The sequence below is a fragment of the Alosa pseudoharengus genome, unplaced genomic scaffold (genome assembly GCF_046254945.1).
Source record: "Alosa pseudoharengus isolate Yale_2024_CS ecotype anadromous, Long Island Sound unplaced genomic scaffold, YU_APseudo_1.1 YU_APseudo_1.1_scf_2, whole genome shotgun sequence".
NCBI lineage: Eukaryota > Metazoa > Chordata > Actinopteri > Clupeiformes > Clupeidae > Alosa > Alosa pseudoharengus.
The window spans coordinates 5,018,197-5,088,332 of record NW_027468663.1 but is presented as its reverse complement, the minus strand read 5'-3'; the positions used below and the strand labels follow the sequence as shown (position 1 = coordinate 5,088,332).

General features: G+C 43.4%; 6 protein-coding genes and 1 long non-coding RNA gene across 9 annotated transcripts in view; 4 read left to right on the top strand and 3 right to left on the bottom strand.

Moving 5' to 3' along the window:
* Positions 1–4,672, top strand: part of LOC143133664 (1-phosphatidylinositol 4,5-bisphosphate phosphodiesterase delta-1-like) — a 10,375-nt gene extending 5,703 nt beyond the window's left edge. For both annotated transcript variants that reach the window (XM_076293454.1, XM_076293456.1), the window contains exons 8-15: positions 260–412; positions 1,380–1,523; positions 1,613–1,772; positions 2,036–2,152; positions 2,717–2,895; positions 3,015–3,147; positions 3,242–3,391; positions 3,625–4,672. In XM_076293454.1, coding sequence (XP_076149569.1) covers positions 260–412; positions 1,380–1,523; positions 1,613–1,772; positions 2,036–2,152; positions 2,717–2,895; positions 3,015–3,147; positions 3,242–3,391; positions 3,625–3,719 — 1,131 coding nt within the window. In that variant the 3' untranslated portion in view covers positions 3,720–4,672. The remainder of the gene's footprint in view (positions 1–259; positions 413–1,379; positions 1,524–1,612; positions 1,773–2,035; positions 2,153–2,716; positions 2,896–3,014; positions 3,148–3,241; positions 3,392–3,624) is intronic.
* Positions 4,673–7,572: 2,900 nt separating this feature from the next.
* ctdsplb (CTD (carboxy-terminal domain, RNA polymerase II, polypeptide A) small phosphatase-like b) lies at positions 7,573–25,651 on the bottom strand. 2 transcript variants are annotated; one of them, XM_076293458.1, is made up of 8 exons: positions 24,895–25,651; positions 14,154–14,311; positions 13,683–13,715; positions 12,427–12,528; positions 11,420–11,476; positions 10,498–10,590; positions 9,363–9,548; positions 7,573–8,057 (listed from the first exon to the last, which is right to left on the bottom strand). In XM_076293458.1, the coding sequence occupies exons 1-8, from the start codon at positions 24,968–24,970 to the stop codon at positions 7,932–7,934; spliced, it is 831 nt and encodes a 276-aa protein (XP_076149573.1). In that variant the 5' UTR covers positions 24,971–25,651; the 3' UTR covers positions 7,573–7,931. The 2 variants fall into 2 exon arrangements, with proteins under 2 accessions (XP_076149573.1, XP_076149574.1); XM_076293459.1 differs by lacking the exon at positions 13,683–13,715.
* A 5,308-nt stretch (positions 25,652–30,959) lies between these two features.
* On the top strand, positions 30,960–37,832 carry hhatla (hedgehog acyltransferase like, a). The gene is made up of 12 exons (XM_076295712.1): positions 30,960–31,094; positions 32,285–32,422; positions 33,500–33,567; positions 33,710–33,823; positions 34,773–34,967; positions 35,161–35,370; positions 35,745–35,916; positions 36,040–36,184; positions 36,285–36,320; positions 36,552–36,753; positions 36,885–37,026; positions 37,354–37,832. Exons 2-12 carry the CDS (start codon positions 32,317–32,319, stop codon positions 37,479–37,481), a joined length of 1,518 nt encoding a protein of 505 aa, XP_076151827.1. The 5' UTR covers positions 30,960–31,094; positions 32,285–32,316; the 3' UTR covers positions 37,482–37,832.
* Positions 37,833–39,679: 1,847 nt separating this feature from the next.
* On the top strand, positions 39,680–43,354 carry klhl40a (kelch-like family member 40a). Its single transcript, XM_076295711.1, has 6 exons — positions 39,680–40,847; positions 41,236–41,396; positions 41,543–41,650; positions 41,883–42,068; positions 42,243–42,392; positions 42,679–43,354. Exons 1-6 carry the CDS (start codon positions 39,747–39,749, stop codon positions 42,788–42,790), a joined length of 1,818 nt encoding a protein of 605 aa, XP_076151826.1. The 5' UTR covers positions 39,680–39,746; the 3' UTR covers positions 42,791–43,354.
* A 3,280-nt stretch (positions 43,355–46,634) lies between these two features.
* Positions 46,635–53,815, bottom strand: zbtb47a (zinc finger and BTB domain containing 47a). Its single transcript, XM_076293452.1, has 6 exons — positions 53,726–53,815; positions 49,003–50,358; positions 48,385–48,532; positions 47,947–48,062; positions 47,686–47,830; positions 46,635–47,321 (listed from the first exon to the last, which is right to left on the bottom strand). Exons 1-6 carry the CDS (start codon positions 53,726–53,728, stop codon positions 46,933–46,935), a joined length of 2,157 nt encoding a protein of 718 aa, XP_076149567.1. The 5' UTR covers positions 53,729–53,815; the 3' UTR covers positions 46,635–46,932.
* Positions 53,816–53,941: 126 nt separating this feature from the next.
* LOC143133663 (uncharacterized) lies at positions 53,942–55,366 on the top strand. Its single transcript, XR_012988525.1, has 3 exons — positions 53,942–54,018; positions 54,980–55,119; positions 55,247–55,366. It is a non-coding gene; the product is annotated as an uncharacterized LOC143133663 (long non-coding RNA).
* Positions 55,367–65,924: 10,558 nt separating this feature from the next.
* vipr1a (vasoactive intestinal peptide receptor 1a) overlaps positions 65,925–70,136 on the bottom strand; it is a 23,430-nt gene continuing 19,218 nt past the window's right edge. The window contains exons 9-13 of the mRNA XM_076293453.1: positions 69,939–70,005; positions 69,764–69,855; positions 68,913–69,042; positions 67,846–67,887; positions 65,925–67,681 (exon numbers count right to left, since the gene is read on the bottom strand). Of these exons, the coding sequence (XP_076149568.1) occupies positions 67,487–67,681; positions 67,846–67,887; positions 68,913–69,042; positions 69,764–69,855; positions 69,939–70,005 (526 nt within the window). The 3' untranslated portion in view covers positions 65,925–67,486. The remainder of the gene's footprint in view (positions 67,682–67,845; positions 67,888–68,912; positions 69,043–69,763; positions 69,856–69,938; positions 70,006–70,136) is intronic.

The window sequence follows — 70,136 nt, the reverse complement described above, 5'->3', positions numbered from 1 at the left end:
CTTGACAAAAACCGAATGTCACTTAATAACAGAAGCGTTATGTCATAAACGTTTATGACTTGTTTATGACACATTCATGACAGTGTCATGTCACTGTTATGTCGATACTGTGAAGTAAAGTGTGACCAATAGTTTTATAGGAACAACTGGGCAACCTGTTATATATTAACAGTTTTTTTATATTGTGCATTGTAGCTGCTGAAGTGCATTTAAAGTCTAGACGTGATAAAATCTCATTTAACATTTAACTTCCTGTTAGACATCAGACTACCCAGTGATCCTTTCTCTGGAGAACCACTGCAGTGTGGAGCAGCAGAAGCTCATGGCCCAGCACATGATCTCCATCCTGGGCAGTGCCCTGGTAACAAAGCCCCTTGAGGACCAGATGCCCATGAACTTCCCTTCTCCAGAGGTGAGCATGTGTTCTGCTTAGTCATGCATGTTGAAGACCAGGAATCATGAAAAATATACTGCATGGTTGATGTGAGACTTGTATTTTAAAGATAAAGGTGAGCGTTATTTAACAGACGCCAAAGCAACATGGACTCGCAACAGCGTGCTCTGGAATCGGATCTGGGCCGTATGGCAGTATAATTTCAAATGTTATTCTGTCAGGAATGCTGCTTAGATACAGTGGCATAAAGATTTTCAGATATTAATCCCTTTAGAGTATTGTATCAAGGTTATTAGTGCTGATGCCAATTGTATGTGTGTATTATCTGATATTGTTTTGAGCTGTAAAGGCTTGGTTGGGTGGATCTGTTTTGTTCATCTATTCTGGACAAGAGTCCGAGTGTCTGGAATCCAAACAGCTGGTGACCATTGGCTCGTTTTGAAGTCTGCATCTGGCTTTCCCCTATTTATGTGTTACATTATTTATGGCTCCCAAAGATTCAGTTCATATAAGCTACACTGTATGTAAACCGATGCCCTTTAGAGTAAAGAACACCATGAATACTTAGTGGATATGACACCATTGCATGTGGCAGATTGCTTTAAATACTCACTGCTCACATTCAGATGGTGAGCCACTTCTGGTGGTGCTGAATTGAAAAAAAACCACCCATAATCACTATGGCCACTGTTTTTGCATCGGAGGAATTTGAAATGACATTTTGCATAACATTTGTTTTTCTCCAGTCCTCACGGATGAGGCGTGTCTGTTTTGTGAAGCCACAACTAACAATAGGCATTTTTCTTTTCTTATTTTTTTAAAGGAAGATCATTTGAGGTAACAAACACCATGAATTGATTTGAATTGTTTCATTTCTACTGTTGCAGACCACTTTTGCAGAAAGAATGCATGCTCATGATGTGCGGGTGATTCCAGTGTACGTGTGCCACTGACTCAAGTGAGTTTGTGTCTTGGTGTTGATTAGGAGCTGAAAAGACGATTTGTGATCAAAGGAAAGCGACTGAACAAACTCGAGGACTGCTTCAGCACAGAGGCCAGCAGCACGGAGGACATTGTCTCTGAGGAGGAGGAATCTGGGGACGATGAGGAAGAAGATCAAAAACCTAAAGTACGCAACTGAGCTCAGGTGGATTCTTTGTTACTGTAATGAAGTGGTTGTCTGTTGGTGACTAATTCATATCTTGTGTGGGCTTGCAGAAGAGCAAGAAGTTGAAACTGGCCAAGGAACTCTCAGATATAGTCATCTACTGCAAAAGTGTGCATTTCCATGGCTTTGAGGATGCCCAAAAAAACCTGGGCTTCTATGAGATGTCTTCTTTTAAGGAGGGAAAAGCAGTAAAGCTGGCAGAGGAGTCAGGTAACAAACTGGTGTAAACAGCAAGTCTTCTAAATTGGGTTTTAAAATGTATTCCCATAAAATGCTTCCCATTAAACAACTAGATATGGGATTTTTTTCAGTGTATTGTAACAACTTCAACTAGGATGTCGATTTGTCATTGTAGGACTTCTACCGTAATCATTTCAGAGCACTGAGATAACTGCTTAGAATTATTATTACAGATAAAGATAAGGAAGGGGCGAGTACAGAGGTGAAACGTAAGCAATGTCTTTCCTTTGCAGCAAACCAGTACATTCACCACAACGTTGACAAACTCAGCCGGATCTATCCAGCAGGCATGCGGACAGACTCCTCCAACTACAATCCTGTCCCACTTTGGAACAGTGGCTGTCAGATAGGTACTGAACTTGGGCACATGTAGAAGCCTGCCCAGTTTACACCTTGAGGGCACGACTCCCTGTGAAATCTTCACACTGGCTCTGATATGGAGCAAATTCAAAATGTGCTTTAGTCTGGCAAAGTGACAGTGCAGTCACTGTTTAACTTGAGAGGCTGTAGGAGATACACAGTAATGTTTTCTAAGATAAAAAGGCTATTTTTTAAACGTTGAAGATAATCTCTCTGTCCATATGAAGAGTTTGGTTCCGAAACGCTATATCCTCCATTTTAATGAATTTTAATAAATAATTGATTGAAATAATTAATACATTTTAATCTTGTTTGTCAAGTAATTTCAGTGGAAATGTAATTGTGTATTATTATGTAATTTATCCTTACCCAATCAAAACAACAGAACTGCAATTTGATTGATATTACCTGAAATACAATTAAATAACATGACTTATTAATGTTTTTAAAAATGGATTTATGGTGTTTTGGAACCAAACTCTTCATATATATCTGTATGTATATCCAGTATACCCAACTCTACAGTACATCCCTGTCCCATTTGCTCTGTCCAGTTGCCCTGAACTTCCAGACTCCATGTGGAGAGATGGACGTGAACCAGGGTCGATTCCTTCCCAATGGCCTGAGTGGCTACATCCTGAAGCCAGCATACCTCAGGGACAGGGCTTCTGAGTTTAACCCTGTCACTCTCACACAGGGCGAGTGGCGTCAACACAAGAGATTTCATATGATGGTCAGGGTCCAGTGCTTTCATCTTTAATTCCCCGCAACCCCCAAATGGCTGTGAATGCATCTCTGGCCAGCATTATTTAGCACGTTTTTGATCCTGAATGGATGTGTGTTTGTCACCAGGTGATCTCAGCCCAGCAACTCCCCAAAGTGAATCAAAAGAAATCGTCCATTGTGGATCCACTGGTGAGGGTCGAGATCTACGGCGTGAACTGTGACGTGGCTCAGAAAAAAACAGAACACATTGATAACAATGGTACAAAATCAGAAGCCTTGGGACTTAATCATGTGTGTGTGTGTCTATTGTGCTACACAAACTGACCTGTCATTGTGTGCCTTTTTGAGTTTAGGATTCAATCCGATGTGGAACGCCAACTTCCAGTTTGATGTTTACGTGCCAGAACTGGCGCTGGTGCGCTTTGTAGTTGAAGATTACGATTCCACATCAGGCAATGAGTTTGTTGGACAATACACTCTACCCTTTACCAGCATACAGTGTGGTAAGTCTCTCATCTAGCCTGTCCACTTTAATACCCATCAGTCGTGGTGCTTCTCCTGTGGGAAGGTCAGCCTGAGGGCCCACAGAGCCTCCTTCATTTTAGCCGAATCTCTGTTCACCCGTTTCAGCTTCATTTTCAAAAGCACAGATGTCAGTAGACCATGATCTTTAGAGAAGAGGCTGTGTGACATGAAATAGTACTCTGTGAGTCATGACATTTTGTTCTATTTTCAGGATATCATCATGTGCCTTTACTCAACAAAAATGGGGATCTTCTACCTTCAGCTAGTCTCTTTGTTCATATCATGATCATGGATGAACCACAGTAATCACCATAGCCTCAGATCAAAAAAAACTTTTCACAGAGAAAATCCCTAAATCAACAAAGACCTTTTGCACTCTATTTGAAGCTTGTAATATGCCTAGAGTTCTTCCTCACTTATTGTGACCCTATTGTGATTTCATCAAATATCGCTCAACAATTCATTTGAAAAGGGCACACAGATATTGCACTGACATGAAGTGAATTTGATTCAACAATGAATAACAGCACATAAACCTACAAGTCATATTTGACTTTTTGACCATTTTAATTTAATTATATCCTACAATGTTTTATGATATGTACATAGGAAAATCTCAGCAGTATTTCTACTTTTAATTGACATCATATAGTAAGTAAGTAAAGTTTATTTTTAGAGCACATTTAACCACAGCTCACACTGACCAAAGTGCTGTACATAGTGCATTAGCTAAAGAATAATAAAATAAGATCAAATAAAATATTCAGTAGTAATAATTTTGTCACTATGTGTACAGAGAAATAGTAAATGTAATGCAATTAAGTGGACTTCTTCCTGACAAACCTGTGATTTAAATGCAATGTTCAGTTCAATTTGCAATTATTTGCATTATAACAAATGAGGCAGATCATGCCACTCCTACAGGTAAACAATGAGAAGAGCAGGAGTAGAACGAGCTGTTGTAAAACAATCTGGAGTACATGTTGCTCACACTTAAGATAACCATTACTGGTGATGGTTAAGATAAAATATTACTGAACCACCTCTTAAATAGTCCTTAAATTACTACTTATCTTGTCCACCTCACAATCTGTCTCAGTATCAAATAAGTTATGTTCAATAATGTAGCAGTGTATATTTATTTGTATGCCCTCATCTCAGTAAATGTAACATAACAGAATTGCTCTCAGTTTTGTTGTCAATTGTTGTTACTTTTTGTCCTTTTGCTGTACCTTAGTAAACAGTGTAATAACAGGTAATCCTTTGCATTGCACTGGTTTCAGTGATTTAAGACTTAAGTGTTATTGATAATTGCATAGTCTATTGAGAAACTGGATTCAGGCACAGAGTAAATGTTTGAGAATCACTTGTAACAAATGGCAATTTTATTTAATTTACCTACTGCGGTTTGCAATTGCACCCTCTTGTGTCAAGAGGCTGCCATAACTACAATGCCAGGTCAAACCTTCTCGGTCAAACCAGTCAAAAACTGGCAACATTCAAGTGATCAAAACCCATGTTGAAGGTAATTAGTATTACAGAAGCTGTCCAGTTGCAATGACCCAGTTTATGTAGTAAAAGCTAAAAATGTTTTTGGTTGAACTATGGTTGATATGAATCTTAATTGGTAATATTCAGAAATATGAAGGAATTACAGCAGACGATTCAGATTGTTGTTGAAAAAGATTTGGCAATGTAACAAGGAGGCCTCCGATCATGCAAAATCTTTCTTTTCAGTCACTAAGTTCATAACAAACTTCTCATATACATAGACAATGCATGGAGCTCTCATCATAGCCATTATTCAACAAATGGGCCTGTTGCATTTCTGTATCCACTACATGTGATGTACAAGCATACAAATATACCCTTAGTGTTCATTTTATTAAGACAGTCTCATTCTGAGATAATTAATGACAAATTATGTTTAAAGTTTGTCATAAAAAGGTGCTTTAATATAACAGGTCATAGTTTGGAAGAAATCTTTGCCATAAACCATGAATCATTTCACCATAAAAACATACTGCAAACACAGCACAGAACCTCCCCCCACCCCCCCAAAGTCACAAACAACATTTCCAAGTTCGCTCTGTTGACTCTGCTCCAGACACATGCCATGAAAGTAATACTCAGAATGCATGTGAAAACACCTTAAGTACATAAACAAAGCTTTTTTTTTTTTAAAAAAAAAGGAAAAAAAATACCATTTTGAGGAAACAGTTAATAAATACTGTGTCTTAAAAGTCCCTGCGTGGAGAGAAAAAGCTGCATGAGAAGAACAGCTGAACTTCCAAACAAAATAAATAAGTGACAAGAAACTAAAGGTACTAAACAAAGTGCTTGCAATAATCCGGTGGAAGAGATCCACAATGAGAGGCGCCAGGCTGACTCTGGGGTCATAGTCATACTGCCTCCACTGGCTGCCTGCGGGACAGGCTCTACGACAGGCTCCTGCCCACAGGAAGGAAGGATGGACCGAAGGAGAAACAGAGGCAGCAGCAGCAGGAAAGGATTGGGTATGCAACATCTCAATTTAGCAGAACAGTGGGAAGCTTTCCTCTCGTGCATGTCAGAACAGATAAAAAAAAGAGGAGGTAGAGCGAATGAAACAAATACACCTACACAGCCAGCAGCAACGTGGGAAACCCAGGAGACGACATGAGAACAAGAGCAAGAGAGAACCAGGGGGCGTGACAAAGTCAGAACGAGGAAGGGACGGAGGGAGATAGAATGATGGAGAGTGTGAGCGACAGAGAGAACTCGCTGAGTGTGAGCAGAGCCAGCACACAACCCCCTGCTCCTCTCAGGCACTGTGGTGGGGCACGGCCTGCCCAGCAATCAGGCCAGACCACGTAGGGCTGCAGGGAGGCTGCTGAACTGCACTCAGCCAGACCCTGGGCTGCAGTCCAGTCAGCATGTCCTTCCCGGCTGACCCAGGTTTCATCGTCCACCATGGAGCTGGAGGGCCCCTGTGGTCTGGACTGATGCTGGTGAACAGGACCGTATGAGGGGGCTAGCGCTATACTGTCTTGTCCCCCAGAGAGGCGCGTGTAGGGTACTGTACAATAGCAGCACTGGGCTGGGTACAGACACACAGTTGGGATTAAAATCAGGGAAAATAAAATCCAATCAGAGTGGCTCAACATACTGTAGGCTCAGAGAGATTGCTTTGAAAAAGCTAAAGTAAATGAAAGGGACACATTGGTAGTGCACTCAGTTGTGATAAGTCACCTCTTAGTGTTCTTAGTGTTCAAACTCTACAATGGTGCTTTAAATGGTGTACCTGTAAATCAGAAAAGCCAGCAGGTGCCCAAGCCATTTATCCCAAAAGGCTTTCAAATCAAATCCCCAAAATGCAAAAAAAAAAAAAAAATTAAATCCAATTCTACAAAAATATACACAACATGAGATCTTAATTATGAAACTGGAAACCGGAAACTTGGCCTCTGAACGCCAATTAAAGCTGTCCAATGACCTACAGATAGTCCAAAACTCAGCCTTTGTTGATGTGGAGATGTTTGCCTGAGAAAAGCATCAACTGGATTACCAGCCATTGGCACTACGCATCTCACATTCGGCCTCGCCAGTTCAAATTGGCCGTTTTCCCTTTTAAAAGATGTCTTCAACAGCCACAATAAAAACATGTAAAACATCACAAATGCAAATTAATTCCTCGCAAATTAATTCCTCGCACTTGTTAAGGACTAGTAAAAACAGACAAAATCCTACATATAATCAACAGTAAATATAATCACCTCTATATAAATGGCACAAGCTAGAGCAAACAAAAGAGAAACCTAGGATACGATGGTGAACATACAGCTTGCTTTCCATGGTTTTACACGTAAAACTCTTGAGCTTTAAGAACAGTGTTTCGTGAATACAAATATCCTGACCCATGTCCATTTTAAAGCAGATCATTTCCTTTAAAAGATTAGAGTTCTCTGTAAATATGGCATGTACAAAAATGTATTTTTTTTACTACTGTAAAAATAACATTCAAAAAAGGCACTTGCTTTTGATAAGAAAAGAAATCATGCCCCACAGTCCTTTGAAAATCACTGGAGACTGCATAGCAACAATACAGGGACCAGGTCAGACTTAGGACTTCCTCTTTTCCCAGAGAAGAAATAGGTTGTTGTATTTTTTTGTGTGTTTCTTGTTGATTTTTGGTTATTAATAAGCACTTGAGAAAACAAGAAAATCTCATCTCTTGTTTCATCATATAAAAAAAAAAAACAAGTCGGTTGTGTCGATGTATGTGTTGCCCAGTTTTCAAAACAAGAGCTGCAGAAAGGTGTTACTGCAGTTATAGCACTGCCATGAGGGCCCCAGTGAACCGTGTCCATCTGGAAGAGGGATTGGGGGGCACTCATACACACACACACACACACACACACACACACACACACACACGGCGGTGGTTGCAGTGCTGTTTAGCAGGAGGCCCTCTGGCCCGGGCCATGGGGGGTCTCTACGGCGGCCACAGCTGGGAAGGGGCCCATTGCGGCACAGCGGCTACCTGCCCCTCCAGTTCTCCAGCACTCCGTACACGTCCTCCTCCTTACTGAGTCCCTCAAAGAAAGGCAGCAGGTCCAGCAGCTCTGTGTCCGACATGTCATCAAACCACGACTGCACCGGCACCTATCAAATATCAAAACATTAGGCTCATTAGGACTCGTCTCCACCTGCATGTGAATGACCATGTAGTGTAATTTTTTTATACAATAATAATAATAAATATAGCTGCAAGCAGCAATGAGGGGGCCAAGCAGAATAGGCCGGAGTAGCCATGGCGACAAGATAGAACTCAGCAGAAACCCGGGATCAACAGGGCTGAGTATTGCCACCGCCTCCGCCAGCCAGCCCCCCCCCCCCCCACACCTAATCACCCCAGCCCGTCCCACCCCGTCCTGCCCTGCCCTGCCCTTGCACGCACGCATTAGAATTAACTGGATGGAACATGTTGTCATCAGTTTCACATCAAAAAATAAAAGATTGATAAAACACATCAGCAACTACACATCAAAATGCAATATTGCTAATGGCAGCACCCCCTACAGGTCAAATGTCACCAAATGTTTTGAGCGTCCTCCTAATGGGGTCATAAATATATGTAGTAACTTTGGTTATGATACATGGCAGGGTTGCTGAGATATGAGCTCACTTCCTGTTTGGCGGCGTCGCCACCAATTTCGATTGGCTGTTATGGGCGAATGCTTTTGTCAATTGTTATAGAGAGCAATATATTGATAGGTTTTGGTCTGAAGATGGTTTGTGCCAATTTTGGTGAGGATCCGCTGAAATTTGTGACCTGCGAAAACTTGTACGTGTTTTTGATTAAATCCAATATGGCGGCCGAATCAATTACGATGACATCACAAGTTAACTTGGGTCGGCCTAAGGACCTCCAACAGTTTTACCAGACACCACTAGTGTGTTTTAATTCTAAGCACAACTGCAGCTACAGGCCAAAAGGCATGTTTCTTAATTACAGCGCCCCCTAGAGGTCAAAGGTCACCAGATTTCTTGAGCGTACCCCTGATTGGGTCCTGAGTCCATATACTAAGTTTGGTTATGATAGATTAAAGGGTTGCTGAGATATGAGCTCACTTCCTGTTTGGTGGCTTCGCCGCAAAATTCGATTGGCTGTTATGCGCGAATGGTTATAGTTCCGAAGACAAAAAGCAATGCATTAATGAGGCATGGTCTGTAGATGATATCTGTGAAGTTTGGTATCAATTGGACAAAATTTGTGACCTGTGAAGACATTTAAGTTTTTTTGATGAAATCCAATATGGCGGAAAATCCATCATAGCGGAAATTGACGTCATAGTTTGCTGTTTGGCCCCCAATAATATTCAGTGTAATTTCATACAATGATAATAATATCATCCATAATTTCATACAATCCTATCAACCCATCTGCCAAAGGCTATGGGAACTTACAGCATTTTCAGGATGGAAAATGTAAGATGCTGGCGAGTTATCCACAATGATGACATTTCTGAGCTCTCTGCCCAGGCGGCTGAGGTCTTTGACATAGTTGCCCCGGTGGAATACACAGGACTCCCGGAAAAGCCGTGCCGTGAACACACCCCACTGGTCCAGTAGGTCTGCTACGGGGTCTGCGTACTGTAGACGGGACAGAGGTAAGAGGGCAAAGGTCAAAGTTAGACTCAGTTCTCAGGTCTGGAAGACTAAGATCTTCTGCAAAACAACACCTCCATCAAGACACTGGGCTGACTCAACAAAAGAGGTTGTGGGTCCTGATGGTTCACACTTCACAGATATTGCACTCACAATTGTACTACAAAGCAAAATGAGTATCTACTGACCGTAAAACAAGTGAGTGAGAACCAGTACTTGCTGCTGCGAAAGACTCAAATCTACTCCTAAACACAAGCCACTACACTGGACTAAAAACAGGACAAGATGTGCAGAGGACTCAATGACATGATTACTCTGCCTTTTATGCATGACTATATGACCACACGACTATAGCATCTACCACTGCCATTTAACTAGAGCTCTGAGGTTGGAGTGTCACCCTTCACATGGAAACACTTACCCATGCCAACTAAAAACACTGGCATGCAGAGAGAGAGAGAAGGAGAGATTAGGCTAGCAAGCACATACTCCGACAGAGACCCTGCCATGCCACCCAGCTGCTAGAGCTCAAACAGGCATGAGCTGTGTTACTGGCTGAGACACCCGCGTAGGGCACACAGAAATGCTTTTGCTTCTGGTGATGTTAAAAGAGAGAGAAAATAGCACAACATTGCTGACTTAATGAGGCACGCCACATTCTAAACTGACATTAGTCCATCCGAAATGTACGTTTGTTATTAAATTAAGCAGTTAGCAGCGTTGCACTATTATTCTTTTCTTTCGTCCTATACCTTTGATATACTCTAAATGGCACTTGTGGGAAAAAATAAATAAATGAATAAATGAGGGGGGAAAAAATCCAACGTGTGCAGATTTCCCTTTTCCTTTGGTTCATTGCACGGTGACGTTTCAACTTCCCTTGCTTCCAGGGTTTTAGTGTGGTGCGGTGGCATGTGTGGTGTGGTGGCCAAACCTTGGCTAGGCTGGCTGTGAAGAGCACACACTCAAACAGCTCCCCCATCTTCTGCAGGAACTCATCTACGTGAGGCCGCTTCAACACATACACCTGGAGCGCAAAAACAACACATCAGTAATCCAGACGGGGGGGTGGGGGGGGGGGGGGGTGCAGGTTTCAACAAGTTAAACTGAAGACTTTTCAAGACCATGTTAAGACTCTTATGAATGAAAGAAAGTAAAGTAATGAAGGAAATCCCAGGAGATTCCCAGAATTATTAGCAAAGTAAATACATTTGTGTAGTTTGTATAGAAATCCAGAGAACAGTTTTTAACAAGTTATCAGTTCCACACAAATCTTGTTATCATTTTATTACTGTGATGTACTGTATCTATACTGTTGAGAGAAACAAACAATGTCAAACATCAATCTATGCTGCTAAAAAACCTAAATTAACACTTTTGAATATAACATTATTCGATCACCTAAGCATATTAGTACATTAGTGCATAATGTCTTAATGTATAACCATGATACTGAGCTTCAAATACCACATATCCTGAATCCCTCAAACAAATCCTCGACAACCCTTAGACACATCATATTTGTCTGTGATTGAAATTAGTCGATTCAATCAGTCCTAAATGGCTTGTCCGCATGTTCCCATGAAGAACAGAAGCCAACACCCAGTGCAAGTAATCAGGAATAGGCCACCCAGGGTATGCACAGCCTATCCTGGATTACTTGAACAGGGTCATGGCCCGAGTAGCCACTGTCGCTGCACATTTCTGGACATGGGCTGAGGGAGATCAGTGACAGACGCAGCAGGCAGCCATCGCACTGTGGTGGCTTCGGACCAGCAGCTGGACGAATCTGCAGGGCTCTCACTCTCAACTGGGAAAACACAAACACACAGCACCCTCCTCCTGCTCCACATTACCTGGTGAACCGTGCCGTCAATCTCCACTGGAACGATGAAATCAGCATTGCTGATGGGCTGCAAGACAAGAGCAGAGGACTAGCAGAGGTGAGCTCAGGCAGATGTCACTGGCACGCTTATCACATCTTGAATGAGATCAGAAGAGCTCACTCTCAGCAACACAGAATCTACACAAGACCCTAAAATGAGCGGTATGTCTTGCCAAAATAAACTGGCTCCACAGCTGGCAAAGTGCTCATGAATGAAAGTCAGAGGGACGAGAGAGGAGGCCATCAGAGGCACTTGTTTTTGAAGAGCTCTTCACAAGTTACTTTTATTTCACAGTGCACCTCCTGCTGCAATACAACAAACTGACAGCAGGAGGCATCCTTACCCTTCATCATATAAAGACAGCAGGCTTAAACATTTTACAGTCACCAGATTTTAAAACAACTTTCATGCTTGTGCTCAAATTTGTTCCTTCAAATGTCACAGCTGTGGTTATAGTATACGGTTATAAACAGTTCAACTGAGTGGATGCCTGTCCACTGCCCTCTATCCTCTGATTGCTCTAGAAATGGGTAAGAAGGATTATGACCCATTCAGGCAGGTTTTAATCTGCAACTGAGGAGCAACTGCAGTCAGCTGTTACTTGGTCTTTCAGAAAAAACCTTGTCTTTCCCACCCTCTCTCTCTATCCCACTCCCTCTCGCTCCATCACAAAGGACAAGTAAGTTGAGCCATCCAAACTGTGCCCTATCCATTGCTGTCCAGCCCTCTCCTGCCTCTGGAGTGGTAGATGTGTCCTGACTGCCCAGTCATCCTGGATGGGGCCACGCACACTGAGCGGTAGAATCTGATGGAAATGGGTCATCCGTGAACCACCACATCCACCGCTGCTGCAGCAGCAGCGTGAGAGGCCTGTGCAGGGCAGGCCATTCAGAGGCAGGAGGGGGGATTATTATGGGGTGTACTCTGACGTCTGTCTGATGGGCAGTATGTGTGTGTGACATATAGCAAGCGGTTACCTTAAACGAGCTGTGCACCAGAGTCTCGTCCAGGTCGATCACGACACACTTCTTGTCGTAATCGTTTATGTTAACCTCAGGGAGGAGGTATTTCGCTGGGGGCTTGAGAGGGAGAATAAGAGAGAAAGAGAGAAAGAGAGAGAGAGAGAAAGAGAACAAGAGGTCATATAAATGTGAGCGGGAAGAAGATAACGGAGAGCAGAGCGAGATTCTGATGAGTGGTTAAGATGAAGCCAGCAGAAAAGCTTTTGTTAAAGCAGCACTAACATGTTAAAGAATACTCTGAACAAATCAACCAATCAATAAGGATGGCGATTGATCCTATTTTATTCTGCTTATTCTCACAAAGGACAAGTAAGTTGAGCCATCCAAACTGTGCCCTATCCATTGCTGTCCAGCCCTCTCCTGCCTCTGGAGCCGTAGATGTGTCCTGAGAGAGCAGCGTGTAGGCAGCACACTTCATTGGCTTCCTTGTTAGATTCATTCAGTGGCTTCTACAGTTAATGCTAAGTGGATCATTGGGGCTCAGCTCTATGGAGAGGTTGATTTAAAAGGTAGTAAACAGGAAGTCTAACCAGTCTAACAAGTTAGTTCAAGTTGTTAGTTCTCACCACACACTAGAATGTGGTCATGTTTTCAACCTCTCCCCTACAGCCTTTACCCTTGAATGAGTACTTGGCACACTTGAGAATGCTGATCATGGCTAAGATCTCTCCCATCCACTTTCCTTTTTATAAGTTCAAAGGGCTCATGAGTCCTAGAGAACAGGCCCTGCCCTGTGGGGGACATTATGAGAAGTGACCGTTCAGGCTCCAGGCTCTCAGTATAGAGTAAGAAGAGGTAGAGTGACTGCAGCTGGATGGATCGCAATCTTCTAGTTTCATCGGGCTCATGTTACCTTGGCAAATGCCGCAGACCAATCTGGCAGTGGGGTCGTGGTATTCAGTCCAAAAAATGTGTAATGGATACAGATACAGTATTCCTTAAATGCCATCCTCTTCAGGGTGTGTAATGCAAACACACTTTTTTCACTACAGTTATGCAAGAGCTCTCATGACCGTAAAGCTAAATATAACCGGAGAGGAGCCAGGTTAAAATGAGGAAAAGTATGTTTCCCACAATCCAATTTAGTAATTTTAAAAAGGTAAACATAATACAATAGCAAAGCTAAATAGCTGTAGGAAGCTTCTTGTGTGCATGCAGGCATACAGACACACAACATGGAGAAAAAGAAAAGAAAAATAGGCAATACATACACTAGGGATAGAGATGACCTCAAACTGGTCACACTGGGGCACAGGCAAGATGAGGACATTTGGATGAGAAGGAGGACACACAGAGATAGAGACAAACAGGAAGAGAGAGAGACAGAGAGAGAGAAAGAGAGACAGAGAGAGAGAAAGACAGAGAGAGAGAGAGGATGAGAAGTACATTGAGTGAGGCAACACAGAAAGAGAACATACAGTAGGCCACACAACAAGGACCATCTACAACACTAGAGAGATACAATTGCAGCCAAGTGTTCTGGAGAGAGTTGTGTAGTATCATTTCCACAAACAGGAACTTCACAGGGATCACTCACAACCCAACCTGCTGGAGCTCAAGGTCACGAATGGAGCAGCAGGCCAGTGTGTGCGTGTACGTGCATGTATGCGTGTGTTTGTTTTGTGTGTGTGCGTATGTGTGTTCTGTGTGTGTGCGCGTGTGTGGGGTCCTGATCTGCTTACCTTGGGTGGAGCTCCGTTCTCCTCCACAGGGGGAGGCAGGGCGCTGGTGTTGTTGTTGGTGGCCGGCGGTTCCACATTGTAGCTTCTGAAGCAGCAGAAGAGCGAGCTGAAGATGCTCCGGCTCCTCTGTTTCTTTAAGCTGCTGTTGGACAGCGAGACTGTGGGAGGAGAGAAGGGAGAGGAAGAGTGGAAAAAAGAAGAAAAAAAAAAAAGAGACAGATTTAGGATGGAAAACAAAAACATGAAAAACACTTCAAACCACATCAGAACGTTCCTGGGATCCCAGCAGTATGCTAGGAGCTTGTCGGTGGGATGACAATTCTAATTCTAATTCTAAAGTCTAGGTGTACGAGGTCACGTGTACAATATGGACGGAAGCAGAGTGTAGTGTTCATTCTAGATGTGGTAAAAGATTTCAGAGTATGGCAGTGGCAAGAGCCACAAATGTTTGCCCCTGCATTGCCTTAAAGCTGATGTTTGTTAACAATAAACCCACTGGCTCTGAAAACATAATCCTATGACTGAATGGCTCACATAAAGAAAACAATACTGTGGTGGTGTCTAGCAGGACATGATTTTGGCAGTCACCCTCGATCCCTCCTTCTCACACACAAATACCTCTCTCTCATTCCAGGTCGGCACAGAGAGAACTAAATTCTGCCACTGGTGTCAGCAGTGGGGGGGAGGCGGGGGTGGCTTTAAATTAGAAAATAACAAGAGTGGGAGATGTAGAGAGAAAGAAATGAAATCTCCCACCCCCCTTTCCCAACGCAATCCCCATTAAGGCTGCCCAATCCCTCTGCCCTTCAGCCATTGGCTGCCATCCACACCTCCATTTTAAGCCCCTGCTAATATTCTCCCTCTTTCCCTTTGCGTGGCGTCTGGGTGAGCGTGGTGGCACGCACGCAGTGACAGGGTAGGAGGAGAAAGGGGAGGAGGGGAACAAGGGAGGCGCTAGGCAACACTATGGCCTATGAGAGGGTGGCATTCCTCTCCCGCCCCCTCCAGACGAGGCAGAGGCTCTCCCCAATTGTCGCGTATAAACACACACATACACACAGAGCCAAAACCAAAGACCACATGCACATACCCCAATTAAACTCTCTCTCTCTCTCACACACACACACACACTCAGAGGGAAACAGAGACGTGCCTCCTGTCAAAACACCACCACATGAATGTTCCTATGGGGAAAACAGGCACTGCGGCACAAGTTAAAGCATGCTACGTTTTTTTTTCTGCTGAAAAACAGTCAATAAGGCTTCACAGACCAAACATAATTAAAGAAGGTACTTTCCCATATAAACCATTTTCATTAGTCTCTGTGAAGTGACTACTAAATAAATATAACCCATTCTGTGGAGTGAACAAATTAAAAAGCAGACAGGGAGAGAGTAATACGTCAGTTGTGTGAGTTATCATCAACCCGCTCTGATGAATGCCCTGCTTCCTGAAATCCCTGCTGCCGAGATGAGCATGTCGGTGGGGATAAGGGTTTATGTAATCCAAAGGGAAGATTGGAATTCTTGCTGGGGCAGAAGTTGGAGACATTGATCAGAGGAGACGGCAATCAGATACCATCAGAACTGCAGCAGTGGGAGAGCACAGCTGTCTCCAAGACTCCTCTCGGGTTTGTCCCTCCCTCTCTCCCCTTTCATTCTGGATGAGTGTTATTTTCCACCCTCCCTCCATTTCCCCTCTCTCCATTACTTTTCTATTGTGGTTTCTCTCTTCTCCTTATCAGGTCTGTACCCCCCCCCCCCCCCCCATCTCCTCTACCATCTCAGTAAGATGAGCCTACAAGAACTCTCAGGCGGCTTTTAATCTAATGTGATGCAGGAATTCCAAGGAGATGGGGAACTGTCTGAGCTGCAGCGGGTATCCAGCCCTACGGTTCAATGGCTGAGGCATAAAAAAAAAAAAGGTTTGGTTCCTGTTGGTTGTCAGTTGAGGCCATGGGTCGGTAGGGAATTTATTTATTTATTTATTTTTTTTTCCCAGTGGCAGTAAGGGATAGGTAGGAAATCAATCCCACCAGGATTTCGCGAGGTTTTTTGAGACTGTTGCGACCTAAAATGCCTGGATGGAAGTTGCTGTGATTTTAGCTGTTTCTTGTGGAGAAATTGCGGGAGGAAGTGAAAATTGCAAAAATAGTTTAAATTTAGGGCAATTAAGGTTAGTAAGACCAAAATCACACTGATAATCTTGATGCTTATTAAAAAGGATAATCAAAGGTAAACAGTAGGGATTACAGAAAATCAAAGTAGGCCTACTTTATTTGTGAAAATGCTTTGACTGAGGTCATTCACAAAGCAGTATAGTAGAACTGTCCAAAAAAGACAGTCACCTAAAGAGATGGCATCATGTCATATGTTTCAATACATTCATATATTTTGTAATTCATATTAAGTTCATATCTTTTTAATAATTCATAGTCTGTGGCCTGCATAATTACTAATAGCCAAGTAAGTATCTAGTAATTTCATATTGATTTAAACTATTTGACTACACTTCTGTTTAATGTCATTACATTGGTGGTGTACGTCTAATTGACTGCCTGCCCCTTTAAGGACGTGAGAGTAGCCTAAGTACATTTCTGAGTGGATTGGAAGGCTTGCATCTCACTGTGTTCGGCTACGAGTGTAAATCACTTTTTGCATAGTGCATTACGATATGTGGATGCAATTGGGAATGTCTTCTATGTCATTAGTTAAAATAAATGTTAAAAAAAACAACTCGAATGAAATCATTATTGGATCATAGAAGAGGTAAATGTCTTGCAATTTTATTAATTTCTATGATTTTGGTAGCACTACTCAAACTAAGCCCACAAGCTAGCAAACATGACATAAGCTAAAAGGACATATCCAGGTAAACGTTTGCCAATGGGTTGCATAGCCTACTCAAAAATCAGTAAACCAAGTAGGCCTTAATTAACTTACTTTCATAGCCTAGGTAGGTTAGCAACACCAGGTTGAGAGATGCAAGTTAGCCTTCTATTTATTGTCATCAAAACTGTAGAGGAACGAACACGTTAGGGCAGTCTTTGGTGTCATATGCAAAAGGTGCAGAAGTAGGTGTGCCATCTGGCTCAATATTTTGCGCGAGGGACTGTTGTGGTAGGTGAAATTTCACGGTGAAACTACGATGATTGGTCAAATTTTCGAAAAAGTTGCGGTGTTTGGACAAAATTGCAAGTGCCTTGGTAAGTGACGAAAACAATCGTCTTCGTGAACAGCTGTGCAAAGGCTACTTTGTAAAAGAGAGAATACGCTCATCCCTATACATAACGCAAGGGGTAATTAATGAAATTATAGTTCGCCTTTTATTTGTGGATTTATTTAATATATTTAGTGTTATTTCTTCCCCAAGCTCATAAAATAAATTTGGGTCGCACATAAATTGACAGGGTCGGTCGGAAACCGGAACCCAAGAAATTTTTTTTTTATGCCTGATGAAAACTTTACTGGATTTTCAAATGCCAGTACAATGGTCAGTTAGTTCCAGGCCTTACCAGCCAACAGACCAGGGCTCTGATGTGGAATGCAAACATTCACCATTCCTTCGTGCCAACTGAACACATTTTCCCCACATTTTACCATGCCACTTGACCCTTACATCTTTCAAGCAAAAGAGACGTTAGATGCGAGCCTCGCTGGCCTGCTACTGAGAACAGAAGTCTACAGTATGTGCAGTGCAGGTTGTTTCTCACCACTGGGGCCCAGTTTGGTTTAGATTAGACCCTGAGCTTGCTAAGGAGGTATATAACACTGTCAACACCCATTCAACAATTTCCTCATGAAAATCAAGAAATAAAATATTTGCCATAGGAGCCCCGCCTGAAATAGCAATGCACCTCACAATTACAGTGCAATGTAACCTGTAGTGTTTGTGTCAGAGAATACCGGTCATGGTTTAGTCTGGTTTAAGCATAGGCCTATGTTTCCTCAGGGGCATTGTGTTAATTCAAAACAGTTCAAATATTTAATCTCTCAGAAGGATTCCCTGGCTCTCCTCTGCAAAGGCAGCACTGGATGTCCTCAAACAAGAAAAGGGATCAATCACAGCCCTTCTCAGCTTAAAGCAGGCAAGAGGCACAGCGGGCATACCTGTGAGGCAGCATAATGACAAGAGACAGGTGCACTCACACTTAAAAATGGGTGGCCAAAGATACGCCAGGACCAATCTAGAGGTGCCGACACGTAGGTCAAACGTCACAAGCGTGCCATTACAGCATTAATGCCCCAGTTTTAGAGGTTTTGGCTATTAAAAAAAAAGAGAGCGCAGGTGCAAACACACACAAATACACGTAGAGCCTAACTGAGCTTTGGAGTACTTTATTTTTATTTTCGACACTGCACCAAATCCAGCATGGGCTGGCTAATTTGGGGGATGTGTGCTTTTTCAGCCTCTAAACCTCTTCAGCACCACTTCTGCCAGCCAGAAACCCTAGGCCAGACTGGTGGGTGGGGTGTTGGCTCTTAAAACAAACCAACATACTTTATCACACATCTTATAACAAGGGGGTTGTTGAGCAAAAAAGCGCTATCTGTCGTCTTGCTTTGGAGGCTCTGTATACCCACAGAGATGCAGTGTTTCCTCTAGGATTTTTTTAAGCAGTGGGGGCAGGCCTGTCCGAACCCCCCCCCCCCCCCCCCCCACCCCCCACCGTCCCCCCGTCCCACTGAACTGACAACTGACACTTGAGGCATTATTTTCAGTTGTGATTGAGCTGTATATTTGGAGAATCTACAACAGGTCTGCACAATGAATTTTGAAAGGCAACTGCGACTATTGTACGTCTGCCCCATTTCTGATACCGTGGGGGAAGAAAATTAAACCGTGGGGGGCCGCCACTACCAAATCAACATAGAGGAAACACTGGAGATGCCATGTCCTGCACCTCATCACAGGGCAAACACAAACTAGTCACGGCACAACCTTGGAGTGCGATGACGGGTGGGTCTCCTGCCATGCCATACAACAACAGGTTTGAGTCATTTTTGGATGGGTAAGTGAGCCTGTAAGAGGAGCCCATTCAGACTAACCCTGACCTCATGCTCCCGGGCACCCAACAGGTTACCCTCCATCCTCCCAGAGTGAGGCAGCTTTTAATAGCCACAGCCACCAGCCAACCAACTATGCCTCAAATCCACCAGAAGCAGGCCCACAAGCCCAGCTGTCTACAGCTGCTACTAACACTGCAGGACTGCTGCTATGAGAGAGAAAGATAGTAACTGATGCCTTAAGGCCACGGACTGAGTGTCTGTAAGTGACAGGGTACAGCGGGTACAAGCACTATGCATCTACGGAGCAGGTAGTGAGACTAAATCTGACTCACATGCTAAGCTAAGTACACAGAAGATGACTGTGAAGCATGACAAAATTGCCAGGAAATACTGTATCTATTAATTTCTTTTAACCCTGTGACCCATGGCAGTGTCATGTCAAATTGACAATATATTCACATTTGTTTTCTGATGATTGTAATCAGTCAAATGAAGGAGAATTAAAGCTGATGAATAAACAGGAACATAAAGGGAGGCTGACAGGAATAGTCGTGCATCATCACACTTATATTGCTCTGAACTCCCTGGGTCAACCATGGCACCGATCTGAAAAGGGGCAACCTGCCCTCCTGCCATCCCAGGAGTCAGTCCACAGTATCGGAGAGAGGATCTCCATGATGACACACTGTCCCTGTTTTAATGGTCATGTATGCAGCGGCCCTGAGGGAGGACAAGTACTAGAGTGATTCATCCTCCATCAGAGACAAACACACAGACACACAGACACACAACACACACACGGCATGGGGTGCAGAATAGACGTTGTACAGGGCAGACATATGCCAGCGGTGTATGTGAGTGTAGGCAAGACATAGAGAAAGTGCATTGCTGCTTTTCTACTCTGCGCTTCTATGGGGGAAAAAGAAAAACCCTTCATGTACATCAACATCATCAACATGAGCCTACGTCATGTAAAACATCAGAAATCCAGTGAAGCAAGCACTGAGGCCTGTGTTGTAAAAAATAAACAAATCCGTTTGCCCTTGCTGCCCTACGCTTTATCTGGCTGTCCAGATGGGGAAACCCAAAGGACTCAGGGTCAAAGCTTGCCAAATCAACAGGAAGGTTCTTAGCTGTGCCAACGGGCCGAGTGTAAACATGTGCAAATAGTCATATTTGCACATAGCCTTGTACAGGTCAAAACTGCAACGCAGTAGCAAGGTACAGGGGCAGGTAAACAAGGAGTCTTACCATTCAATTTAACCATTCTTCTTTGGGTCTACATTCACATGAGAGAACGTTTTATATGAAAGCTTTTGACAGATGAAAGCTTTGAACTATGAACAGTTTGATGATCTTATTGGACAGCTAATAGTTCAAGACTCATTCTTGACATCGGATGAAAGTCAACAGAACATTTAAGAAAATACCTCCATAATCAGTGCACCCCCCAGCCCTACACTGTTAACAGTTTCAAAACAGCAGATACAATGTAAAGTTGATCCAATCCATGTGGGGTAAATCACATCATAAACTGTGCTCAATCCTGTCAAACACCACTGCCTAATGAAGGCTAATTCACTTCATTGGATTGGCTGGCTTGTATCCGATTCTCTGGAGCACATAAACCACTTAACGTCAGGGGCAATAGCACTAACTGCTAACAGACTGGGCTGGCTCAGGCAGGGCTGCTGTACTGGAGCCAAATGTCTGAAAGCTGCTCTCACAACGGCACAGTCAGAGAGTCAGGGCCAGGCTGGACTGGTCAGAGAGCTGCTGATCAGGCAGACTGATCTTTCCGCAATCAATCAAATGAGCATCTGCAGCTTGAGGAAAGCACATGCGTGTGCACACACACACACATCCACACACAAAGGCAGAGGAGCAGAGGTTAGGGCCTGGAAGCTGTCCGTCATGTGTTCAACACTGAGGCGGACATCCTTACCAGAGGCAACATTCCCACCATTGCTGGCCAATAGTGCAGGATCTAGCCTATGTGTGGTCATTTCCGCTTTTGGGCAGAACTGACAGAAGGGGGAAATGGTAACTAAGTAGACATGACACGCTGGCATATTCTGACAAGAACAAGGAACAGAAAATTTACCCAAGAGTGGTGTTTTTTTTTGTGGAATATCCTTAATTTAAACTCAAACATTCAGTCAAGTAAGCATTTGGACAGTGACAGATTTTTTTACATTTTGCCTCTGTACACCATCACAATGAATCCAAGAGGACGCATCAATATGTGCCAGAAATGTATAGACTCAACTTCAATTCATGGTGCTGAACAAATAAACTGCATTAACCATCTAGGAATTACCGCCATACTGTATATCAAGGCTCCAAAGTAATTGAACAAACATACCTAACTATGATTATTATGATTAGATTTAATACTTGTATTAAAATCATGTGCAGTCAATGACTGCCTTAAGTATGGAGCCCATAGACATTAGACTGCAGCCTCCTCCAGTTGCTACTTATCTGTGGGTCTTTCAGCCTTTATTTGTCTTCAGTGGGTGACAAGCACGCTCAATTGGGGACTGTCTAGGTCATTGAATAGCTTATTCAATTTCCATGCCCCAAGAAATTCTTGGGTTGCTTTTGCAGTATGTTTAGGCTATTATTAATATTATCATTTTACACTAATATGAAGCACAGTCCTATCAGTTTTGCAGCATTTAGCTGAATCTCAGCAGTAAGTAAGTACACAATAGAATCAATCCGTCTACTTCTATTAGCAGTCACTCAACACAAAACACCAGTGACTGCTGCATTGGCAGCCATACGTGGCGATGCCATAACATCACCTTCATCCACATCAATCGGTCTCAAAAACCAAGGCCTATAACAATATTTCTGTTCAAATCCTTTCTCTACATATTTCAGCATTTGGGATCATTTCAGTTTTACAGCCTGAAAAACACACTATCTCTGGGAAGCCATGTTTGGGCATTGTTTTGAAGTATTATTAAGTATTCATCATCAGACCAAACCTTTTAGTGGTCAAGTCATACTGAGAACATCTGTCTTTCACCCTACAAAGTCTGGTCAGGCTAGGGCCACTACTTTCTAAGACATTAATGGCCAAACACGGCTTCCAAAATCAGGCATTTTGAAAGTATTACCGTAATTACAATATCAAGGGCCCACAATTCTGAGATCTTTAGGTTAAATCTTGGTTTCATCTGCCCAAAGAATCTTGTTCCTTGTTTTCTACTAAAGTCTAATCTGGCAGCCTTGAGTAAAACTACTGGTAGTTTGTGCCCTATTGTAAACGCAATTTATTTATATTCAAACAGGCATCTTTTCCTTAATGATATGTCTACTTCCTCAAGAGTGTCCTTGACTTGTCTAGATGTTCATGAATGTTTTTTTCTTTTCTTTTTTTTTTCCTTCAAGGAGAGAATTCTGGCAAACATCCACCTTAGGCCTAGTCCACACGTACCAAACCGATCTTTTTTTCCTCCGTCTTCCCTGGAACCGTATCAAGAATATTTGCGTCCAAACGGATCCATCTCAACACGACTCAACACGTTACTTTATATATGAGGCCTATAGGTGGCACTGTTTGTTACAGAAATTTACAAAGCTTAGCGCTGTAGGCTATACAAACAGACGGAGTAGGCTACGACATAAATGACTAGTGCAAGGACACCAGAATTGTTTGTGTGGACTGATAGTGAACTGTCAACTGTAGTCAACTGTAAAACTAATAAACTTCATTTTTACAGTTTGTGAAGGGTGCAGTCCCGTCCTTGATTTGGCTAACGCAGGTACAAATAATCTCCTTTACTTTCTTTGGTTGTAGGATAGTCCGCGATTCACATTAGTTTTGGCTATATAGAGTACTAAACGCTAGGCCTACCCAAGTCCTAGACTATTCCGTCGCCACATTATAATAATATTGCTATACCTTCGTTAGTAACAGTCGATACTTTTGCCTGCATCAAATCGCGCATTCGCTTTTAGTGTGCATCTACCATAGGCTTAACATGAGTTCTAAGCGTCTTTGTATGCTCATATCTGACTTCACTAGACTATGAAGGCATGTATTTATGTTGCAAGACATGTAAAATAAATGAATGACACCGGCACTACGCACAAATTAATTTAAACTTACACCACACTTCCCTAATAACTTCTGACTAGTTCTCTCGCGTCACTGACAGTAGCTAGAATGCATGAAAAAACACCGGGGAAAACACTGTTCAGTCCAACAAGTCATAAGCTACTGGCGCTGCACAGAGTGCAATCGTAGGTAATGTCATGTATGAAAACTAGTATTGTTAGGAAATACTATAAGTGTCAAGGCAGCTGAGGTGTGGCGATGACATCATCAATACGCAAGTAGCCTATGCGGTTTCGCCGTCCAAACAAACTCACAAGGGCTACGGTTTCAGATTTTTCCACCCTGGGACCTGGTTTAAAAAAAGTGCGGTTTCGTGCAGTGCGTTTACAGGATTTGTTTGGACGATCGGCCAAGACGTAGCAAAACCGGTGCGTTTAACCCAAAAAGCGTCTCCGTGTGGACGGGGCCTTAGTCATCTTCAGTGGTCTTCCAGGCCTTCTTGTTTGGCTGAGCTCACCAATGCATTTCTTCCTTCTTTTGCTGATTTGGCCTCTCCTTACATTCCTGCTATCTGTCTGATGTTTGTTTTGTTTTCAGCCCAATTATGACCTCATGTTTGACCTCATGTTTGTCATGAGTGCAAACAGGCCAACATGGCAATTAAATTGCTTGTCAGTCAGTTGTTCAATTACTTTGCAGCCTCAAAGATGGGGGTGACCATGTCCAAAAATGGCTGTAATTCATTAACAAGTTGATCATGTTCAACTCCTTGCTGAAAGTATACACACTTCAAGCACAAATTTGGCTAAAGTCTAATCTAATCTGTATCTATGTTGTTTGAGTTTACAAATTAAATCAAAATTTGTTTTTTTTTTTCATCTGACGGTTAATTCCCATTCACATACTACTTCATTACGCAGAGTGACACAGCAGCTGCTTAGATGATGCTGGCATTCGAGTGCAGCTCAACTCTTTTTACAGCTCTAGAAATAGGCCGGGTGGCGTCATAAACAATGTGGGCAAATAATACCTTTAAAATAGGCATTCTGATCGTGGAGTTATTGGCAAACCACACGTCCACAAAGCTATCAAGGAGTAAAACATGCTTTGTGTGCGAACTTAATCTGATAGATTTGATTATTATGATGGGCTCATGGGTGACATTCGGCCACATCATAAAAGCAACTAGCGTCATTTAATTTGAATGCATAACGTTACTTACGAGTGGAAACTTATCTAGTTAGGTGACAACAATTGTGTCATTCTGTGGACATTTCATCGTCAAATACAATGTGGCCATCGTAACCTAAAAGTCGACACGGACGTAATGAGCTACTGTTACAAACTTGCGACGACCGAAATTTTAGACAGGCAGCAAGCAGCATTCGATAGACAGAAGTCCCGCCAGTAACGGGAACAAACATGTTACCGTTAGCCGTCAAGCTATCTACAATTTTCATAAGTTGTATACAGCGTTTAGTCTTGACGTGTACGCCAATAAACTTTGTCTATCACACGACAGTTTGACTAACTGTTATGGAAAACATTCGTTTATCTCACGCACCAACATGAGTCCGTGTGAAGCTATCCATGTGATAGCAGTACACATAGAATAAGAAAAACAACGTTAGAAGCCAAAACGTTATCACTACTTTCTTACCCTTTTCTTGAGTTGACGATAATATCTCCTCCTCCTTTGGGTTGGTAACCTGCGTAATTATGGACGTGTTGTCCATGGAAACAACAGTTCAATCCTTAGCGGTTTTCTTTTTCTTTTCAGTATCAGCTGTTGGCGAGATGACTTGCAAGTCCCGCAGAAATTAACTGGTTTGAGTAGCTGTGGTCCTCTAGCTAACGATAGTAGTCGATGTTAATGGCAGCTAGCCAGCTAGCTAGCCACACAGCTATCAGTGGCTAACACTCGCACTGTTAGCTGGCTATTAATGTTAGCTTTCCTATGTATAACTAGCTAGTTCACGAAACACCACTGCAACGGCGGTGTTGTGTTCGTTTTTAATCCGTCAGTACGCAGTGAAAATGGGACTAAACGCATACCGCTAAATATATAAACAAAATCTAAAACACGCCAAAGTCAAGCAAAAATGATTCTGGCACAAAACAGGCCCCCAAGTATCCAATGTTCAACATTCGCTAGCTATCTTGCTAATCTGTGTAAACTGTAAACGTTTGCCACAGCGATCTATCTACCAAGCTAGCGATCTATTGGTTAGCTACAAGACTATGATAATAATGAAAATGTCCGTTTAGGAAGCCTTGTTTACGGTCGAGCAATATCTGACATTTAGCATGAAGGGTAACGTTATCCAGCTTCATTAAAGACTTCTTTCAATGCAGGATTTTAATCTGTGCTCCCGGTCCAACATGGAGGCTTTTACGTTAAGTGTTTGGTATTCGCGAGACAGATTTGAAGCACTGAGCTGAGCTGGAGAAGGAGGCGGTTTCTAGGAACCCCCTCCCCTCTTATTAAACACAAAAACAATGTGTGTGTGCTCTAGGCTACCAATTCGCAGTCTTTGTACCTTGGCCAGTGCAATTACACGTATTACATTACACTTATCGTAATGAAAGGTAGAAAAATAAAAGGAACAAACGACACATTGTCACGTCATTGTAATGCATTATACAATATTAAATAAAACAATATGTTAGGCGTGTTGGTGTTGTGGTCCTACATAATAGGCATCTCAATAACAGATGCCAAAAACAAAAAGAGAAAGAAAATAGGCCATTTTTTTCCCTTGAATCATAAAAGCGTCACTAGCGCCGGGGCATTGCTGTAGTCAGAACCCAGTGTAGTGTCAGACACTAGCGCCCTCTGGTGTGTAATTACGGTGATACATGTTGTTTAGCCTACCTACGGGAACAGGTAGGCCCCATGACAAAAGACACACAACCTCACAACCTCGTCTTGGCCGATATATTGTCATCCACAGTATTCTATCATGCCGTTTTCCTTGGATACTGTTGTTATATTTCATTTTGGCTGCCTTTTCCACTATATATATATATTTTTTAAATTTCCATCAATGGTAAACTTCTTTTCAATGTATCCACAGCATTAAAGACATGATCACCCTCCAAAAATTATAGCACATGTCAGACAAAATTGTTTTTTTTGTTGTTTTTTCCCCCCACTGAAATATAATAGGCTATGGGCCTATGTGATGGGGTGGTAAATTTCAAAATCAAATGGCTCTATACCAATTGTTTTAGTTCTTTTCCGTACCGACAGTACCGACAGCATCGAGGAGGCTTTACCTAACATAGGTCTACTGCACATTTGCAGTAGGCCTAGTCTTTAAATTTTGAATATGACCGTCAACTCATTTGAATGTCACAGCAACCGTGTGACATCAGAAAAATGTGCAGTGGTCCATAGCTGTAGATCAACTTTTAACAGGCATGTAGGCTACCCCATGAGACGTTATGATCTTCCGGAGTACCCCCAACACCACCAATTGTTAACAAGTTTTTTTTTTTTTATTGTTTTATTAATATTTATTTTTATCAGTTTTGTCGAGAATAGTGAATAGGATCATAAACATATGATACAAATCTCATCAATAGTCATGATAGGCCTACAAATGTGCTGAATATAATGCTTTTAAATAGATCGGCACCTAATCTCACACACAATCGTCTTGTTGAATGCAGTGATCTTATCTGCTAGGTGCTTGTCTTTGCCTTGTAACTGGAGATTTAACTAATTGAGCTTTCCAAATATATCGCTAAGATAGGCCAGCTTCGTGAAGAAATGTTCATTAGTGAACGTGCTTGCAGATTCAAACATGCGCTCTTCCTCCAAGAAGAGGCGACTCGGAGCTCAAACACGCGACAGCACTTTACCTCGGGAAAGCCACCTTGCCTCGCTGTGAAACAGTAGGCTACAGCCTTTTGGTCAGCTCCCATCTCCACTCTCACAACCTCGTTCAAAATCTCATTCAGGTCGGGACTAACTAAGCTGCCTTGACACGAGCGCTTCCCTATGAATAACACAGTGCCTCCATTGCGCATCGGGTGCTACCTGGGCCTAGGCTACAGATAAAAAAAAAAAAAAAATTAATTAATAAAAAAAAAAACCTCCTGTTTTTCACGTCAGTTCGCGCCCCACCTGGCATGTCTCCGCGACCCACAGTTTGAGAAACGCTGTTTTACCCTCTCTCTCGAATATTTTGTTAATGCGGAGAAAATACGTTTTTAATGCGCAGTGCAAATGCGGAAGTTAAGTTACCAACGTGGGATAGAGAAAACGTTTAAAAAGGCATATGACTTAGATCTTTTTTTCGCGTACCCCCTGAAATCAGTCCACGTACCCCTGGGGGTACGCGTACCCCAGTTTGACAACCGTGGCTGTAGATAAAATGTGAGTATGAGCCTTCAGTCTCTTCTCCAGGTTTTCTCCAGAGGACTTGTGGAGAGCCTCTTCATCAGACATAGCCTATCTCTGGTGAAGTAGTAGTCGAGAGAGAAGGGATCTTGAGACATTAAATCAATGTCCTGACTCATTGTGGTACAAAAAATGCCATTGCTAAATTCCCAACCTGGCTCATTCAGTCGGCCCCCTAATCATCCCCCAGTGTAGTAGACCCTCATGTATTCTCTCCACCTCAAGCTGGTATGTGTTACATAAATGCAATGTGTGGCTTTTGTTGTTGTTATTGTTGTTGCTGCTGCTGCTGCTGAAGATCCTCCAGAGGACCATTTAAACAGAGAGTATCATTGGCACAGAATTAACCTCCATGGACACTCTAGGCTACACCCACCGATGCAGGTACAAACTGCAGGTGTATACATTTCAGAGCATTAGACTGCTCTCCTGTAGCTATCAGACTGGCTTTAAATGATGGGAAGAATATTCATATGACTATAGTAGTAGTATAATAGTAGTAAAACTATTTTTCACTTTATATATTTATATGCCTTTAATTATTATTTTGTTCTTTTCATGCACAGTGAGAGATGCTCAAGTGCCCATTGCACCACTTCCCATGCACATCTGCAGGATGTCAGATGGCAAATAATGTTATATATGCATAATAATCTTCAAAATAATTAACAATAGCCTACATTTGGAGGTATAGGCTATGGATAAGGCTATGGCCGTTAAACGGTCTTTCACCCATACCATTTATGTTTAAATCTTATTTAAAAAATTAAATCTTAAATCTCAGTGTATTCTTAAATTGCACTATTCCTACCCTCCCTTTCAACAGTAGGCCTATATTGTTTCTTGCCTGTTGAGGTGTCCACGACCATGGCAACCGTCAAGGACAACTTGCACTGCTGGTCCGTGTAACGCTTTGCACACAGTAAAAATTGAGCAGTTCCTTGAAGAACCACTAGGCTACTCCAAGGGTAGGCCGCGAGGGGATGCCAGGGGGGCCTCAGCAAGTTGGAAGGAAAAATAAAAGCAAAAAATAAATACATTTGAAAATTTTTAAATATACATATTACTATGAGGGTTGTTATACAATGCCATTATAATAATGTGAGGGATATCTGAACATTATATTTCCCATGATAATGACTGGGAATAATAGTAGAGTGATAGCTCTCATATAGCAGAAAGCCCCAAATACAATTTTTACACACTGCTCCATCGCGAAGTGCTTGTGGCTAAAATAATGATTAGGATTAGTTTAATGTATTTTTACATTTGCCGTAGTATTGTCGATGGGTTTAATAACACATCAAGGGGGTCCTTGGCCAGAACCTAGTGGTATTTGGGGGGCCTTGTCGTGGAAAAGTTTGGGAACCCTTGGTCTAGAAGTTATGGGAAGTAAAAGCTTTAACCCAGATCGATGCACAAGGAGGACCTGTTAGCCTACTCTGTGACAAACTCACATTCTGTACACAGATGTACTGTAGGCTACACGACTACCTTTCACTCATTCATCCAGTTCATTTATTCAACCCACAACAGTGCATTACCGCCAGTGATCACGGTGAATTAGCCTATTTCACAACAAACAAACAGCCCATTTCTCCATATCAGAGAGAGAAGAGTTTGAAACTTGCACTCTCAAGCCTCGTGAGTGGAATGTTTGGATATGTACAGCTATGTTACGTTCTGATGACATTCTTAGACCAACGGAAAAGCAAGGTAAGTGTAACCGTTAACTGTAACGTTAACTTTTATATCTGCAGCAATATTACAAGTTAAAACTTTGATACATCAGATAGTAAGGTCTATTGCTGTCCTTGTGAAATTAGAAGTTGATGTTAAACTATTACTTACATAATGGCTACCAAAATAACGGTTATCAAAACTTTTTTATTATTAGTTAGAAGCTAGCTAGCTAACAGTTAGCAGCTATGCTAATGTTACTAAAGCAATAGACACTCCTCATTCAGATATACAGGATTGTATGAGCTTTCTGGCTTGTGACTGCAGCAATGTTTCGATGAAGACAAACTGGAATGTTAGCTAACATTTGTTCTTAAAAAAGATGTAATGTAAAACATCCGATCCAGCAGAAACAGTAACGTTACAAAAAGTCAGCAATGACTAGTAGTAGCTAGCTATCATACCAGATAACACTGCGTTAAATAAGCAAAAATGCTTAAAGCGTTAAATAAGCAAAAATGCCATGTCAAACAGTGTTTGGGGTAGCCTGTATAGCCCGGTATAGCCAAGACTGATGTCGATGGCAAATTCTGCTTTGGGGAATTATTTGCTAGGGCATGGCCATGGTATTCAAATATAGCCTACTGTAGATATGTTCAACATAGGCTAAAAGTTATGTTAAACTTTAACGTGCCTTCTCCCAAAAAGTGTTAGTTATTAATCTCTAAAGTAATGAGTCAAAATCACAAACAACTTCAGGCGGCGCTCTCTTCCACCATCTAGCCTGGCCCATGCTAGATGGTGTTCTCCCCCGGTGCTCGTGGTTCAGTCCAACCACAAGAGCAAAAAAGGAAAATTAGAAAATTGACGCATCATTTAAATTTTTAGCTTCTGAACAGAAAACCGTAACTGTGCTCAATTGAAAATCAAAATAAGCAACAATAACCCATTTACTGTGCCGTCCTAAAGAATGGATAACGGATTTTTAAGCCTATTTTTATATTTCTTCATGTGAATTCTGCAAATAAAACATAGCACTGCAAAGCGTCCCACCCATAATGTTCTATTTATTGCAAATACTGTACATATTCTACTGCTCTTCATTCCATTCTGTTCTGCTTTGTATTCTTGTATGTTTTTTTATTCTTTATTTTTATATGTTAAGTGTATTAAGTGGTTGTACTTTGAGAGCGATTAACCGGAGTCAAATTCCTTAAAGTGCTTTGAATTGAAACCTGGCCAATAAAGCTGATTCTGATTGTGAGCGAGGGGGTCGCTACTCTCCACTGTGCTTTTTCCCAGTCAGTCTGATGTGCCCAATTCTTTCTGATACAAACTCGCTGACACATTTAAGGCTGCTTACTAATGCAATTTTTAGTATGGATTCTTTTGCCTTGGTTGTAGTGATGTTTTTTTTTACAAGAAGGAGAATTGAACAAAGTACAAGGCTATTTGACGTTTTATAGGCTATGCATTGTGCAGTTACCGCCATGCCTGCCTGCGTATGTTTGACAGACAGACATGGAGCCACCCCTCTGCGGTGCCGGTGTAAAATATAAATATATCTCGGTCCCCCCACCCCTCCTGCAGAGTTCGCAACATCCTCACTGGCCGCTGCTGGCTTCTACCGAGTGCACCATCGGCACTGTAAAAACTGGACGGATGTATTAGGAAAAGCCCATATTAAACCCCCTTTTCTTTTCTTTTTAATTATTTGGGGGGTCAATATCAGATCTCCAGGTGTCTGACTGCCAGTGAGAAGCGGACGGAAGGTCAGTATTTAACAAGTGCACCATTTAAACACTTTAGCCTGCGATTAAACATTTTCCCAGCAGCTCCGAGTGTGTGGGCGTTTAGTGCACCGCAGCATCATTTACATCACAGTTATTGGTAGCCTATGCACTTTCTCGACACACATATTTGGCTATATAAGAAAATTACATATTAGTAATTCAGTTGTTGTGATCTTATTTCAACACAGTTGAATAATTGTAGCCTCTCGACATAAGCGCATTAACCAGCTAATTATGTTATGCATGCGTTCATGGAGATTTACTTTTCATTTAATTAATTTAATATTATCCTAGTTTTTTTTCGTTAGGCTACTTTGTTTTTAGATTGCGTTAATTTGTATAGGGCTACTTTAAACTATTCCCTGATGCGTCTCGAGATCACATAGCGCTGCAGCTGCCGTACCGTGGCGGAGCAACTGCTCATACTAAAATAGGAAGAGGCAGTATCGCACAGCTGACGGTGCTGTTTCGGAGGAGCTGTGAAAGGAGGCACTCCCATTTAAGTAACTGACTTTCCTCGGGCCCCCTATCTTCAGAGGATTACCTGTCAAATGCCAATCTTGATAAACAGGCACTAAAAAACCCATTTACAGAACTTGCTCAATTGACAGTTGCAGGCTTAGTGATATTTTCCCTTCCTTGTCATGTATTTCATTGTAAGCTACTTCTGCTTTGCTGTTCTGGCAAGATGAATGGACATTTCTAGATTTCCATGCAGACCAAAAATCACTTGAAAATCATATTGCTGGGCTCTCCCAGAAGGCTATCCAAAGCAATGTGTTGTTAATGGGGTTTTAATGAGATATGTCTTGCCTGTGCAATTTGATATACAAAGTATAGACAGGTGCATAGACAGGACAAGAAATATAGTGCATAGTAATTGGTTTACAGAAGAGACATAGGCTATGAGACAGGCTTTAGTATATTGTGATGTGATGTAATTTGGACCATATTTCAGTTTTTATGTGAAAATTTGAATCCAATTCTCCTAAGCAGATTTCATTGATCATGTTTTAATCGTTGCCCTCCCTTCATCTCCACCAACTGAATGGAATGTGTTGTTTGATAGGCCACAAAACAATCAATGAAACTTGCTGCCTCTCTTAATAGTTTAGCATTGGATGTGTTACACAACAGCTACTGATTTGTCGCCTATGTTGTAAAACTAGAGTCCTGTGTGTTTGGTGCTAAAAGTCTGACCATGGGGATCAAGTCTGCTCTCCCGAAGTATGAGCTGTACTGCTACACGGCCGTGCTGGGCCTGGCCCTGACCTGGGCAGCCAGCTGGATCATAGAGGCCTCTGATGGTGAGTAGCTCTGTTGTGAGGAAGGTTTTAAACTTTCTTTTGAAATTGTGGAAAATATGGCAAAACAATCAGAAAAAGGCTTTATTTGTAGATGCAGATGCAGCATACATTGCATAAAGGGATATAAAGATATGAGAGTCATACATTTATCTCTGTAAGAGAATCACCAAAGTAAGACATCCATGGAAAAAGTCCCTCTGGATGCACTAAATTTGCCACTCTATTAGGGGTACAGTAATCTTATCTGCTCAGTGAAAAATGTAATTAATGCTGTCCTATTTGTTCTGGAGGAAAAACTCTAGTTCACTAATGATTGTAATTTTACCTGCAAAAGTTATTCTGAGGGGGAAATATGTCAAGCTTTATTTTGATAGATGCTCACAAATATAATATTATATTACACTTCTAAGATCACGTCTGAGTCAACACTGCAGAGATGAAGTGAACAGAAGTACTTCATGTAGGAACTGTCATTGGAGGACCCCCCCTCCCAATGTCACATCTGAAGTCAGTGTCTGTTGTGGCTGTGAACTGAATTACATACAGTATGTTAATACTAATGATTGGCTTCATTCTGACTCAGTCAGTAGTACAACATTGGTCTCCCCTCCTCTAAATGTCTACACTGATATGCCCCTCTGCGCTGACACAGCTCACGTCGCATCTAATCAAGCTCCACAGTCTGTCCCTGACCTGACCCTCCCAATCTAATATCCCCAGGTGATTATTAATTCAATCAAGAACTGCCACAGAGATAGGTCTACTGGCGAGCAGTTAGCTGTATCACATCGTGGGGAAGGTGCAGTTGGTGTCTGGACCTGCTGTGGTCCGTGAATCCCATTGTTACTGATTATGTAACACATTTTTTTTTTCATTGCAAAAGACCAAACAATGGTATAATCCAAAAATAGATTATGGTTTGGGGATTATGGTGGAAAGAACAGACAGCATTGCCTGGTGAAATGTCGGTTATGCAATTATGCAATGCTAGCATCAGCTCAGTAGAGTTTCCACCGATTGTAGCGTAAGTCTGACTATTACAACTGAAACACAACATATATCTTTCTTTACTTGCAGAGAATGTGGGCAGAAAGGTGTTTAAAAGCAGTGTGAAGCCAGGATGGAGTTATTTTGGCAGGAAAATGGTAATCAAAATGACCTGAAACAGGTGTATCACTGTGGAAGCCAGCAACGCATTTCAGAACGGTTTTTGTCACACATATTCTGGTGTGATTTATTTAGGGTGTAGGATTCATAAAAGCCTCATTGTACTTTGTTGTTTTCAAGGATGTGGCTGATTTTGAATGGGTGATGTGGTTCACAACATTCCGCAATCACATCCTCTTCGCCCTTTCTGGTCATGTGATCTTTGCCAAGATTTGCTCCATGATCTCCCCTAAGGTGGGTGTGACTAAACATCTTTGTTCATGTGCATCAGCATGGGTTACTGATAGCAATGATGTGTGACTAGATGATTTCGGGGTTTTAACTGGTTAAAGATGCAGTTCACTATTCATTTTTGGTTTTATGAAAGGTTGTGGATGTTTGAACTCAACAACCAATGAAATTACATCCCTTCCCTCCATGCCCCTGCAGCACAGTGTGGATGGGCTGGGCTTGTTTATGGCTTGCTCTAAACCACTGGGTTTATTTCACATTTATAGAGCCAAGACAGACTGCCTTTAAACACAGCAATATATATTTTTTTTTACCACAAACACTATGCAGACTTCTAGAGGAATTAGCTGAATTTGGTAAAACATGACATGGGATTAAAGTCATGGATAGCTCTTTTGATTGGGATCAGTAGGCTATTCATGACTAGCATAGATCAGCACCACAAAATTGATTACAGTATTTGTTATCATCAACTGAATATCAGTAATGTTTATAACATGTACATTTTTGCTCTGTTTCCTGCATTCACTGAAGATTGGCTTTAAGCCAGGCCAGGTAACAGAAATGTAGTTATGTCAACGCATATTCATCTTATTTTTATGATTCATTTATTTATTGTGCATTTCCACATTTGCAGTTCTGATTTAATTTCATCTGTGGTGTTCATTCATTAGACCTTCTGTAACCACCTTCTCATATGTAGATTTCTATCATTAATTATTAGTTTGTGACAATTAAATACTGCATGTTAACATGATAATAATGACCAGAATTTCATTGGGCCACTTCTAACAAGTTTATCAAATAGGATCCTAGTTGATTAAAAAATACGCTTTTTGAATAATCTGGAGTCTCCAGAATGCACACAGTCTCCTGGAGAAGTATAGAGCTTTTCTTGAATGAACAGTGCTTGAGTTGAGAGCAGTGGTAACATATCTGGTGGTACCCATAGGACAGGGGTATGATGTACATGGTGTACGGCCTCTTTGCCATCCTGATCAGCATGGGCTGGTCCTTCATCACACTCATCCTGGCCCACTGCATCATGCTCTACTCCGTGGCCCTCGTGAAGAGGAAGTGGATCTGCTTCGTGGCAGGTCTCTGCAGTCTAGCCACTATCAAGATGGAGCCCTACGGGTCCTGGCAGGTAGGTGTCTGTTGAGAGATTGTAAAGTCATACCCCTACCTTTTACCCATAATGACAGACATAGGTTCTCACTTTGATCACACTCAATGTGATCTTTCTTTGCTAATGAGGAGACTCTGTCCATGTTCTTTTTTTTCTGAAGTTCATGAGGATATATTTTGTTTTGTGTCCATGTACTACTCAACTCTCACAGGCTGGCTTTGTGACTGGATCCTTTGAGCTGCAGGACATTCTCTTCTATGGGGGCTGTGGGTTCTCCATCATGCGTTGTATGAGTTTTGCACTGGAGAACTGTGAGAAGAAGGATGGCAACTACACCTTCGTAGAACTACTCAAGTACAACTTCTACCTCCCTTTCTTCTACTTTGGACCTGTAATGACATTTGATCAATTCCATTTTCAGGTAATGAATATTTCACCGCTCACTCTCAAGTTTCTTTAGACTTATGTCAACATCAGTTAAGATCAGTCATATATAATTCACCCTCCACTATTATATTCAAAAGTTGGTCTGTCTGTTTCAGCATCTCAAGGTACATTTTAGTTCTAGAGGAATGCATTTGTATAGAATAATATAGTTTCTAAAATTTGGCATGCATACTCACAACCTATTAAATACGTTACCCATGCAAATGCCCATGAGTATTACAAACAAGGTGGAGCTCATTGTATTCAGAAGATATTGGAAAGAGTGTACTTGAAGGCTGCATTTCATTTGTGATATCACGAAAGTACTAAGTGTAGTGTTGACATGGTTGTGCTGTTAAACATACACAGGCCAACAACCCCAACCTAACTCGCAAGGACAGAGAGATGTGGGACATCACCATTAAAGCTCTTGTTCACCTGGGTGCTATTCTGATGGTGGACGTCTTCTTCCATTTCCTCTACATTTTGACAATCCCGGCGGACATGAAACTGGTGAAACAGCTCTCCGACTGTTCTCTTGGTTTGTGCACACCATACACATTCCTAACCCACCAATATCAGATGTCTGTGTGTTTTGTAAGGAATGATCACAGATAGTATATGTAATGAAGTCTCTCTGTTTTGCCAATCTTTTCCTTACCAGCTGGTTTGGCTTACTCCAACCTGGTGTACGACTGGGTGAAAGCAGCCGTCATGTTTGGTGTTATCAACACTGTGGCTAGACTGGACCATCTCGACCCACCTCAGCCACCTAAATGTATTACTATGCTCTATGTTTTTGCTGAAACGTAAGTATCTTTGTTTGTGTGGACACTAGGTATGCCACATACATGAAATAAAGCAGAGTAAACGTGTGATAAAAATGTTTTTCCTGTCTTTCCGTATTAGGTATTTTGACAGGGGAATCAACGACTGGCTTTGCAAGTGAGTATTGGGAAACATCATATACATCATTAACACCTCTGTCTAGATTACAGTATGCAAGTTTTCCCTTACTTTGGTACTAGTTGGGCAGCCACTGATAAATGGAACACTGGTAAAATAATATTGTCAATTAAAGGTAAATGTGTCATCCTAAGAGGTGAATTTCCAAAAACAGAAGAGTGCTGTTTGCTGAGTCTGATTGGATCCTTTCTCTCTAAACACCCTGAACAGATATGTGTATGACTACATTGGGAAAGACCACGATGGGATTTTCAGGGAGCTTGTTGCTACCATTTGCACATTCATCATCACAACTTTGTGGCTGGGTCCTTGTGAGCTTGTGTACATCTGGTCCTTTTTCAACTGCTTCGGTCTGAACTTCGAGTTGTGGGTTGCTAAACTCTGCTCACTGCCACCTTTCTCAACAATTGAGGTAAAAACATTGAGAAAGCACAGATCCTTTTTAATGAACACATGTGGAAATAGTTATCTGCTTCTGCGAGAGGAGATAAAAGCTATAATGTCGTGGTTGTAAATATCATCATCTCTTCAATGTTTCCACAGGGGCTTTTGTCTGAAGCCATGTCACGCAGAATCAGGAGTGTATTCAACGCACTGAACTTCTGGCAAATCATCCTTTACAACATCCTTGCCCTGAACAGCCTGGACTTCGCCAAGCTTGTTGCTAAGCGACTGGTTGTGAAAGGTAACAAAGAGTTTGGAGTTTGGTGGATGAATGTGAATTAGAAAACCATGTACACTTTTCCTCTTCTACTATATGGACCAGTAGGCTTATTTAAATGTATCTTTGCAACAAAAGCATGCACAGAAATATAAACAGGTTAACATAATCATGGAAATAAGATACTTAAATTATGTGAAAGAAGTGGGAGGAAGGGGAGGAAGAGAATACAAAGGGAGAGTGAGACAGAAATGAAAAGCTCTTAGCATAGCCAGCGTGACATCCATCCGGACATTTGAGAGTGCAGGGATTGTGGTGAGAGTACAGTCATGCTCTTTGTTCCCACTGCAGGCTTTCCACTGTCCACTCTGGCCGTGCTGTTTGTGACCTACTGTGGTGTACAGCTGGTGAAGGAGCGAGAGAGGCAGCAGGCCCTGCAGGAGGAGCAAGAGGCTGTGGAGAAACCCAAGATTGAGTAAAAAAGACAGTGGACTGACCAGTCGAGGCCAGTTTGAGCTGTGCCTCACGTATCTCGCTCTCTCCTGTCTGTGTGAGCCTACATACCAAGACCGAGCCGCTCCATCGCCCAAGCCACCACCGTGCTGCACAAATCTGTTGCTGTTTGTCTGGAAGAAGGTGTCGCATCATGTTGAACTGTGAATGGCCCTCAAGTGCACTTGCTGTAGATAAACATCACCTCTCCTTGGACTGAAACATGATCACACAAGCACAACATGTACACATCCAAATGCCTACATACACACATTCACACACATATACTTTTAACATTAATATGAAAGCCTTGCCAAATATTTTATGCAGATAAGTTATAATAATATATTGTATAATATATTAAAATTATAATATATACAACTGTATGGCTGTGTGTGTTGGTTTTTAGTTTTAAACATGCTAATTTAATGACTCCACAATACTGTAGCAAGCGTAAACTGTGTAAATTGTAAATATGTTTGCTTCAATACCTAAGGCAAGATTGACGATTGATGGATTTCTCAAATGGCATTAAAATTTAATTTATTAAAATGATCAGACAAAGGGTAAAAGGGTTAATTATGCATTAGCTTGACAGTTGCTCTCCAACTGCCATATAGTGGATCCAGTCATCTCCCTTGCCATACCTGAATGTCTGTATCTATTAATATGATAGAGTGCCTGTACTCAACAGCAGGGGAGAGTGCAGCTAATCTGCTGGGAATATCTGTAAAGCACAAGAATGGGATGATATCCAATTTAAGCCCCCCTTTGCTCAGCTGCTTATAGGTATGGAAGTCACACTGCTATTCAACATGGATACCCATGACAGGTGATCAACACACAAAGATAATACCAATACTATTTTAAACTGAATTAAATGAAAGTTGGTTAATTTGTTGATTGTATGTTAATGATATAATAAAAGTTAATAATCATATCACAACTACCTTATAAATCCAGTTTATCAGCAATACCAGTAATCTTTTCCGCACAAGTCAGACCCACAGTTTTAACTTGTGATACAGTGTGAAGGGAATGTCCTGGCGTGTCGCTAAAATAGGGCAGTGTGCTCATATCCCAAGTCACACTGTCACACACACATACACACACACACTTGCTTTTAACCCACCATCATTTCCCCCCTGTGCGGGTAGATTAACTCTGACATTTGACATCACTCAGGCAGGCTCCAGTGCTCTGCGTGGTAAAGAAGCGTGGGCTAAGAGGCCCTCATTAGAGTGGGCCCTGTGGGGGGATATTCTGGTGATATGGGTCAGCCACTCAGCCTGCTAACCTCGAGACTTGGCCGGTATCAGCTCAGTGGCAGAGATTAAAACACTCCTGCTCAGATCAGATGGCTGCCAGGCCAGCCTACTCTCTGACCCACACACTGACTCTGGCTGTCAGATTCTCTGAGGGTGCAGGTTGCTGTCATTGTAGGGCTATTTAATGATATGAAGTTCTAGATTTCCTTGAGTCATATAACTGATATTCATTTTATTTTTTCATTTTGCATATTGAATTACAATGCCAAAGACTGGGTATATGCCTTACAAATACTTCAAGTCATCATACACAACATGGCACATTTCAAAATACCTTCCAGCTGAGACCACAAGGGGGCCCCAGTTGTCTTGATGACAGAAGACATTCAAACCATTTCCACTACACGTCTCTTAATGTGTTCTTTATCTAATGAATCTCAGGAGCATATATCTGACTCAGAGATGTAAGACTGACACAAGACCCATTTCCTATTGGTTAGTCCACAGTGATACATGCACACCAACCTTACTCAAAGGGCCGGGCCTGAAGACCTGATACTCCCTGTGGACATGCGCCTCAGCTGGTCAGCTCTAGACTGCGTAAAGATGGAGGATGGGCAGCTCAAGTTACAGCCTCTCCAAAATGGACTCCTAGTAGTTTTGTGAGTAGGACTCTATAAATAAATACAGGCTAGTGGGTTAGCTGATTGCCAGAGACAGCTGAAGAGTGCATTCACTCTGACACATTCTGGCATGGTCTGTGCAGTTGGTCTCTCTCTTTTTTTCTCTCTCTCACTCCCTCATTTGCTATCACTCCCTCTTTCCCTCCCCCTTTCTCTCTCTCTCTCTCTCTCTCTCTCTCTTTCTTTCTCCTTTCCTCTGCCATTTTCTGAGTTGAGCTGTTAAGTCTGTTCTGCTGTGGGAAGTGACCAGGACACTCTCCTGTTCAAGCGTACGCTCACAGTGCCAGAAGTCTGTACCAACATGGCGGTGGCGGGAGTGGACCCGGTGGAGCAGCCACGCATGTACCAGCAGACCCTGTTGCAGGATGGCCTCTGCGACCTGTTGGAGAACGACAAGTTTGTGGACTGTGTGCTGAAAGTCAAGAATCAGGAGTTCCGCTGTCATCGGCTGGTGCTGGCCGCCAGTAGCCCCTACTTTAAGGCCATGTTCCTGTCCAACCTGGAGGAGAGCAAGAAAAGGGAGATTGTCTTGAAGGACGTGGACCCCAGTGTCATGGGCATGGTGTTGAGGTACCTCTACACATCTGATATCAATCTGACGGAGCAAAACGTTCAGGATATCTTCATGGTGGCCAACATGTACCAGATCCCCTCCATCTTCAGCGTTTGTGTGTCCTACCTTCAGAGCAAGTTGGTGCTAAGTAACTGCTTGGCAATCTTCAGACTAGGGCTTCTACTGGACTGTCCACGTTTAGCCTCTGATGCCCGGGATTTCATCTGTGAGCGTTACGATCTGATTGTGCGAGACCAGGACTTCCACCAGCTGGGCCCAGGCGAGTTGGCGGCCATCATCACCTGCGACTCGCTCAATGTGGAGAAGGAGGAGGTGGTCTTTGAGTCTCTTATGGACTGGGTGAGCTACGACAAGCAGGAGAGGCTGAAAGACCTGCCTGACCTCCTGCACTGTGTGCGCTTCCGGCTGATGTCGGAGGACTATTTCACCAATAAAGTGGAGGGACACAAACTGATCAAGCCCAACACGGAGCTCAAAAAACAGCTTCAGCTCATCAGGGATGCTCAAAGAGGAATATTCCCGAAGCCTATGAAGTCGGAGAAGGGACAGGAAGATGAAGAAGAGGAAGAGGATGGTTTACTCCCTGGGATTTTAAATGACAACCTGCGCTTCGGCATGTTCCTGACAGAGCTCATTCTGATGGTCAGTGACACTGGGACGATAGCGTACGACCCGGTGGGAAATATATGTTACGTCGCATCCACATCTACTGAGGTCCCAAAGAATCACTCCAGCCTGGTGACCAAAGAGAACCAGATTTTTGTGGCAGGGGGTCTTTTCATCGATAAGCAAGACAAGGAGGAGGCCTTGACGTCCTACTTCCTGCAGGTGAGAAAGCTTTCAGATTCAGAGTGGCTTTCAAATTCTGACAAATTCTGTCTGTTTTAGGGTTTAAATAAAAATGTCTCAAACAAAAGAATGTATCATACAATGACAAATCAAGACTTGAAGAATGTATTATACAGCGACAAGTCATTCAAGACGTAAATAATGAAAATGGGTGTAGGCCGATAGACAGATAAACAGACAGACAGAAAAATAGAGAAGACAGACATTATATTGCTTTTGATATCCAGCTATGTCCTAAGCCAGCTGAAAGCTGTCTCTGTAGTACCTCAGCTGAATATCAACAACATGAGTGGTTACATGAGAAAAGAACCTTTGGTAATAACAATGTTTGGTAATTGCTCAGACTTGTTTTTGTTCTGTGACTCAGTTTGACCCGGTGAGTCGTGACTGGCTGGGGATGCCCTCCATCCCTGACGCCCGCTGCCTGTTTGGCCTAGCAGAGGCCGAGAACTCCATCTTTGTTGTGGGAGGAAAAGAGCTGAAGGAGGGAGAACATGCTCTGGACTCTGTCCTGATCTACGACCGTCAGTGAGTAAAGAGCTGTCCTGATCTGAACTGTCCTGATCATCCCGACTCACATACTTGAACATTCCATTGTGAATCCATATTTATTTTACATCATCAGTTTGTGTGCTATAAGCTTTATTGGAGTATTTTGTTTTTCTTTTGTGCAGATCTTTCAAGTGGGGAGAGTCGGATCCTCTTCCCTACACAGTGTATGCTCATGGAACGGTGTCGCACAACGGAATGGTCTATGTCATTGGGGGCAAGTCTGAGAGCAAGTAAGTGTCCTTAGAACGGCCCTGGATTCAACAATTAGGGATGAATATGGAAACATTAAAAAAGATCACATAACAGCTAGGATTTAGAGATGGGATCTTGACAAATATTCTGATATTGTGTCAACTGTGTAAGTACACAACATATCAAAAGAGCACAAGTGGGGTTCACTTACAGGCTTTGGAAAAGGAACTCTTTGCATCAATTCATAATTTTCTTCATCATTTATGACAGGAAGTGTTTGAAACGGGTCTCTGTATATGACCCGACGAAGTTTGAGTGGAAGGAGCTGGCCCCAATGAAGACCCCTCGTTCTCTGTTCGGCGCCGCTGTGCACAACGACAAGATCTATGTAGTGACTGGTGTTACTGATGACGGCTTGACCAGTAGCGTTGAGGTCTACGACATCGCCACTAACAAGTCAGTGACAATCCCTTGTGTCAATAATAAAAAAAAAAAACACAACATAAGGAAGGGAAATTTCTAAAATGCTAAAATGTGTAGTAAGAATGAATCTGTTGTCCCAGAATGGTAAATAAGCACTGCTCCACTTGTTCTCAGGTGGTAAATAAGCACTGCTCCACTTGTTCTCAGGTGGTCGGAGGGCGTAGAGTTCCCGCAGGAGAGGAGCTCCCTCAACCTCACCACCCTGGGCGGCGCACTCTACGCTGTGGGCGGTTTTGCCATGATGCCCAGCGAGGACAGCGAGAAGCTCGCTCCCACTGAGATGTACGACATCTGGAGGTGAGTGACTTAATTTTCCTTCTGAGAGTCATTCTAAAATACATACACACATAAACACGGAGGAGCTATAACAGATGAGGTTAAACAGGTTTAAACATAAACATGTAGTTCGCAAGCAAATCATCAAAGGTAATTCAATGTGTATACATCAATTTGGATTAGGCATGTTGACACTATAGCAGAATTCAAACTGAACGGCAACTCCTTGAATCAGTTATCCAAAATGTTAAGTGTGGAGAGCTAATGGACTGTTGATGTAACCGTGGTAACCTTTCGCCTCTGGCAGGTTTGATGAGGAGGAGAGGTGCTGGAACGGCATGCTGAGGGAGATCAAATACGCTGAGGGCGCCACGATTCTTGGGGTGCGACTCAACGTTCTGCGTCTTGACAAGCTGTGATCACCATGCCGTTGACTTCAGGGTGGTTGCAACATGTCAGGAACACAAAAGCAGTAATGGAGCGCGCAGGAGAGTCCACAGTCACAAGAGGCTGTGGAAATTTGGGCATTATATTGTGCCATGGCTTGAGTGATAAAATGGCTTCCTAAATGTGCTCATCCACTTGTTTTAAACACATAACACTGGGGCAACATTTTGTTTCATGGGGCTGCTTAAATGATTCGTGAAACTAAAGGTTTGGAATATGAACCTGCAGAAAGCATGATCTTCATGCTGGAGCTCCCTGTTAATGTTGTTCCCAGGTGACAGGTTCTCTGTTGAAAATCATCTAATTTCTGCTACACAAACAAAATTGAAATTTGTGAAGGGAAATTACTTTTCATATGTATTTTCAAAACAATAAAAATGTGTATGTGTGTATGAGTGGGTCTTTGCTATTTGCTTACTAAGTGATATGAATATTTGGATATTGTGAAAATTAATATGTTGTGATTCTTAATTACTGTAAGTACACATTTTACTACCATGACAAAATTGCATTAAATATGACAAGACCATATTTTAAAAAAACATCTTGTGTGTGTGTGTTTCTTCTTCACTGTTTACTCTTGATGTGCCAGCACATCATATGTATGACTGACCAGCAATGCAGCACTCCAAGCCTGATTCAAATCATGACGGAAAGCCTATAAACGCTACACCAGTAATACTACTACTACTACTTCTACTACTACTACTACACACACACAGATACACATAAACACAAAGTAAACAGGGAAAATTATACATAATGAGAAAGATCATATTTAATTTGCATCTATGAAATAGTGGGAAGAACACTTATTTCAAAATTACATGGTATATTTTGTAATACAGTATACTTCTATTTTTCCTCTCTTGAACATATAGTTTACAAATGAACACACATATGCCAGAATATATCGACCAATATTATTAGCACCTCTAGACATTACACACGTGGTGTTTCCAAACTCTGACACTTCTGTTAATATAACAAATTAACCACTTATTGAAACAAAAATATATGCACGGTCATAAACAAGATTATGGTTGTTGAAAAACAAACAAGTATAGGCCTACAAACACACAATGTTAGCTGACTGAAATATTACTGGACTTGTGGAGTCATTGCAACAGGTAAAATAAAGAAGAAAAGAAACAAAGATTTATTTGCATGTGATCTTCCAAATGATGCTAACACACTTTGGCCTCTCAACTTAAACAAAACTGCACGAGACTATTTGTGTCATTTCCTTATAGCCTCCATGCTTACAGTATGTGTCATGTTTTATCCAAATAGAATTAATAGCATAAATCTTGATTGAAAAGATTGAATTTGTTTGGGTTCCTCTACATACATACAACTGCCACCATAAATGTAAAGCACAACCACAATGTGTTGTCTTAAATGTAATCCTCTAAATATCTTTTGGGTCTATACAGTAACTGGTTTAGTAAGCTTTTTTTCTCAATTTACAAATGAGAGCTACATACATATGAATATTATGTGCAACATTATTAAAAAGAACACAAGATCAAATGGCAATAATTGGCATATTAAAGTGCTTATGGGCTGGAAATTCCTCAAACACAAAATATAGTTTCCTTCAAATACAATCCTAGCACTGGGAGTTGACAGTTAGCCATCTCTTCACTCAAGTCCACTTGACAGCACCAATCATTCTTTTGAGATTCTAAAATTAAGGTGTTCCCTAAAACAATCATACTTTTCTGCAATTGGAATTTGCCAGCAGCTGCAATATCAATAGTGTCCTTCATCTCTATTACTTAACCACAGGCTTCTGTCAGGCCTATCTCCAATAAATAGCACACATTTTCCTATTGCACAAAGTCAGCCTAATGTCTGTTCATTAGAAATTTTGCAAAGCAACAAATTACAATTGCAGACTTAGTCATTATGCATCATGCTTTCTGACTTCACTAAATTTCAAGCAAAGTGCCATTACTAAAAGGCCAATTCGCTACTTTTGAGATGTGTTTTGAGATTTCATCTGAGTGCACCGCTTCAGCTTCACCATTACATGGCCTAAACTGTAAAAACAACTGTATGACAGAAAATGTAATGCTCCAAAAGATTCCATCTAGATCAATTTACAGACTGAACAATCATATAAAACTAACCGAAGGAGATGTGTATGGATAAGTAACAAACCTAAAACAATTTTTTTTTTAAATGCTTAACATAAGCACTGCCATAACATAGCATACTGATTTCAGAAACTTGCCAACTTTCTGCTTATAGGCTCCCACATGCTTCATAGATGACAGTGATCTACTGTTGCCAAAGTGAAAGCTCCGTGTAACAACCTTATAGTTTGGTACTGCTCTAAGGAAAATACACTCTTTAAAGCTGTTAACGGTTAAACAAGATTTAAGCCTGATAGACTTTTTAAGTCTAAAAGAGCATCTAAACTGCCAACAAAGGCATTGCATGCCATTCAATAACAAAATCAAAACAAGCAATACATGCCATTCAGTAACAACTTCCAATTGCTCTGCACTGCAACAATCTCTTTTACATTCAAAACCCTGTGAATTTTACATTTGTCCTGAACATATGAAATGCAGATAGAAAATGTTTAAGATCTCACGATTAAACTGATTTGTGTGCTGACATACTTTATAATAACCACCATATTGGAATATCTGTGGTAAATTTGCATCTACCATGTGTGACCTTCACCAAGCCTGTGCTGTGCTCTGTAATTAACACAGATCTTATCGAGACGGAATGTCAAATTCTGGTTAAAGTGCCATCTAGATATCTCTAATGCTGATGCCAGTGCCAGTGAGTATAAGCATTTGAATTTGCCAATTGATGATTGTTAACAAAACAAACAAACCAGCAGAAGTAACTTGGACTAATCAATGATATGAGTAGCAAGGATATCAACAGTATAACCAATAAGCTCCTATGAGAATCATTAGGTAATGGGCTTATCCTATTGGTTTCACATGGGCATGGCGTTGCCCTGGGCAGTCTCTGGACTGGTAAAGTGCCACTGCTGATTGTACGAGGAAAGGGTTGCAAAATCCTAAATTTGGATATCAGTCTTACTGAAAAGCAATTAACAACACATACAAATAAACTCAATTAACATCAACTTATCATCAACAGACCTTAGAGCAGGGATTCCCAAACTGTGGTACGCGTACCCCCGGTGGTACGCGAGCTGCTTCTAGGGGGTACGCGAGATGAAAAGGGCTATGGCGGACAGGTATAAAATGAAAATTTTAAATGTTTTGTAATTAATTCATGAATAAATACATTATTTCGAATTAGGTCATAATGATATGGAAACATGAAATTAAAGGATATCATTTATAAACTCTGTATGTGTTCATCAAAAAAAGGGCAGCTTATATTAAACATGACGCCTGGAATAGATAGAATGCGTTACTTTTGAATGCGTTGGATGGTCCGTGGGGGGAAAGTTTTGCGGATATAACAGGTTTTTGAAAACAACAGAAACAGAAAGGAGGGAAGGAGCAAAGCTAGGAGTTATTTCAGATGGGCAAGAAAGGTAACATGAAGCTAGGCTTTACATTTAACAAACTAAAGGTAGCCTAAGTTTAGCCATAGGCTGTATAGCCTAATGTTGTCCAAACGAATACATCCTTGTCATGCGTTGTTGTAGGCCTATTATAAGATATTGTATGTGGATGTAGTTAGGCTACTATGCAGGCTAATTTTCATAACTTTTTAACTGACCAAATGCACGCACCTAAAACCGGGAAACGGACAAATATTGTCAACGCGGGGCGGGGGGGGGGGGGGACCGTTTGGGAACCGCTGCCTTAGAGGAACTGATGTAAAATCCCTAGAAGATGAAAATGAGTGTAATGAAACAGAAAAAGTGCTTAGTATCTAGGGTTTTGCTACATACATTTCTATGACATCAATGCAACACGCAGGGAACATAAAGTCACAGACTAGCTTGTAAATACTGCAGACTGACATAGTATATTTGGATTCACGGTATAAAATATAGAGCTGTTAATCACTTGATTGTTCTCAATAGATGCTATACTTTCCTATATAGAGTTTGACTAGAAGTACCTTATAGAGTTCCGGGGCTACAAAACAGAGAGTGGAGTGGTCAGTGGTCCTCAGCGTGGAGCCGTCCGGAGGAGAACATGGAGAGAGACGGCAACCCAAAACTCCGATCACCCGGCGGCAGCAGCGGAGATGGAAACGCCGCTGTGCTGTGATTAGAGGACCCCAATCCATCTTCAGTCAGGGGAGTCATTTCATTGGCCGAGGCCCTAGGGCCAGAGGCAGGCGCCCAATCGGCCTCTGTGGCGGTGGGGTTGGTCACTTGGAAGCACTTCTCCTTGTGCGCCTTGAGCATGTTGGAGAAGCGGAAGCGCTGGCCACACAGGTCGCAGGGGTACGGCTTCTCGCCGGTGTGCGTGCGCCGGTGCCGCTTCATGTTGGGCCGGCTGGTGAAGCTCTTCCCACACATCTCACAGATGTATGGCTTCTCTCCTGTAGAGCAAAGACACATGCAACCGCTAAACCAGTCGAAAGGCCTACACATGTATGCAGCATAAAGTATTTTTTTGGCCTTTTTGCCTTTATTTGGAAAGGACAATGAGTGAGTGGGAGAGAGAGAGATGGGGTGGGATAGGGACATGGCCGCAGGTCGGACTCCAACTGGTGAGTGCTTGGACCCGTTCGTGGTATGGGCACTGTAGCCTGCTGCGCCACAGCGCCCCCCCCCCCCCCCCCCCCCCCCATGCATGCACCTATCTCCTTTATGCCAACTTCTAAAAGTCATGGATAAGAATCAGGTGAGAGAGAGAGAGTGTGTATGTGTGTGTGTGTGTGCAAGTGTGTGAGTGTGACTCACCTGTGTGTGTTTTCATGTGCTCATCAAAGTACTGCTTCATGTTGAAGTCCTTGCCGCACCACTGGCACATGAACTGCTTATGGCCTAAGTGGATGCTCATGTGGGAGCGCAGCTGGTATTTGTACTGGAAGCGCTCACTACAGTTCTGCAACAAGAGATGCTTTTCAACATGTGCACTTGTAGACCTTTCAGTGCCAATTTCAGTCAATTTCCTTCCATTTGGCAGAGAGTGGGATGCTGCAGTAGGAGCATTGTTCTTACCTCACATTTAAAGGGTTTCTCGCCTGAATGCTGGAGGGAGTGGACTTTCAGAGACATGCTCCGTTTGAAGGACTTTCCACATGTCTCACAAGTAAATGGCATTTCTTTTGTGTGTGCTGTCAGTAGGAACATAATGGCAAGGCTATTGTGAGCCATATGATAAAGATTGTATCTTAGGAGAGAATGCTAAAGAATGACTTTCACTTTCACAATCTCTATTGCGCTAAGTGACTGCATGAAAAATCTAGTTTTGAGTAATTCTCAATTCTCAAAAGTTGACAGAAAGGACAAACCGTTTTGCACGCCACTAGAGGGCCACCATATTTCACCAACATGCTTGGAGAAGTATCCAGTTAACTGCAATTCAGCAACCTCTCCACTAGAGGCTACTGTGGCATTCAGAAAAAAACCTATAAGAAGAGCCAACAGTATACTCACCAACCATGTGTTTGCGAACATGGGCCATGGTGTAGAACTTTTTCTCACAAATCTCACAGGAAAATCTCTTTTCGGCATAACCATGGACAATCTTGTTGTGTTCCTGCAGTGACCACAGCTTCTTGAAGGCCTTTCCACAAGTACCACACTACAAACAACAATGCCAACCACAACACATCAACACCAAAGGTTACATAATACACTCCCTAAAGTATTGGATTAAAGAACCTTCTCTTCCACACCTCCTATGGCTTGGCTTTATATTCTGATAGTACAAATTAGGAGTTTGGTTCCAAAACGCCATATCCACCATTTTAATGAATTTTCATAAATAATTTTTTTACAAGTTATTTCCAAGTTATTTCACTAGAACTGTAATTGAGTATTGCTATTTGCTTTATCTTTACTCAATCGAAACAATACAACTGCAATTTGATTGATATTACCTGAAATACACAATTAAATAGCCTGACTTTTTAATGTTTTTAAAAACGGAGATATAGCGTTGTGGAACCAAACTCTTCAAATGTAGATGCATGTGAAAGTGTGTATGTGTGTGTGCGCATGTGCAGGTGTGAGTGTGCGTGATGTTTGTGCGAGGCCCCCGTGTGTGCTCACCTGTATGCTCCTCTCACAGTTGGTCTGCTGATGGAGCTGCAGCTCGCTCTCCAACAGGAAGCGCTTGCCACACTTGTCGCACACCTGCATGCGGTGGTGCGTGGCACTCACATGCTTTTCCAGGTACCAGTGATTGTTGAAGCTGCGCGGGCAGCGAACGCAGGGGAAGGTCTGCCTCTCCTCCAGCCGCACCTTCAGGCCCTGACCCTCCGGCTCCTCGGATCGGACGCCGCCACTGGTCAGCTTGCCCTGCTGGCCCGCCAGGCGGCTCCTCAGGGGAGATGCTCCGACAAACATGGCCGCCACCCTGGTTTGTCGCTGGGGTCGACGTGGGGTGAAATCTGCTATGGCTTGATCGCTGTTGTGTCCGTCCTCTTCACTGGACCCTCCTTGGTCGTCCTCCTCTTCCTCGGTTTGCTCCGCTTTCCCTTCTTCCATGTTCACGTCTTCGTTGTCGTCGTCGTCATCGTCGTCATCTTCCTCGGCCTCTTTGTTGTCTTTCTCCTCGTCACGTCCACCTTGGTCCGTTCCTGGCTGTCTGTGCGCGGAGGGCAGCAGCACTGGGCAGGGCTGCTCTTCCAGGCCTTTGGACACATTGAGGGTCTGATTGTTCAGGTTCAACTCCACGATGATCTGCTGCGTGTCTCCAGGGACGCTCAAAGCCCCCTGCGCCGCTGCGTCCTCCCCTTCCTTTTTGAGGAACTGCACAGGCTTGGCGTTGCCCGGGTGTTCGCTTTTCAGCGGGCCGTCCTCCACATGCAGGGTGAACTGGGTCCCTCCCCCCTCCCGCCCGTAGATTTTTGCGCTGGCTGACTCCGTTTCCTGCTTGACGTCCGCCACAGCAGTGCCCCTCCCGCCGTCCCCACCACCGTTGGTCCACAGCTGTGCGCCCTGCTTGGCCTCCTCGTCCCCCGCCGCACCGGGCACCCCGCCCAGGGACCCGTGGCTGAGCAGCTCCCGGCAGGAGGCGGCGATGTCGGTCATCTGCAGCACGGTGGCGGCCCGCAGCACATCCTGCACGTTGCCGCTGGTCAGCAGCAGCTTGGAGGTGTATATGAAGTCCAGGATCTGCTGTAGGCCCTGGGGCTGCAGGGCCTCGAGCGCCAGCTCCACACGCTGGAGCTCCTTGCTGTGGCCGAACAGCGAGTGGAAGAAGGGGCTGTACGCCGCCAGCACGCCCTTGTGGGCCTGGAAGGTGGCCTGGTGCCGCAGCAGCACGATGTCCACGTCGCACAGGTCCGGCTGGAAGAGGCGCTGGTCATTGAGCCGGTCCATCAGGAAGGTAAAGTGCAGGGCCACATCCTCCAGCAGCGAGAACTCTGCAGTCGGGTGGTCAGCTGTTTTCTCCACTATGAGCTAAATCAAAACGAGACCAACAACCAATCCAAGGGAATTATTCCATGATGCACATATTACTGCCATTATCACTAACAAACGGTTTTAATCTTACAGACTACAATTACACATTTATAGGTGAGTAGTTACAACAGTGAAAAGTGTCAAAAAAACAACAACTTTAGATTATTTTGCATTTATTGTGTGTTTGTTGTGCATTTTAATAAGATGCTTGCTTCAAACTATTAACAAAGAGAAGATTAGGAGTGTTTGATATTTATTTTGTACATTACAATAGAAGATCCCATGCTAAGTCATACCACTTTCTCAGTTTTGCCTTTTGGAATGGCACATTATGAGGAATTTCCTTCACAGGTGATTAAAATGACATTAAATAAATGTTTGCTTGTTGAGCGAGGAGAATGTTCAGTTTACATATTGAATCCAGTTTTGACTTTTGGAAACATGCCAATGTTCAGGGAAGCCAGAGCTGACCTAGATATTAACCCATTCCTCCAGATGTGAGGGCTGTGTAGAGGTTACGCAACCCCACAATGTCACTCAGCTGCAAAAACATTCAGTGTCCCTGAATGCCTACAGATGTATCATCCATGTCACCTATCAAGGCTGAGGACAGGCTATCGAACGAGAAGAGTGAAGAGGAAGTGTCAGTGTCTGACCCAATCACCATCAGAAGCCTGAAGCACCAGTATTCCACCCACACACTCCTGATTTCTTGTCACCCTCCCATTCCACCCTACTAGAGGCTACTGTGGCATTCAGAAAAAAAACCTTTAAGAAGAGCCAACGGTCAACATTCAGTGTCCCTGCAAGTATGCAGAGGCTGCTTCTGACTGGCTTTTTCTATCCCCAGACATTCAGCATTCTACCCTCTATTCATCCGCAGCCAATTGCTACTGCAGACTATAACATTGGGTTGGACTCTCAGGCATAGTCATGGCACAAATCATGTAACCATTTGTTCAAGAAAGGTAGAAAATGAAAAATGATTTCCAATCAAAGCTTGATTGTTGCCTAATGACTATGGTCTCCTTTAATCTCTGTCAATGTATTGGCCAAATTAACACCTGGATGTCGACATCTTTTAAAACTCTAAATAACTGTAAGTAAAAACGGTAAGTAATTCTGTTTGCAGAAAAAAATGTGCAAACCGCTAAGACTGCCCACTGTGAACTATATTTATGCATTTAGCGGGCGCTTTTATCCAAAGCAACTTAAAAAAAGAGAACTAGCACATAGGCTCCTTTCTGCTGCTTGCACCATATGCAGATATATGGGTGCAGATGAACAGATCAGTGCTTGCTTACCATTTTCACACTACCCTTGCTCACCAAAACAGTGTGTAAACCTACTTCTACTTCTAATCAAGCATATGTTTAATAACAAGTTGCAAGTGACACTGGCATTGCATTGTCAGTCCTGGGTGTTTTGGTAGTGGAAGAAAGAAAGAGGCTGAGGAAAAAAAAGGTGAAACTGTGTTATCAGATCCAGTCATCCAGAGACAAAATACTAAGTACCAGAATGGTATCTACTTAAGGCAGTGGTGCTCAAACTTTGTATGTCATACCCCATTTTGGAGGTGGGGAATTTTCAAACCCTACCTGATCCCATCAGAGCACAATAGAAACGTTCATATGATTTTTGCATTGTGCTTCCACATCACATTTCCCATCTTGGTCTGCTGGATCTGATGTCGTTTTAATTCATATGTCGGCCTGTCTATGACTCCTATGTTTGTGTGTGGCTATTTTGTTTTAATTTATATGTAGGCCTGTCTATGACTCCTATGTTTGTGTGTGGATATTTTGAAGGAAAAGGAAAGGCATTTATAAAGCATTAATAAAGATAGGCACAACTAAGACATTCTCTCGATTGTTGGTTGCAACCCCCTGTTCGTCGCACCCGACCTGACCATTAGTGGGGCCTGCCTCACACTCACTTCAAGAACCACTGACTTAACCCATTCGCGCTGGATGCTGCATGACGCAACATTGACCCTCCCGCTGGATGCTGCGTAGCGCACCATGCTTTTTATTTCATGTTTCTAGGTGCTACAGAGGCTTAGATATTAAATTTTGTTAGACGTTGACAATTTTTTGTATGTTTTCAGAAAACCCTCAGGAAATAAGGTTATTTAGTCTAGAATGCCATAGGATTCTATAGGCGTTTTTAGCAGGCATTTTAGGAGTAAATGGGTTAAGGGAACGTCTGATATCTACACTATCCTTTTTAGCAACAGGTAGGCAAGCTGAATCAGAGCAACCCTTTTCCCGACCTCTCCGATGCCTACATATTGAATCAGCTGCAAACAAGCTGAATTAGGTCTGTCACACTGATTGGAGCCACAGATTGACTGTCCTCCAACGTTATCAGACGTCGGACCGCCGGCTGGGTCTGCAGTACCCACTTAGGGGATGCAAAATGCAGCAGCTATGTGAATTGTTATGTTAAATCAACTGATTACATGACTCCAATACTCCCTACACTGGCTTCCAGTAAATCACAGAATTGACTTCAAAGCACTGCGATTTGTTTATAAATCAGATTAGATGCACACTGTGGTTTTATGTCTTTTGATTATGATATGATATTCTTGCTTTTATTTATGTAAAGCACATTGAATTGCCTCTGTGTATGAAAAATATAAACTTGCCTTTGCCTTGCCTTGGATGCTCCATACTGCCACAAAAGCCTATCACTGAAGCTGATCACCTGTAGCTTTCAGGGCACCTTACTGTCAGCTTTTTGTCCTTCTCCGCCAAAAACGTTGCCCATTCGACAGTTTAGGTAATCCAAACCCAGATGATATCACTGCTCTCCATTTCCTCAACTCTATCACACACATGCACACACACTGACCCCCCCCCACCTCCAACAGCCCAGCAGAAGTGTTAAGTTCCCTTGGTTGAGGTCTAAACGGGTCTGGGTCTGGGTCAACTTTTGCATCCATGCTATAGTCTGGACTGTGATGAAAACATCATTCACAGTTTCATCTTTCTATATAAGATTGTGCAATGATAATGCCAGTTTAGTCAAATTAAATAAGCCTACAAAGCACATTAAAGTCTGAATCGGATATTCCCTCTTTTGGCTGCAGCATAGCCATCACATTGCAAGCTGTTAAATGTCATATTTTTTCTGTCATCACATAGTCTACTGTACAATATTTTCACTAACGTCCCTTTCTACCACATTCATGATAATCCACACAGCATAATTGATGGAATATTTTGAGGGTAGATCAGGGTTGTTACATGCACATTACTATTATTAACCTCATTATCAAGTTTTATAGGCCTACAACATTCCAAACATTTGTAAGACATGAAATATACACAGCATGCTGAGAGCCAAATGGATCCCCTACCATTGTGATCAACTGTTTGATATGCCACAGGAGTTCCGTTTACCCTCCTTTTTAACACGATTACGCTTCTCCATGAAAACATCTGTCCTTCACATCGCTACTGTACGTCAAGCCGCAGACATATGTCCTCTTTCGCCATGTTTGCACTTAGAAAAAAACGACAAATTCGCCGTCTGCCTCTCACCGAAGTAACTGATGATTGGAGCACCAAAATCATATGGGGCGTTTTGTCTGGAACGTTAAAGCGACAGGGACTCGATAATCAAAGGGTTTCCTGACAGATGTAAGCTACGGTATGTATTTTATTTGGCCATTCATCAGCAAAGCTTATCTTTTGAATTAGCCTAAGTGCATTCCGATATGTAGCCTAAGGTTTGATTCTTGGTGTACGAACGACTACCACCCAATCGCCCATGTTACCGCGGAGGTAAACAGTATTGCAGACAGAAGCGCGCAAGGTCATCGAGTCCATGTTGGAGTGACTCGGTTCAACACAGCGGTGAACGCAATGAACTGGAGCCTGTGTTGTATCATGAGAACTAACCTGTTTATGTCACAGGGGGGCGCTAGCATACAACCGTTATCCATCCAAGGCTCACACAGCTCTGACCTCTATGAGCAATTGCTTGGCGCATGAGAAACAGACTAACGCCATTCGTCTTTAACGGCAACTATATTATTTATAGAATAGCCTACTGTAAGTTTAGCCAACCAAAGATAAAATCAACAATATTAACTCAGGGAGAACAACTGACAAAGACATGCTAGCCTATAACAAGAGGCTTAAAATTAGTCTAAAAACAAAGTCAATAATCCAGACAACAATTAGTCGCTTTGGCACATTTGTCAGATCAGAAAGGTAATTCTCAAAACTGTTTGTTCAAACTCCATATCATCTTATCACTTGTGCACATCATTTTAGCAGTTGCTTCCCATTTTGAACAAATAGCAATGCTTTCGTACATCCATGCAACTGATTTTGTACAAATGTCTGCTGTTTTTATTTTTAATTGCTAATGTAATTAGTCAAAATGCACTATAGGCCTACTGGTAAATCACACACACCATTTCATCACCCCACACACTCCCCCCTCAACACCCCCCCCCCCTCCCCTCACACACACACACACACACACACACAGGTATCAGGTGGAGAACATAATATAGTATATATCTCTAGCATGAGAAACTTTATATCATCATTGCTCACATAAATTCAGTTCTGCATTCTTCTGCATGTCTTTTTTTTTTCAGATTATGATGGGCCTTGAAGCAGTTGGGGAGGACTACCATAAACAACATGCAGCGCCGTTGTCAGCCAGATATTAGTAATATAATGGACAGGATGAGGCGAGGTGATGGAGATGTTCCCTTTTCTTCAGGTGCCATAGCTTGTGAGTAGCAAAGCCGTATAGTAGTATATTACTATAATGTGATTTCAGTGCTGTTCAGGTGTAAGTTCTATAACCATTTATTGGTAACCACAATTTTCTCTGTTTTGTTTTGTTTGTTTATTTGTAGATGCATCATGAAATGAAGTTGTGGTATGGACTGGACTTAGAGCTAAGCCTGAAAAACACCCTCAGTATTGACCCCTAACGTCATCAGAGCGGCTGACAGTGGGAGTCAGAGGGAGATGCTGTCAAGCCTACGAGCAGTGTTGGGAGTAATGTATTACAGTAAAAAAGTAATGTAATTACAGTAATGCATTGCTTTTTGCTGTAATGCAGTAATGTAAGGCATTACCAATACAATTTCAGTAATATTTTACTCGGTACAATTCTCAGTAACTGAAGTTACTTTGCTTTTTAATCCAAAATTAAGAAAAATGCTCAATTGGCACCAGAGAAGATTATCCAAGAATTAAAAAGTCATCTATGCTGGTCCTGGAATTTGATTGCCTTGTTTAGATGACTGTAGAAAGGGAATTTGAGTTATCTCTGCCATTCATGCAACAGATCTAACATGGTTAGGCTATACTTCTCATTTCAAGCAGTGAGAATAACTAAAATGTTGCTTTTACAGACAAAGATCGTAGCCATTATTCTCAAACTATTTGCATTAAGTCTACACCACTCTAAGTGGAAGGAAAAAGGCAACCAACAATGATGAGAAAGTCAACATACAATTTCACTATGGCTATATTTTACTATATTAAGTTGTGAGTGACCTTTGGCCTTTGGGGCCTACATTGTCCCATGAGCCATAACTGCAACCATTATATTGTTCTTTTGTTAGCCTTAAGCCTAGCTCAGTCATTATGCCATACCACATCACCTCCTGCCTTGTAATGAGCTGCATTGAACACATGAAGATCTATTGAGAACACCAAATCCATATTTCCTGTTATTTTGGTGAAAGTAATGTAAACGTAGTGTAATGCCTTACAATTCAAAGACAGTAATATTGTAATGTAACAAATTACTTTGAGATGACAGTAACAAGTAATAAATAATGCATTACACTTTTGAAGTAACTTGCCCAACACTGCCTACGAGATGGAGCTAGCACAGATGGTAAGTCACCAACTTCTTCTTTCCCTAAGACCATTAAACTATGTTTTAACAAAATCATTCTTTATTTCTTTTGAAATTTCAGACCTTCAAAAAAGTGCTGCAGTCCTAATTTTGCCTGCCCTTTTTAAGGAGGACACCAAGTTCCTGTATTGTTTAGACAAGGTATTTGATGTTTTTAACATTATAATTAACATTGCTTTATGCTGTCAATTCACATCTTAGACTCTTACTTAGACTCTTACTAATTCACATCTTAGACTCTCTCTTATTTCTCATTTATATGGAACCATTGAGCGTGTTTCCAACCAACATTCCAACATAAAGATGGATGGCATCACAATAGCAAGTGGAGAGATGGATGTGCCACATGCCCTTGCCACATGGAGTACCCCAGGCAGATTAAGCACACGCTGGCTTTTGCAGAGCATTATTTGTTCAAAATACCAAGTCAAAAAAGAGTGTCGACTCCTGTATTGAGACTTTACAATTTGCTAGTCTTTGTTAATATTACCTTTTATTTTATTATACATTTAAAAAATTTGCTTGATTATTTCTAAATCTGTGTGTGGCCTTCCTGTTCATGTTTTATGCGTAGAGCCAGGCACAACTCAATTTTACAAGTATTATTGATAATCACTATACAATAGGCTATTCATCAGTGATCACTAGTAATAATAATAAATAATAATAATAATACATTTTATTTAAAAAACACCTTTCAGGACACCCAAGGTCGCTTCACAGATAATACAAATGGAAGAAAAAAAATATATATCAAAAAAGGAGAACAATTATATATAGACTAGCTGATGAGGATCGCAGCGAGCGGAAAGGGGTGTAGCTCTCCAAAAGGTCGGTGATATAATTGGGAGCAAGGTTATGCAGGGCCTTATATGTCAACAGTAGGATCTTAAACTGGACTCTCTGGGTAACTGGTAACCAGTGTAGCTGCAACAGTACAGGTGTTATGTGGCTTGTGGACTTTGTGCCTGTTACTATCCTGGCTGCAGAGTTCTGAATTATTTGGAGGCGGTGGAGTGATTTCTGTGGAATGCCAGAGAAGATGGAATTGCAGTAATCAATGCGGGATGTAACATAGGCGTTTACAGGTACTTCTGCACTCTGCTGACTGAGGGAGGGGCGCAGTCTTGCGATGTTGCGCAGATGGAAAAAGGCGCTGCGAGACACACTGTTAATATGGGCAGTGAATGAAAGTGTGCTGTCTAGTATAACACCAAGACTCTTCACCTTGGTGGAGCAGGCAATGTTGGAGCCATCTACAGATAGGGAGAGTCTGTTTTCCATCTTTGCCAGTGTTGTTTTTGAGCCAACAACAAGAATTTCAGTCTTGTTACTGTTCAGTTTTAGGTAGTTTTTAGTCATCCACAGATTTATATCATGCAGACAGGCAGTCATCGCAGCAGGAGGAAGGGAGGCAGTCGGTTTGGTGGACATATAAAGCTGGGTGTCATCAGCATAGCAGTGAAACTGAACACCATGTTGCCTCAGGATATTTCCCAGTGGGAGGAGGTAGATGATGAAGAGCAGGGGCCCCAGAACAGACCCCTGTGGCACTCCCTTCGTGACAGCAGCACTCTCCGACTTGTGGTCCAAAATCTGGACAAGCTGTGTCCTGCCAGAGAGATAGTAGGTGAACCATTGATGAACACTGCCCTGCACTCCAATGCTGGTAAGACGCTCCAGAAGCAGCTGATGGGATATGGTGTCAAAAGCTGCACTCAGGTCAAGGAGGATTAGGATGGAAATGAGTCCAGCATCAGCTGTGCAGAGGTGGTAATTTGTTACCTTCACCAAGGCAGTCATTATCATCATTTATGGTTAAACATTAAAATATGATTAACAAGTAATAAAAGGTTTTGGGGGAATGATTGAACCTCTTGGATTCTATTTAGAACCCTTTTATAAAAATGAAAGAACCCCTAAGGTTTTTTTTTATATTGAACCCTCTGGAATGGTTCTATATGGAACCTTTTGAGGGTGCCATATGTACCAAGTTATAGAACCCTTAAAGGTTCCATTTAGAACCCTTTGTTTTACTGTAAGAGTGTAGTGACTTCACACAGAGGCTTGAGCTTCAGGGCCCCCTGAGCCCTTGGGCCCGGTAGGCCCATTCACTAATCCATCCCTGGTCTTGTTATGATCTCTTTGTACACTTCCAGTTTACAATACTTTGGTTTGTCTGTAGAGACCCTCACCACACTACCACAGAAGTGTAATTATATTTTGAACATTGTTAGTGGTATAAAATAGCAACGTGACACCTTGCCGCGTGCGCATCACTCAGCATCATTAACATCACTCAGTGATCATGCAAATAAACGTTAACATCATTTTGCTCTCAATCAAAAGTTTGAAGTTGTTAACTACCGTAAATAGACCCTAGGTTGTTTTTACTCCAGATTTCCACTTTAATTACCTATCCGTTTTATCCCTGTTTCATAAGCTACTTGTACTCAAGTGAGCTAAGAAAAGCTTGGTGAAGGGTTTGATGCGGAGTCAGACCAAAGAAATTGCAAATAATCCTTTGGGGAAATCAGTGATAGGCTACAGCTCCTTGCTCTCTCCCCAAGCATGGCCTTTTTATTCAGTCTGTTATTTCCAAATTGTCTTCCAAATGATGAGACCCTAATAGGCCTACTGTAGCCTTTTTTATTAGAAAGTTGTTGTTATGAACGCAGAATTCAGCGGTGCATTGATCAGCGGTGCATTGATTAGTTGCTTGAGTGGACATCTTACAGGAGAAATTATATGCCAATAAAAAAAATGGAGGTAGGCGTTGAGGGTTCAGTTCCCGGCTACCACCATTTCCTTGAACAAGCCACTAACCCCGAGTTGTTCTGGAGAAACTGGCCCTTTTAAGAATTGACGTATAGAAGTTGCTTTGGATAAAGTGAAGTGAAAGACTGACATTCTGCATATGACGAACCAGCTATAAAGAGGATTTCTAGAAAGCACACAAATCAACACAGGCTAGATCTTGCACAAGAATTATATTGAAGACTCCAAGCTAGAATTTGTTCTAAAATGTAGGCTACAAAAATATGAGTATATGCAGATGTTCCTGTAGCCTAGTTGTGCCCATAGCTCTGAGAATGTCTGCAGCCTGCAGGGTCAGTGCTCAGTGCCCAGTGCCAGCGATGGTGTAGATAACCGATAGGATATGACAGAGACACAAGATAAACAAAACCAGGATCTTTCTCAATATCTCCCTCTCACTCCCGCTTAAGTTTTGAGTGTTATAACAAAGATGTTGGCAAGAGTTTACAAGAAACATCAAAATGTTCTTGTTAATATCAAAAGACTCTCTGCTGTCTAAGCTAGGAGAATGTCATTCTGATAGGGAAGATTCTGTTTTTGTTAAGAAAAGAAAAGCATCTTAAATCTCTTTCCATAATTTTATAAAACAGCATTTTAGAGCACAGAATATCGCTGAAAATAAAGGAGGGTCTTTAAACAGTGTATTCTGCATTACATATTTATTTGGTGCACATTTCAACTACCAAAATATTTACATGCCATTTACATCACAGAAGGAATGTGTAATGTGTGCATCTATTGACTAACTTTCTGTCACGGACAGAAGACGACCCAAGAGCGCAAGTTCAAATTCAGAGTCTTTTTATTGAAGGGTTCAGGGGGGGAAGAGGAGTGAGAGAATCGTGAGGTCTTGGAGGTTCCGGTTCCAGGGGTGCTAGGAGTGCCAGGGGTGTCAGGGGTTCCAGTCCAAGGTACTGAGTGTGTGTGTCCCCCAGTGATCGAGCGGCGTCTCGGGCTGAGGGTGGTGACGCGTCTGGGCTCCCTCGTCTGGTGGTCGGAGGCCTGGGGGAACACACACACAACAGCAAGATGAACAGCAGGCAGTAGTACAGACCAGGGCTAGGCACTAAACGTGGTGAGAGACAGAAGGCAGATTCGAGTTACCGGGGGGGCTGAAGATCGGAGAGTAATCGAGAAGATCCGGAAGGCAGGTCGGGATAACCGGGGCAGTAGAACAGGGAGGCAGTCAAGAATGGATCCGAATCACAGGTAGGAGTCAGAGAGTAGACAGACAGGCAGGTTACTGGTCCAGGTTTGAAGACGATCTGACAGGGCTTGGCTGAAAAACAGGGCTTTATATACTGGGAGAGGTTAGTGGAGAAATGCAGTGCAGCTGGCAGAGTAATTAGAGCAGAGTGGGGCAGAGCCAGGTGGAGCTCGTTAGGCAGAGTAGAGAGAGAGTGAGCAGAGTGGCAGAGAATTGAATTCAATTAAGGTTGTTACCAGGGAGAGAGAATGCTCATGACAGGACCCCCCCCCTAAGGGACGGCCCCAGAAGTCCCAAGAACAACATCATGCCGGGAGGGTGGAGGGGAGCAGGCGGCGGGTCAGAACTCCTCCGAGCGGTCCGAGTGAACCTCCTCATCCTCAGAAGGAGCTGGAGGGTCACGGTCGGGAGACAGGACAGGTACTGAGACAGGATCAGGGTCAGGCACAGGACAGGAAGCCGGGCGGGCAGGACGGCTAGGGACCCCTCTGGGACGGCCCCTACGGATTGCAGGCTGATCAGGATGTAGTCGGTGGAAGTCAGTGATGAGGGTCCGGTCCACTATCCTCCTGGCCGGGATCCAGGTCCTCTCCTCCGGACCATATCCCTCCCAGTCAACGAGGTACTGGAGACCCCTACCCCGTCGCCTAGAGCGGAGCAGCCGCCGGACGGTGAAGACCGGACCGCCATCTAAGAGGCGCGGAGGAGGCGGCGGCGGAGATGCAGGGACCAGGGGACTTTCATGGACCGGCTTGACCTTGGAGACGTGGAAGGTGGGATGGACCCGCATGGAAGTGGGCAACTGAAGCCGAACCGCCGTTGGACTGATGACTTTCTGCACAGGAAAAGGACCAATGAAGCGAGGGGCCAGCTTTCGTGATTCAACCCGCAGCGGCAGATCCCGGGCAGACAGCCAGACCTTCTGACCAACCCGGTAAGTAGGTGCTGGGGCCCTCCGTCGGTTGGCACCGACGGCGTAGCTGGTTCCAGACTTCAGGAGCATAGTGTGAGCCTGGGCCCAAGTGCGGCGGCAGCGGCGGGCATACGCAAGAGCAGACGGACAGGTGGCATCCGCCTCCTGGCTGGTAAACAGTGGGGGTTGATACCCGTAGACACACTGAAAGGGGGAGAGCCCGGTGGCGGAACTGGTGAGTGAATTATGGGCATATTCCACCCAGAGCAGGTGTTGAGCCCAGGCCCGGGGATTTTGGGAGGCCACGCACCTCAGTGCCTTCTCCAGCTCCTGGTTCATGCGTTCAGTTTGGCCGTTTGACTGCGGGTGGAATCCAGATGATAGGCTGGCGGTGGCCCCAAGGAGACGACAGAACTCCTTCCAAAAGGTTGCTGAGAATTGCGGCCCCCGGTCTGACACTATATCCTGGGGTAGGCCATGGATACGAAACACATGTTCCAGGACCACCTGGGCGGTCTCCTTAGCAGAGGGTAGTTTAGGAAGAGGCACGAAGTGGGTCATCTTACTAAAGCGGTCAACAATGGTAAGGATGACTGTGTGTCCGTCAGAGGGCGGAAGACCCGTAACAAAGTCCAGTGAAACGTGGGACCAGGGCCGCTTGGGTACGAGTAGGGGTTGCAGCAACCCAGCAGGAGGCTGGTTGGGGGTCTTGTTTCGGTTACAAGTGGGACAAGCTCGGATGAATTCTTGGACATCCTGTCTCATCCGCCGCCACCAGAACCGCTGGCGGACCAGATGAAGGGTGCGAGTGATGCCGGGATGACAGGCCAGACGGGATTCGTGCCCCCACTGAATCACAGGTGACCTGAGGTTTGCTGGAACAAACAGACGGTTGGGGGCGCTGGTGCTTGGGCCTGGCTGGTTCCGAAGCGCCTCCATGACCTGCTTCTCGATCTCCCAGGTGAGGGCCGCTACGACAAAGTGGCTGGGAAGAATGGGGGCGGGCATGGCGGTGGTCTCGTCCTTCTGAAACATCCGGGAAAGGGCATCAGGTTTGATGTTGCGAGATCCCGGGCGGTAGGAGAGCGTGAAATTGAAGCGGGTAAAGAACAGAGACCACCGCTGTTGACGGGAGTTCAGCCTCCTGGCTGTTTGGATATACTCCAGGTTTTTGTGGTCTGTCCACACTACGAATGGTTCCTTTGACCCCTCTAACCAGTGCCGCCATTCTTCAAGGGCGAGCTTGACGGCCAGCAGCTCGCGGTTCCCAATGTCGTAGTTGCATTCGGCTGGGGTTAGCCGACGGGAGTAGAAGGCACAGGGGTGCATCTTGCCATCCTCGGCTGTTCTCTGAGAAAGCACTGCACCCACTCCCACGTCCGAAGCATCTACCTCCACCACAAACTGCCTTGCTGCATCTGGCATCTGGAGGATGGGAGCGGAAGTGAAACGTGTCTTGAGGCTATTGAAGGCCTTATCAGCAGCTGCTGTCCATTGGTACGGTTGTTTAGTGCTGGTTAGCGCCGTGAGTGGTGCAGCCACTGTGCTATAGTTTCGGATGAACCTCCTATAAAAGTTCGCAAAGCCCAGGAACTGTTGCAACTTTTTCCGAGACTCAGGGACTGGCCAGGACGTGACAGCCGACACCTTCGTGAGATCCATCTGAATGCTGCCCTCGTTCACCACATACCCCAGGAATGAAACGGTCTTGGCATGGAACTCGCACTTCTCTGCCTTCACGAAAAGAGAGTTCTCCAGCAGGCGGCGCAGGACCAACTGGACATGGTGCGTGTGTTCTGACAGAGTCTTTGAGAATATTAAAATATCGTCAAGGTACACAAAAACGAATGTATTTAGCATGTCCCTGAGGATATCATTCACTAGGGCTTGAAAAACTGCTGGGGCATTGGTGAGGCCAAATGGCATGACGAGGTATTCATAGTGGCCGGTTGATGTGTTGAACGCAGTCTTCCACTCGTCTCCCTCTCTCACCCGCACTAGATGGTAGGCATTGCGAAGGTCCAGCTTCGTGAATACGGTGGCTCCCTGCAGCAGTTCGAAGGCAGACGAAAGTAAGGGCAGTGGGTAGCGATTCTTAACCGTGATGTCGTTCAGACCCCGGTAATCTATGCATGGACGAAGAGAACCGTCCTTCTTACCGACGAAGAAGAATCCCGCTCCTGCGGGGGAAGAAGACGGTCTGATTATCCCGGCGGCAAGAGAGTCATTAATGTAGTCTTCCATGGCCTTTCTTTCCGGGGCTGACAGCGAATAAAGACGACCCTTGGGAGGTGCTGTGCCAGGCAGGAGATCAATCGCGCAGTCATAGGGTCTGTGTGGGGGTAGAGATGTCGCCTTGGATTTGTTGAACACCTCTTTCAGGCTGTGGTAACAGGTCGGAACATTGGATATGTCGGGGGTAGCGCCAGATCTCTCCCGGTGAACGGGCAGGGTGGCCCCCCTTAAACAGGTCTGGTGACAACTCCTTCCCCACGCACGGACTGTTCCTGTCTCCCAGTCGATGTGGGGGTTGTGCTGACGGAGCCACGGGTATCCGAGAATGAGTGGTTGGCCAGGTGAGTGTAGGAGGTGAAACTGGATGGACTCCTGGTGGTTTCCTGACAGCAGAATTGTCACAGGGGCTGAGATGTGAGTGACCGTGCCCAGATGATGTCCATCCAGGGCTCGTGCAGGAATGGGTTGTGTCAGTTGATGATGGTTCACGTCCAGTTGCCGTGCAAGCTCAGGGTCCATGATGTTTGCTTCGGCTCCAGAATCCACAAGGGCGGCCAATGTATGAGTCGTGTCGGAAAGCTGAAGGCGGAGATGAAGCAGGGGTTTTCGGATGGAGGGAGACTGAAGATTTGTTGAGCTCACCCGGATCTCCCCTACACCTGGTGAGCTGCGGCTTTTGCCGGACAGGTGGCGACACGGTGATTTTCACCACCACAGTAGAGGCAAAGGTTGGAGGTTAGACGGCGCCGACGCTCCTCGGGAGTCAGAGAGGCACGGCCAATCTCCATGGCCTCAGGCTGATTGAGTTGGCCTTGGGACTTGACAGGCAGGGGCTGGACAGAGGAGGTATCGACCCGAGTGCGGATGGCAGGTTGACTGAGACGCCCCTTCTCCCTCCTCCGGGTCTGTATACGGCGGTCAATGCGGACGGCAAGGTCAATGGCGGCATCAAGCGTTAAGGGCGGGTCATGAGAAACAAGCTCGTCTTTGATATAGTCCGCCAAGCTGTGGAGGAAGGCTTGCACCAGTGCCTCTGAGTTAAACGAGCTTTGACTGGCCAGGGTACGAAAGTCAATGGAGAAGTCTGCCACTGTCCGATTGCCCTGACGGATGGTGAGCAGAGCTTGTGACGCTTCGGCTGTTGGCGAGCCTAGATCAAAGACCTTTAACATCTCCTCCTCAAAGGCACTGAAGGAGACACAGGCTGGGGTTTGCCGGTCGAATTCCGCCGTTCCCCACAACCGAGCTCGGCCGGTGAGATGGGTGATGACATACCCCACCTTGGCTCCCTCCGTTGAGAAGGTCCTGGGCTGTAGTGCGAACTGGATTCGGCAGCTGCTCAAGAATGGTCTTACTTGCTTTTGGTTTCCATCGAAACGTTCCGGGTTCCCAATCTTTGGTTCAGGAGCGTGGGGATCTGGTGGCAGCACTGCCGGTGGTACAGGAACAGAAGAACCAGGGGTGGGTGCAGGTGGAGTAGCCGGGTTTGAGAGTAGTTGCAGGGCTTGGGCTAGCAGTTGTTGCTGCAGTTGGAACTGTTGCTGTTGTAGCTGAAACTGTTGCTGCTGCTGTTGAAGCTGTTGCTGTTGCTGCTGGATCTGTTGTTGCTGCTGGTTGGATTGCTGTTGTTGTTGGTTGCCTAGCTGGAGAAGGGAAGCGATGTCGCCAGCCATCCGATTGATGTCTCCCTCAGTGCGTTCCAGTCGCTGTAGGGCAGACATCTCGGGCTCTTCCTCCATAGTGGTCAGGGAGTGCGCTGGGTCCATAGTGGTCAGATCGTTCTGTCACGGACAGAAGACGACCCAAGAGCGCAAGTTCAAATTCAGAGTCTTTTTATTGAAGGGTTCAGGGGGGGAAGAGGAGTGAGAGAATCGTGAGGTCTTGGAGGTTCCGGTTCCAGGGGTGCTAGGAGTGCCAGGGGTGTCAGGGGTTCCAGTCCAAGGTACTGAGTGTGTGTGTCCCCCAGTGATCGAGCGGCGTCTCGGGCTGAGGGTGGTGACGCGTCTGGGCTCCCTCGTCTGGTGGTCGGAGGCCTGGGGGAACACACACACAACAGCAAGATGAACAGCAGGCAGTAGTACAGACCAGGGCTAGGCACTAAACGTGGTGAGAGACAGAAGGCAGATTCGAGTTACCGGGGGGGCTGAAGATCGGAGAGTAATCGAGAAGATCCGGAAGGCAGGTCGGGATAACCGGGGCAGTAGAACAGGGAGGCAGTCAAGAATGGATCCGAATCACAGGTAGGAGTCAGAGAGTAGACAGACAGGCAGGTTACTGGTCCAGGTTTGAAGACGATCTGACAGGGCTTGGCTGAAAAACAGGGCTTTATATACTGGGAGAGGTTAGTGGAGAAATGCAGTGCAGCTGGCAGAGTAATTAGAGCAGAGTGGGGCAGAGCCAGGTGGAGCTCGTTAGGCAGAGTAGAGAGAGAGTGAGCAGAGTGGCAGAGAATTGAATTCAATTAAGGTTGTTACCAGGGAGAGAGAATGCTCATGACACTTTCCTAATTTCCATTATGGAAAATACTGTACATATTGACTTATGAGGTATAAGGTTTTTTTTTTATGTGCATGCATGCACCCAGGTGTACACATCATTACTCTATGATAGAAAATACAGATCATGGACACCCACATTATTTTTTAGCTTCATCTTAACCACAGCAATTGATGACAAACAAGCGAGAGAAATTACATCACACATTATCACATCTATCACACAGCAAGAGAATTGACAGTCTAGATCTATAAAATACTATTATTGTACAATGCACATTCTGCAATCTGCGCCACCAATAACTATATACACATGTTCATGCACTATAAAGTTGTAGGCCTACACAGAACAGTCCAAATTCATACAAACAACCATACAAACATAAACAAATACAACCACATCGCGTAAGTCTGTGGGACAAACATACATCTGCTAATTCACATTTGGTTACGGGGTGGAGCTGGCCATGAAACCTAAGAATGTACGGGTCTATTTGTGTCATTTACATGTTATTTACACATACAAAATAGGTGAAGCGATGCCTAAAATAGTACTACCATTGTACTTGACATTTCTATGAGCACTGACTAATCAACTCATCTCCAATGACCCCATTATGGAGAACAAGGTTAACCAGAGGTGTTCAACCGGAAGGCATCTGTGGTAGCTAAATCCTGTAATAATTTGAACAGACAGCATTTCTTACTCATAATTGTCAACCGGTCTGTGTGTGTAGAATTGATCAATGGTGTGCTCAGCTTACAATCTCTTTTTAGACGTTTAATTAGTCTAGTTCTAGTGAACCCAGACAAACTCGGTCAGGTCTGTATTTCCATTGAAGCTGATTTCCAAAAGACCAAAAACACAGCAACCACTTATCCGGTAAGGGGCGGGCTTTATGACAGACAGAGGAGTACAGTCAGCAGCACTGTTCAACAAAACCAGTGGCTGCAGCGATGGTGTCAGTGTTAAACAATACTGACATGTATTTTCTTTGGAATTTGGAAATAAACAACTGCATTTAAATTAACCTTCATTTACAAGAAAAATGTACAGCAAACACATAAGAGTTTAATGTACCAACTTAATTTCACTGCTGGTTAAGGCCCTAGGAATTCGGAAGTGAATGAAGGGTCCCCAGACTGATTATCAATTAAGATTAGAAAATCGGTCTGGTATCAGACAGACTAACAGTAACACCACTGTTTTTCATGTTTGTGATAATCATGTTAAATCCCCTCTCTAAATTCTCAGCTATACGTACAGTTCACAGGGGCACATGATGGCCCTGAATGGAAATGGCTGAGAGCTGGTGTGCTGGTGTCACAGTGTCGTACATGGCAATCCCTCTGACACAATGCACCTTGCTTGCACTGCAAATTACATTGCTGCCCCACTTAGTGATAATGTCAATGTGTGTGCCACAGTAATCAGATATGTCACACAGGATGGAGTGAGTGACACTCTACAGAGAGGAGGAAGAGGATGCGTAAGCCATACGCCCGTGTGGGGCACTTCTCCAACCACATGCGGTTTCCTGTCACAAGAGCCCGGTGTCAGACAGCTGAGAGGTCGTCCGGGCCTTCGCTAGCTCGCCACGTGGTCGGACTGCATTTGGTCATCATGGTGATCTGGGTGCTGTTGTTCCCATTGCTGGCTAGGGACGGCTGCTGGTACTGGTACTTGGTGCCGTTTCCAAGAAACCTTTGCATGTGCCATCTCCTCCATTTGCGTTTGATCTCTGCCTGCACCTGAGATGGGAGGAGAGGAGAACAGGGGAGAGCATTAATAGAGGGGGGGGGGCACCCTCTGAGGGCTAAGGACTGAGGAGGTCGAATATGGATTATCATTGTCATGACACTGACAAAAGTAATTAGTGTTATATAATAATAAGATCAAGGTGATTTTGTATTACCTCTCCATTTAGGAAACAGTACAGAACAGCTACCACAAAACCCTAAGACAAAGAGAGATAGTGAGTAACAAAACACATATAATACAATTAAACAGCATCTGTATAAATTCACAAATAGCCATTTTGTAAATAGGCTTTGGATCACATAAGCACTTCCTAGTGAAACATATTTGTTGGTAATTTTGTGTTGTCTGGTCTGGTCTGGTTTGTTATCTGTATTTTTTTGGTAGAGGACCCATCATGAGTGTGTGTGAGGGGGGGGTGAGTCTGGGGGACGCCAGATACCACTGTTGAGCCACCTGGAGGTGTTGTTGGCCTAATTCAATGAAATGCCTATGAAGGAAGGTGCCTGCGATAACCCCAGTGAAATGCTCTCGAAGGCTGTTCTGTTGGTTGTTTTTGTTAGTGATTTTGGTTTTGACTGTAAATAGGCTTGCTTGTGGACTGGCCGCAGTGTGAAATCCCCTACCTACAGCACAAGGAATTTAACATCTCTGCTGTTTATATATTTGAAAAAAATAAAGAGACCATCTCCCTGGGGACAGAATGGTCTGTATCAATTACGAAAGTGACAAATGAGAGGGACTGAGGGCTGAGGCCATAATCAGAGGTCCAGGATGCAGAGGTCCAAAGCACCAAGATGGCATTTAGCATATATCCAGAAATAAATGGAGACTTGTGTACAAAAATCCTACACAGATATTTACTAAGGTAGATAAATATTATCAGTGGACAGTAACTAAGTGGTGCAAAATCACAAGTGTGATCAAATGTGTGGGTTTTTATTTGCAGATTATTTTGTCCCGGGTCAGCAGTTTGGAAAAATATTGAAAACATAAGCAGTGGAAAAATATTGGAATCTATTTCTTGGATGGATAAGTGACTAAGACGAATAACACAAACCCCACATTGTATTTATCACACTGATGATTAGACAAGCTGACATTTCAAGAATCTAGACCAAGTCTGCACCCGGCGGGAGGAGTCCCTGAGGCCTTCAAAAGAATGACACATTTGTTTCCATGGTGAGGAAGAGAGCAGACGCTGTGCATGCTGTAGTGATTTACCTGAAATGAGCCCAAGACCAGGTCGAACACAGGCCTAATAACAGGGGCTAGATTTTCAGGAATGACTGCAAATACTATGTAGTTAATCCCAAACAGAGGAATCAACAGCAATGTTGATTTAGCCAACCTCCTGTGACACAAATAACACTGGAATGAATATTAATGGTTGCAATAAAAATGTAACGATTAGACAGAAACATACAACAAGCAACAAAAAGGCTTATAATAGCCTACTATCGTAACACCCCCAATTATCACCACTTTTGTTCAGAAATTCTAAAACAACGATGTTTTTTAACACTTCAAAATAACATTTTCTAAATGAACCTTAAATTTTTTAGTAGCCATAGGTGTGTAGATTTGAACAAAATCTGGTTTGGTTCTTAACAGGAGCATTTACTGCCTGAAATATCTTGTTTACCACGCTCGGAGTTATAGTGCTGGCCTGATGGGTCGCCTATTTACGCCGTTTCAACAGCACATGAACGGTTAGACCGAGAATTCTCATCATGAAATTAAAATTCCACTGGAGCTCCAAGCGGTTGTCTACACACAACCTTACAACAGTGTTTACAGCTCTTTGAGTCACGGTAAAATGTCATTTTTGGTACATAGCTAATTTAGATACACCTATGGTGTGGGTGATTGCGTTTTTTTAGGAGTCCGCTGTCTTGGTTTGTATAGAAATTGATATTAAGTGACAGATACACGCAAGACGGCGGCAATACGGGACCATAGGTAATAGGGGGAGTTCCGATACCAATGTCATATTAGTGGCACCCACAAAGCTTACCATACTAATGTGTTCAGTAGTATCACATAAAAAAACATCTAGAGTAGGGAAATCTCACAAGTATTGGTTGGACTCATGTCGTCCGATATCTCTGCAATTGATCTTCTGCCGAAGTATCCGTATGATACAGATGAAGAGAATGAAAGTTACCTGCATGGATCAAACACACTGTATGAAAATGTCTGTTTCTCACCCCAACAGGCAGTACGGCCCATGTCAAACTGATACATTACCAGTATAGTAAATATGATGGGTACTCGGATGATCAGCCAAAGATGGTCATCAATCAAATCCCAGCATCTATAACACATGAGTAAAGCTACATGAAATTAATAGGCTACATTGAAAATGGATCTGCACCTTAAATTGGATACTATACTTTGATGCAATCATTCTTATTCTGCTGCACACAATATACACTGACATTTTCT

What these genes read in the sequence shown, in the direction of transcription:
- klhl40a (XM_076295711.1), top strand. Translation starts at nt 39,747, where the DNA reads ATGGCGGTGGCGGGAGTGGACCCGGTGGAGCAGCCACGCATGTACCAG. An exon ending in TGACGTCCTACTTCCTGCAG is followed by an intron (nt 40,848 to 41,235) that starts GTGAGAAAGCTT and finishes TCTGTGACTCAG; the next exon opens with TTTGACCCGGTGAGTCGTGA. An exon ending in GTCCTGATCTACGACCGTCA is followed by an intron (nt 41,397 to 41,542) that starts GTGAGTAAAGAG and finishes TCTTTTGTGCAG; the next exon opens with ATCTTTCAAGTGGGGAGAGT.
- hhatla (XM_076295712.1), top strand. Translation starts at nt 32,317, where the DNA reads ATGGGGATCAAGTCTGCTCTCCCGAAGTATGAGCTGTACTGCTACACG. An exon ending in GCTCTCCGACTGTTCTCTTG is followed by an intron (nt 35,917 to 36,039) that starts GTTTGTGCACAC and finishes TTTCCTTACCAG; the next exon opens with CTGGTTTGGCTTACTCCAAC. An exon ending in CTCTATGTTTTTGCTGAAAC is followed by an intron (nt 36,185 to 36,284) that starts GTAAGTATCTTT and finishes TTTCCGTATTAG; the next exon opens with GTATTTTGACAGGGGAATCA.
- ctdsplb (XM_076293458.1), bottom strand. Translation starts at nt 24,970, where the DNA reads ATGGACAACACGTCCATAATTACGCAGGTTACCAACCCAAAGGAGGAG. An exon ending in TGGTGCACAGCTCGTTTAAG is followed by an intron (nt 11,477 to 12,426) that starts GTAACCGCTTGC and finishes CTTGTCTTGCAG; the next exon opens with CCCATCAGCAATGCTGATTT. An exon ending in TCACAGCCAGCCTAGCCAAG is followed by an intron (nt 9,549 to 10,497) that starts GTTTGGCCACCA and finishes TCCCGTCTACAG; the next exon opens with TACGCAGACCCCGTAGCAGA.
- zbtb47a (XM_076293452.1), bottom strand. An exon ending in TGTTCGCAAACACATGGTTG is followed by an intron (nt 48,063 to 48,384) that starts GTGAGTATACTG and finishes TCCTACTGACAG; the next exon opens with CACACACAAAAGAAATGCCA. An exon ending in GCACATGAAAACACACACAG is followed by an intron (nt 47,322 to 47,685) that starts GTGAGTCACACT and finishes TTTGCTCTACAG; the next exon opens with GAGAGAAGCCATACATCTGT.